Below are 72,089 nucleotides of genomic sequence, written 5' to 3'. Positions count from 1 at the left end.
AGCGAGTTCCTCCGTATAATTCAGCAGAGCAAATTCAAGGTTATCGAACAGCTCAACAAAACTCCGGCCAGGGTCTCGCTGTTGGAGTTACTCATGAGTTCTGAGCCTCACCGGGCTCTGCTAGTAAAAGTTCTGAACGAGGCCTATGTGGCCCAAGATATCTCGGTAGAAGGTTTCGGAGGGCTGGTCAACAATATCACTGCCAACAACTATCTCGCCTTCGCTGAAGAAGAAATCCCCGCCGAGGGGAGAGGGCATAATAAGGCTTTGCACGTATCAGTCAAGTGTATGGACCATGTCGTAGCCAAAGTGCTCATCGATAATGGTTCCAGTTTAAACGTGATGCCTAAGACACTTTGGAGAAATTACCATTCAATGCCTCCCACTTAAAGCCGAGTTCAATGGTGGTTCGTGCCTTCGACGGCACCCGCCGAGAGGTTAGGGGAGAGATCGATCTCCCAGTACAAATAGGCCCTCACACCTGTCAAGTCACCTTCCAAATAATGGATATTAACCCCCCCCCCCTACAGCTGTCTGTTGGGGCGCCCGTGGATCCACTCAGTGGGAGTTGTTCCCTCAACACTCCACCAAAAGTTGAAATTTGTGGTGGAAGGGCATCTGGTCATCGTATCAGGCGAAGAAGACATCTTGGTGAGCTGCCCATCCTCTATGCCTTATGTGGAGGCCGCAGAGGAGTCATTGGAAACTGCTTTCCAGTCTTTTGAGGTGGTAAGCATTTCCTCCGTGGACTCCTTCTCTGGGCAAGCTTGCCTGTCCGATGCAGCAGTAATGATGGCCCGAGTTATGTTGGGGAACGGTTACGAACCCGGAATGGGTTTAGGCAAAGACAACGGCGGCGTAACTAGCCTGATAAATGCCAAAGGAAATCGTGGGAAGTATGGTTTAGGCTATAAGCCCACTCAGGCGGATATGAAGAGAAGCATCGCGGGAAGGAAGAGCGGTGGTCAAAGCTCGCGTTGGAGACAAGAAAGTGAAGGAAGCCCGCCCTGCCACATAAGTAGAAGCTTTATAAGCGCGGGTCTGGGAGACAAAGGTCAAGTGGTCGCAATATGAGAAGATGATGTTTTGAGTACATTGGATTTGGTACGACCATGCCCTTTTGATTTCCAGCTAGGAAATTGGCGAGTGGAGGAACGCCCTGGCATTTACGCAACGAGCATAATGTAAACCTTTACGGTTTTAAAAGCTCTATAGTTGGGCCTAGGCTTTAGAGTTTTTCCTTTTGTTAAGGCTTTGTGTCTTTTGATTTTGAATTTATAATACGAGGACCTTTCTTCATCTGTTCTTACGTCTCTACCCATTCTCATTCATTTGCATGTTTACTTCTTTTGAAACGGCAGATTAGATGACGAGTCCCCCGAAGGTACTAATACCTGGGACCCGTTTATCGACTTCGAGCAAGAAATGAATCAGACGGAAGATGAAGGAAACGAGGATGTGGGACTTCCCCCAGAATTAGAAAGAATGGTCGCCCATGAGGACCAAGAAATGGGGCCTCATCAAGAAGAAACAGAACTAGTAGACTTGGGAATTGGCAGTGGAAAAAGGGAAGTAAAGATAGGCACAGGTATTACCGCACCTATCCGTGAAGAATTAATAATCCTGCTAAGAGACTACCAAGACATCTTTGCTTGGTCATACCAAGATATGCCCGGTTTGAGTTCTGACATTGTACAGCACCGATTACCTCGAAATCCCGAGTATTCCCCGGTAAAGCAGAAACTGAGAAGGATGAAGCCCGAAACATCCTTGAAGATAAAAGAAGAAGTGAAGAAGCAATTTGACGCTGGTTTTTTGGCCGTCGCTCGGTATCCAGAATGGGTTGCCAACATCGTACCGGTCCCTAAGAAAGATGGGAAAGTACGAATGTGTGTGGATTATCGGGACCTGAATCGGGCCAGTCCCAAGGACAATTTTCCTTTACCACACATCGATATCCTCGTAGATAACACAGCCAATTTCGCTTTATTTTCCTTCATGGACGGTTTCTCCGGTTACAATCAGATAAAGATGGCACCAGAGGATATGGAAAAGACTACTTTCGTCACCCTGTGGGGGACGTTCTGTTATAAGGTGATGTCCTTTGGACTCAAGAATGCCGGGGCAACTTATCAACGGGCCATGGTAGCTTTGTTCCATGATATGATGCATCAAGAGATCGAGGTCTACGTGGACGACATAATTGCTAAATCTAAATCCGAGGAAGAACACCTTGTCAACCTGCGGAAGTTGTTCGAAAGGCTTAAGAAATATCAATTAAGGTTGAACCCCGCCAAGTGTACCTTTGGGGTCAAATCAGGGAAATTGCTTGGTTTCATTGTAAGCCAGAAAGGGATAGAGGTAGACCCCGAAAAGGTGAAGGCCATCCTTGAGATGCCAGAACCACGTACTGAGAGGCAAGTCCGAGGCTTCCTGGGACGCTTGAATTATATTGCCAGATTCATATCACAGCTCACCGCCATTTGTGAGCCGTTGTTCAAGCTCTTACGCAAAAACCAAACTGATCGCTGGAATGGGGATTGCCAAGAGGCTTTTGGAAGGATCAAGGAGTGTCTTATGAATCCCCCTGTGCTTATGCCACCAGTACCTGGAAGGCCTCTCATCTTGTACATGAAAATCTTAGACGAGTCAATGGGGTGTATGCTGGGGCAACATGACGAATCCGGAAAGGTAAGAAGTTGACGGCCTGTGAAATGAACTACTCCCTGCTGGAAAGAACGTGTTGTGCTTTAGTATGGGCATCCCATCGCCTAAGGCAGTACATGCTGAGCCATACTACCTGGTTGATATCCAAGATGGACCCGGTTAAGTACATCTTTGAAAAGCCAGCTCTCACGGGACGAATCGCCCGGTGGCAAGTCCTGCTATCCGAGTTTGATATAGTCTACGTCACCCAAAAGGCGATAAAAGGAAGCACCTTAGCAGATTATTTGGCTCAACAGCCTCTTAACGACTATCAGCCCATGCATCCTGAGTTCCCGGATGAGGACATCATGGCCTTGTTTGAGGAAAAACTGGACGAAGATCGGGACAAATGGACCGTATGGTTTGACGGAGCGTCAAACATTCTAGGACATGGTGTTGGGGCAGTATTGGTCTCTCCGGACAATCAATGTGTACCTTTCACAGCTAGGCTAGGATTCGACTGCACCAACAACATGGCCGAATATGAAGCATGTGCCCTAGCCGTCCAGGCAGCGATTGACTCCAATGTCAAACTACTCAAGGTGTACGGCGACTCAGCGTTGGTAATCCATCAGCTGAGAGGGGAATGGGAAACTAGAGATCCCAAGCTGATACCCTACAAAGCCTATATCAAGGAATTGGCTAAGACCTTTGATGAGATCTCCTTCCATCATGTTCCCCACGAGGAAAATCAAATGGCGAATGCACTTGCTACTTTGGCGTCTATGTTCCAGCTAACACCGCACAGGGATCTACCTTACATTGAATTTTGGTGTCGTGGCAAACCCGCGCATTGTTGCCAGGTAGAAGAGGAACGGGACGGAAAGCCTTGGTATTTCGACATCAAGCGATATGTCGTAAGCAAAGAATACCCGCCAGAAATTGTCGACAATGATAAGAGGACATTAAGAAGGTTGGTCGCCGGTTTCTTCATGAGTGGGAGTATACTGTATAAGAGAAATCACGACATGACACTCCTGCGGTGTGTGGATGCCAGGGAGGCAAATCACATGATCGAGGAAGTCCATGAGGGCTCGTTTGGAACGCACGCCAACGGGCATGCTATGGCCCGGAAGATCCTAAGAGCAGGTTATTACTGGCTTACCATGGAAAGTGATTGTTGTGTCCATGTGAGGAAATGCCACAAATGTCAAGCGTTCGCAGATAATGTCAACGCTCCACCACATCCTCTGAATGTCATGTCCGCCCCTTGGCCTTTCTCCATGTGGGGAATAGATGTCATCGGGGCCATTGAGCCCAAGGCCTCGAATGGTCATCGCTTCATCCTCATAGCAATAGATTATTTCACCAAGTGGGTCGAGGCGGCTTCCTATACCAATGTCACGAGGGGTGTGGTGGTCAGGTTCATTAAGAAAGAGATCATCTGCCGATATGGTTTGCCAAGGAAGATTATCACAGACAACGGCACCAACCTGAATAACAAGATGATGGGGGAAATGTGCGAGGAGTTTAAAATCCAGCATCACAATTCCACACCCTACCGGCCAAAGATGAATGGAGCCGTGGAAGTGGCCAATAAGAATATCAAAAAGATTATCCAAAAGATGACCGTGTCATACAAGGATTGGCACGAAGTGCTCCCATTCGCATTACACGGTTACCGAACTTCAGTGCGAACGTCAACTGGGGCAACGCCGTTCTCATTGGTATATGGGATGGAGGCTGTGTTACCGTTTGAGGTAGAAGTCCCGTCATTAAGGATCTTGGCAGAATCCGGATTAAAGGAATCCGAGTGGGCTCAAACGCGCTATGACCAGCTCAACCTCATTGAGGGTAAGCGCTTAACGGCCATGAGTCATGGGCGCTTGTACCAGCAAAGAATGAAGAGTGCATTCGACAAGAAGGTACGCTTGCACAAGTTCCATGAGGGAGACCTTGTCCTAAAGAAAATGTCCCATGCTGTCAAGGACAATCGAGGAAAATGGGCCCCGAACTATGAAGGGCCTTTTGTTGTGAAGAGGGCTTTTTCCGGAGGAGCCCTGGTGCTTACCAACATGGATGGCGAAGAGTTACCTTCACCCATGAATTCTGATGTCGTCAAGCGATATTATGCTTAGAATCTGGGGCAATTAAGGATGTCGCTGCATGTTCTTTATCTTTATGCGTTTTCTGGATTTCCCCCAGGGATTTCCCGTCTGCTGTATCTCTCGTTACAATCTTTCAAAGAAATGAACGTGGATTCGAGGCTTTAGTCCTCATGTTGGTTTCAAACCTTGCATTTGATTTGTGATCACCTGAGCCCTTCCGCTCAGTTCACGGGATGCCCCAAGCGCTTAATTAAAATTGAACCTAAACCAGCTTTCGCTAAAATTTGTTGCGTTTGAAAACATTCATGCATACGCATACGCATGCATATTGTTGTGGTAAAACAGGGGCAGGATCATCTTGAGCTACCTTCTGGGGTGGGGACAAAACATGAACAGCAGAAACCAATCAAGGTAAGACAACGATGCGGTCAAGATTGGCCAAGCTTGGTTGTTTATTACTTGCAGGTACTTAGGAACGGATGCAAGTGGGGATGGAGTCACGACCGACTGATCGTTGCCCCTTCTCTGCGCTAAACAAACAGAGAACGTCGCTGCAAGACAGCCCCGTATCCTTTGTATTCGCAGTTTTCTTTTACTATTTGTTTGTCTTAAAAAGAAAATAATAATAAATAATAAGTCGACGCCTAAATTCTAACTTAAGTAAGTTCAAGTTAGGCAAGACGCTAACCCATGAGAAAGGAGGGGACATGGTTAATGTTCCCCTCAAGAAAAAAAAATGCAGGTTAGCTCGCCTGGGCAAGCTGAGCTCGCCCGGGCGAGCCACCCCTGCACCAAAATATAAGAATGACGAAAGGGGGGACGTTTTTGCATTCAAAAACTTCTTTTCCCCCCTTTCAAAAGCCATACCCACGAGATTTACAAATTTGCAGCCCTAGGGTCATCATTTTTCGCATTTTTTGATTCCGTTTCGCGCTTTTGTTCATCACCAACAAGTAAGTATTCCATCCCTAAGCTTTCTAGCTTTTCATTGGTGTATTTTGATCTCCTTTTGGTGCTCTAAATTGTGGGAATGTGCTCAAATATGTGGGGCAATTTTGGTTTGTTTTCTTACTTGATTAGGTTGAATTGGGGGTTTGTATGAGATGGCCCTAGGCCTATAATGCATTTTGAAGTAATGGGGCATGCCACATTGTCCCCGTTCTCTTGCTATTGATGCCTAAACGCGCGCCCACCAAGTGTTCGATGAAATGCCTCAATGGCATTAGCGCGTGATTTTTGTAAGGAAACAACCCATGGGGCATTTTGGGTTTGCACATATTTTCCATTTTTTTGGGACATGCATTCATTTCCGAAAGGGCTAGAATGATTGCCCCACATATATCCTAGGCCTAGGAACCAAAGTTTTATGCGAAAGAACACAAGAGGAGGTGCATATTGGGTAAAGTTACCCTTTTTTGGCCAGCAATCAGCTATGGGCCACGCTACAATAATTTCCCTACGCCTAGATGGTTAGGAATTTTGCTCATCATAAATGTGTAGGTTTAGAATAGGTAGCAAAATACCTTTGGCAATTTACACTTTGGGTATGGTAGCAAAATACTTGGATGTATGTACATATAATTTTTGGTAGTCAAAATGTCTCACAAAAATATATGAATATGTTGGATGTTATGTAAAGAAAATACCTTACAAAAACACCTTTTAATTTGAATACAATTTTAGTCGGCAAAAGAAAATATACTTGAATTTGCATGCGGCTTTAGGTAGTAAAAACACTTGAAAAAAAAAAGCATGAAATGTAACACCTTATTGTGTAGATAGCCAAGATTCATCACAAAGTTTGTATATGCATAGGTATTAGAAATACCAGAATGTGCACGTGTGCAATTTTTGGTAGCCAGAATGCTTCGAGTATGTATGTATGTAAATTTAGCCAAGGAAATGCATGTGATGTAGGTAGCAAATACACCTTGGAAGTACATACAAATAATCTAGGTAACGAAGGTGCCTTGATTGTGCATGGGTGCATTTTTCTTAGTTAGAAGAATATCTTGTGCGAGTGAATGTTCGTAAGGAAATATGTGCATGAGTTTGCTCTAAATTTACATTGATGTTTGTGTTTATTGAAGGAGGTTGTACGCCATTTTTGTCTTAAGAGTAACATTCCTTCGTAGAACTAACTTTCCAAATGTTTGCCTTCGCAGGAAATGGCCCCGAGGAAGCTTGCCTCAAAGAGGTCCAGGAAGGATAAGGCGGCCGAAGGAACTAGTTCCGCTCCTGAGTATGACAGTCACCGCTTTAGGAGCGCAGTACACCAGCAGCGCTTCGAGGCCATCAAGGGATGGTCGTTTCTCCGGGAGCGACGCGTCCAGCTCAGAGACGACGAGTATACTGATTTCCAGGAGGAGATAGGGCGCCGGCGGTGGACATCACTGGTTACTCCCATGGCCAAGTTCGATCCAGAAATAGTCCTCGAATTTTATGCCAATGCTTAGCCAACAGAGGAGGGCGTACGTGACATGAGATCCTGGGTAAGGGGTCAGTGGATCCCGTTTGATGCCGACGCTATCGGCCAGCTCCTGGGATATCCGTTGTTGTTGGAAGAGGGCCAGGAATGCGAGTATGGCCAGAGGAGGAACCGGTCTGATGGGTTCGATGAGGAGGCCATCGCCCAGTTACTATGTATACCGAGGCAGGATTTTGCCCGGACTGTTGCAGGGAGGCGAGTGCGAATCATGCGCACCAACATGACCACCCTGACCCAGATATGGATGATGTTGCTCCTCAGCAACATCCTTCCCACCGATCATAATTCCGACCTCCCCATGCCGAAGTGTCAGCTGGTGTACGCCATCCTGACGCGGATGAGCATCCATGTGGCTCAGTTAATCGCTGATGTCATCTATATTTTTGCAGGTATGGCGCCTACCAGGCACCCTTTGGACCCAGATAAGTCCAACAGGGCCCTGGGATTTCCCTCGCTGATCGCAGGACTCTGCCAGTCGTTCGGAGTCCCCGTTGCACCTACCAAGGTAATTCGGCCGCCCATCACCCGGGCTTTTATTGAGAAGTACTGTACCCAGAGACAGGCTCAGGGTGATGCTCCACAGGCCGCAGGCGCGCCACCACCACCTCATCAGGCTGGCCAGGCTGGGTCATTTGACATGGAGCAGTATTTACGGCATTTGGTTCGCCAGCAGGCAGCCAACCACCGGGCACATGTGCAGACCCATGATTGTCTGTACCAGATGAGCCTCAGCATGCAGAGCCAGGGCTTCGCTTCTTTTTCATGCCCTACTCCAGACCAGTTCAGGGTAGAGGTCGCATGGCCCGGGGATTGGCCCGAGGCCCAAGCAGGAGAGGCACCCCCAGAAGCTCCCGGCGATGGAGAAGAGGCCCACGAGGACGAGGAGATGGCCGATTTGCTTGACTTCTTGAGAGGGAGTGGAGATACATGACTGGGAGATCCCCAGATTCATGTTTTTCTTTCGTATTTCTTTTATCATTTTATATGTTATGTTATTTTTTTTGACTTGAGAGACTAATGTTTGTTCTTGTTGTTTCGTTTGTCATTTGTACTGCGCATACATTTTTGTTTGGATTGTTGCGTTAGTGTTTATATATATTTACTATCAATGATGTTTGAAATTCTGGAACCGTGTAGAGTTCTTCGTTTAGGAACATCGTCCAAAAAAAATATATGTAAAACAAAAAAAAAATCATGATAAAAATAAAAATAGAAAAGAAAAAAAATGAAATGGAAAAAGAGCAAATAAAGAAAAAGAGAGCAAATAAGGAAAAAGAAAGCAAGTAAGGAAAAAAGATGGAAAAAGAAAAATAAGTTGTCTAGCTGAAAAACCGACATGCTTTTGAAAAGAGATGACTTCCAACTTTTCTTTGAAAAAATTCGCTGATCATAGCTATTTTTGGAAGAAATGTGTGTGTACACCCGAAGGGTAAACGCTGTGAAATTTCCCCGGACGCCCGAAATGGACTCGGATGAATGCACAAATTGATAAAAGAACATATTTTGGAAACATTGGGTTGATTTAAAATAGAGGAAATGAATCGTGAGCCCTAGCATCACATGACCATAAAAATTTGACACTTAAGTGTCCACATAGGTGCATGCATGACCAGTTTTGCATAAAATTTCCAAATCATCATTTTTGCATTTGTGTCATGGAAATAATGTGGGGCATCCCTTTTATCCTTGAACCAAACCAAACCCCGCCATGTATCATGCCTAGTCATTCTACAAGTCTTGAGCCAAAATCCTGACTCACCATAAACCTTGACCCAGGGTGAGAATGTCAATCCTTACCCTCGGAAGCAAAAAAAAAAGAGGAAAGGAAATTTCCAATCAAAGAAAGAAAAAAAGAGGAAAGGAAATTTCCAATCAAAGAGAAAGAAAAGAAAAGAAAGAAAATTCCCAACCGAAGAATGGGAGAAAGTAAAAAAAGGGAGGAAAGAAAGTTCCTGATCAAAGAAACTAGAAGAAATGTGCAGAAAGGTCTTTTTGACCAGACAATATCTAAACAATACAGAATTGTCACCAAATGAACAAGAGGAAGAAAAGGAAACCATGACCTAAAAGTGGTCTTCTCCCTTTGATTACCAACCAAAATCCTGTGCGTCGGTGACATGCTCACCCCGCGTAAAACAAAAACAGAAAAGGAAAAGGGCGAAAACACGCAAAAGCCGAAAAACCCACCAAAAGAACCCATTCCCAAGGGAAGCCCTATTGATCCATGATCACGCATGTAATTTTTGATTTGATAGGAAATAATTTGCAAAGTCAAGTCATGACATATCTATGGTTCGGAATTAGGATAAAACACTTACCTGTGCGAGATTGATACACTTTGAGTGGATTTCTTCTATTTTTGTCGAAATCCCAGTGTTTCCTCTAAATGGTCATTTAGAAACGAAATGCTAACATCCAAAATCTCATTTATGGTTATGGGGGATTCCATCAGCGGACTCTCCTTTCCTGGTAGACGCATTGTTTGTCACTCAAAAAAGCATATGCTGCTCTAATCGGTTGGAATATTTGTCTCTTTGCTAAAAGCATGTTTGCATTTTAGTGGAGAAAACACCGAGACTTTTTCAAGTCTCACAAGTTATCCAGAACTACGTAGGTCTGAGTTCCTCATTGGAGGATACGTAGGAGCAAGAGCCTCGCTTTTGTCGAGCACACCACCTTTTGTTGTCATGACCCAAGAGCTGGTAGCCCGTGGAGACACCTTACGGTTATCCGCACCTCGTCATTCAGTGACCCCAAGTGTGATTGATGAGCAAAGGCTAGTGTGGTCATTTGCACCCTTTCCGGAGATGTCAGCATCTTCCGGTGGAGACTTTTTCAAGTCTCACAAGTTATCTAGAACTACGTAGGTCTGAGTTCCTCATTGGAGGATACGTAGGAGCAAGAGCCTTGCTTTTGTCGGCCGCCCCACAAGATCTGTCATACTGACCCTGAGGTCATGTGACATGCGGAGACAAAATTTGGTCATTCCGCACCCCTTTGCCATTCAGACACAGTCGTGTCCGATGACACGCAGAGACAAAAATTGGTCATTCTGCACCCTTTGTCATCAGAGGCGGCGGGCCCGATGACATGCGGAGACAAAATTTGGTCATTCCGCACCCCTTTGCCATTCAAACACAGTCGTGTCCGATGGCACGCAGAGACAAAAATTGGTCATTCTGCACCCTTTGTCATCTAGAGGCGGCGGGCCCGATGACATGCGGAGACAAAATTTGGTCATTCCGCACCCCTTTGCCATTCAGACACAGTCGTGTCCGATGGCGCGCAGAGACAAAATTTGGTCATTCTGCACCCTTTGTCATCCAGAGGCGGCGGGCCCGATGACATGCGGAGACAAAATTTGGTCATTCCGCACCCCTTTGCCATTCAGACACAGTCGTGTCCGATGGCGCGCAGAGACAAAATTTGGTCATTCTGCACCCTTTGTAATCCAGAGGCGGCGGGCCCGATGACATGCGGAGACAAAATTTGGTCATTCCGCACCCCTTTGCCATTCAGACACAGTCGTGTCCGATGGCACGCAGAGACAAAAATTGGTCATTCTGCACCCTTTGTCATCCAGAGGTGGCGGGCCCGATGACATGCGGAGACAAAATTTGGTCATTCCGCACCCTTTTGCCATTCAGACACAGTCGTGTCCGATGGCACGCAGAGACAAAAATTGGTCATTCTGCACCCTTTGTCATCCAGAGGCGGCGGGCCCGATGACATGCGGAGACAAAATTTGGTCATTCCGCACCCCTTTGCCATTCAGACACAGTCGTGTCCGATGGCGCGCAGAGACAAAATTTGGTCATTCTGCACCCTTTGTCATCCAGAGGCGGCGGGCCCGATGACATGCGGAGACAAAATTTGGTCATTTCGCACCCCTTTGCCATTCAGACACAGTCGTGTCCGATGGCACACAGAGACAAAATTTGGTCATTCTGCACCCTTTGTCAATCGCGACCGACAAGCCCGTTGACACGCGGAGATTTACATCATCCTCCGCACCCACAAGATCTGTCATACTGACTTTTGAGTCACGCTGACGGGCGGAAATACCCGAGTGGTTATCCGTATAAACATTCTTTTGCTATCTGTAAGACAGAACGCTTGATAGCATGCAGAGACTGACATCGTCTTCTGCACCTTTTGTTCCCCCGGGAACAACAAGTCATTTGCATGCGGAAATTTTATGGTCACCCGCGACTCTCGTCAATCGAGAGGAACGAAATTAGTGTCTTATCTTTACTTTCCTTTTATCTCCAATAAAAGACAAGTAAAGAGGGGCAACTGTCATACCCTAATTTCGTCCGGGGACCTTTGCTTGATGACATGCGACCTTTGTTTGGTCCTTGTAAGGTGCTTAGCACCCATCATTAGGCAATTTGTGAAATTCCGGGACATGCCGAAAAACAAAAGAAAATATTGATGCACAATCCGTAAAGGTTCCGTGACACACCGAAAATCAAATGGAAGTATCGTTGCATAAATAGTGGGGTTCCGTAACATTCCGTAAGTCAAAAAGGGGATGATTATGTAATCCCAAGGTTCCGTAACATTACGGAAAGAAAACAAGTATCGTTACGAAATTCATAAGTTTCTGTAACTTTACAAAAAAAGAATCACCAAAAAAGCAGAGGGGGTGTACTTAGTAAAAATGGGGGTGCAAATAGCAACCAGGCCCACTTGGGCCCTCCAGAAGATTCCTCCAGAAGGCTGTTGCTTCTGGAGGAAGCAACCTGGCTCGCCTGGGCGAGCTGGGCGGCAACCATCTCCCCTATTTTGCTATAAATAGGGGAGGAAGTGAAGAAGAAAAGGGTTCAGCCCCTTAGGCACTTCTCTCTCTTTCGAATTTGCTTGGAAAAATTGTTTCCGTGAAGAAATTCTAAGCCGAGGCGCTTCCGAAACATTTCCGTAACGTTTTCCGTGAGGAACTTCGCAAAGGTTTTGACCGTTCTTCGACGTTCTTCATTCGTTCTTCATCGTTCTTCGATCTTCAACGGGTAAGTACCTCGAACCAAGCTTTTCGATTCATTCTATGTACCCGTGGTGGTCCACATTGTGTTTTGTGTATTTCTATTCTCGTTTCATTTACTTTTTATACCCCCTCTTGACGTGCTTAAGCCATTTTACTTAAGTCATTTCTCGCTTAACTTAAAAATAAAATAAATTTCCACCGAACGTTTGAATTGTATTATCCGTTAACTTCGGTTAAAATGAATTCCGACCGTTCGGTCGTGCCGTAACCACGTTGGAAATCAAAAAGAGATAAAATAATAATATAATAACAAAAAATATACCTTTTAGTAAAATAAAGCGGAAAATCAATCGGACATTTTCTCTTTGGGATTTCTCATTCTTAATTGAATTGACTAATAACTAAAGGTGAAACTAAGGCTAAAATCAACTCGCCTAGTCAAGCTCGTCCACAAAAATAGGTTTTTGAAGTTTGTCATTTCAATTTCTCACTAAGTAAAATGGATCATTTTCAAGGTCCAACGCCTTAAAATGATCACCTCTTAAAGTAAAAAAAGAATCACTTGATAAGAAAGAACTACGTAGGTCTGATTTCCTCATCGCAAATTGATGAATACGTAGGAGCAAAGGGAAACACCGTTGTCGACCACAAAAATGGAAAGATATAAAAAGGATATAAGGACATAAAAGGGAACATAAAAATCAAAGTCATGTTTGCACATTCGATTAAAGGCTGTCGTCCCTTGGGACGGACGTGTGGGGTGCTAATACCTTCCCCGTGCGTAAATACAACTCCCGAACCTTTCACTTAAAAGTTCTTAGATCGCGTCTTTTCCGGTTTTTCCGACGTTTTCCTCAAATAAACGTTGGTGGCGACTCCGTGCGTATTCCTTTCGTGGAACACGCATCCCGCGAGTCACACGTCGCCCTCCCGCCGAAGGGTAGGTTGCGACACCTATCATGATGTTATAGATGCTGAATTTGTCTCTTAAACTAGATTTGGGCATGTTGTGCAACAATCTTCACAACTGAGTCATGCTTGCATAGTGAAGATACTCCTTTAGCTTCTTCATCTACTCCTTGGGATCATCGTCTCAAATATTTCCCTTCCATAAAGAATCAGGTCCATTATTTCTTGAGTGATAGTCTTCTCCTAGTCTTTGTCAAAGATCATACCTACTTCAGTGTACCTAGTGGCTCATGCTATAGTGGCTGGTGAGATAACACTTCCTTCTGATTGACAATGCCCCAGATTTTTTTCCCTTCTTCAACAACAATATCCATGAACAAGGCATATGGGGTTATGGTACCAAACACTAAATTTACCAAGAAAATTGGTCCACTCAAGTCTAGCAAATAGGTTGTTGATGTCAAACCCTTATTTCATAAACTCTTCCAAATTAATCCACTTTCTTAGAATGAAATTATCAACAAGTAATATCTTCTTTGCATATTATAACACCCTGAAAATTATAACTCATATTAGAAAAAATTATGTGTTAGTGTGATTGGTGAAAATGTAATTAATGTTGAAATTAATTATAATAAAAAATTATTTCAATGTAATTAATTAAAATGTTGATTATATACATGTTATTTTATGTGACAAATTTAGTAGAATTTAAATGTCATTAGAATATAATTTCTACAATGTGTAAAATTACACTATGTAGTACCAGACAGTGTAAATTCACATTGTGTAAATTAACTTTGAGCATGATTAATTTGATTTATGCATTGATATAGATAATTAACACTATTACCTATGTAAATTAGCACAAAATTAACTAGTTTTGGTAAAAGCAAAATTTCCACTTAAAGTTAATCCAACTTCAACTATTTAAAGTAGCAAAATTATAAAGCAAAACATCCCATATCTAGAAAATGCTACACGAGTAGCCAATTGCACTCCTTCCCCATTTCTTTATTTGATATTAACTAGCTTTGGATCATAAAACTCCTATTTTCCATCAAATAACCAAGTCCCTCTTAACCATTTGGCCAAGTAAAGTTTATTCCACACTCTAAACCCATTAAAGAGGCAAAACAAAAACAACAACTCCCATTCCTTGCTCTCGCCATGAGTTCTTTGAGAGAGGGGGTGATAAGTGAGTATGTCTGCATTTACTTATTTAAATATTCATAGAGAAAATTGTAAACCCCTCTCGTCTCCCCACCATTGTGTATTGTTACTTATCGGGTATAGAATAAATATGTTTCGTTTTATTTCTACAAATATGATTGTTCCATTTTACGAGAAAATCTAATGAAAGGCTAGAATCCATAATATAAATTTTTCAAGTGCAATAAAGTTACATAGTGTCTATTTTTTGTTGATATAAGGGGTATTTTCATGGGTTTACCTTGGTATCGTGTTCATACTGTTGTATTAAATGATCCAGGCCATTTGCTTTCTGTTCATATAATGCACTCAGCTCTGGTTGTTGGTTGGGCCGGTTCGATGGCTCTATATGAATTAGCAATTTTTGCTAGTTGGGTTTACCTTGTGTTTGTCTTCTTCTTCCCTACACTCTTTAATTTCCGCTGTGCACTTTAATTATTGCTTTTACTTTTGGTTAAGTTTCTATTTTTGTTCTTTACTTTCTTAACATTATAGTAAAAGCCTAATTGAATCTAGTAATTAAGAAGGATAAGTTTTTTAATTAGTAAAGGTTCGTCAATAATTAATTCAACCCCCCCCCCCCTTCTTAATTATTCCGAGGCCACTTGATCCAACAGAAAATACTAAAAGAATTAAGAAAAGAAAAACATGCCTCCTAGTGTAGTCATGAATCTTGCAAGAGCCTAAGTGAAGAACTTTGTGACTATTATGAAGGAAGGCATAGGTCACATCTTAGACCTCACTCCCATAGGATAGAAAAGGAAAGAAAGCCTCAAGAGGCTAACATTAACCTCCCATACTCCACATATTTTGTTGACTTTCTTTCTAGTATTTGATACACTCACTTACATTTATGACTTATTTATATATCTATTTGGCAGCAATGGCGGCTTGCCTATTTGCGCATATTTATTTCGCAACATGTATTGTTTATTTTCATTCGTACCTCTACAATATTTACGAATGTGTATGATGTTGTTTCATAAAAGTTTCTCGTGAAGTTTGAGTTTACAAAAAAGTTTTCAATCATCCATGTTTTTTAGTAATCGTGGTTTTATATAGAGGAGTATTTTCCTATACTTAAAGATTTTCACAATAAAATTATATAAATGTTATGACTTTCAAGTTAAAGTGTGTATATCATTTTAAGGTGTGACACATATGCTTCGTTGTTGATCGTGGTGCCATTTTAACAACTCTGAGATGTGACTCTATAGGATCTGATTGGAATCTAGCGCATAAACATACATTATACATAATATCAAGTCTATTGGATGTAAGTGTCATACCCTAATTTCGTCCAGGGACTATTGTTTGATGGCATGCAACCTTTGGTTGACCGCTTTGAGGTACTTGGCACCCTTTGTTGCACAATACGTGAAGTTCCGAGACATGCCGAAAATCAAAAGGAAGCATTGTTACGCAATCTGTGAAATTTCGTAACATGCCGGAAATCAAAAGGAAGTTTTGTTACGCAATCCGTGAGTTTTCATAACATTCCGAAAGCTAAAAAAGGAGTAATTACATGACCCGTAAGGTTCCGTAACCTTACGGAAAGAAAACAAGTATCGTTACGAAATTCGTAAAGTTTCGTAACGTTACGGAAAAAGAATCACAAAAAAAAACAAAGGGGAGTGTATTTAGTAAAAAGGGGGTGCAAATAGCAACCAGGCCCACTTGGGCCTTGTTCCTCCAGAAGGCGATTGCTTCTGGAGGAAGCAACCTGGCTCGCCTGGGCGAGCTGGGTGGCAAGCTCCTCCCCTATTTTCCTATAAATCGAGGGAGGAGTGAAGAAGAAAAGGGTTCAGCCCTCTTGGCATTTCGTAATCACTTAAAATTAGTGAGGAAAATAGTTTCCGTGCAGAAAATCCAAGCCGAGGTGCTTCCGTAATGTTTCCGTAACATTTCCGTGGGTGATTTCGCGAAGATTTTCAACCGTTCTTCATCGTTCGTCGTTCGTTCTTCGTCGTTCTTCGGTCTTCAACCGATAAGTTCCTGAAATCGAACTTTTCAATTCATTCTATGTACCCTTGGTGGTCCCCACTTGTTTCACGTGCTTTTATTTTCATTTCATTTACTTTCTGCACCCCCTTTTGACGTGCTTCAGTCATTTACTTTAGTCATTTTCTCGCCTAATCAAAAAATAAAATAAATTTCCACCGATCATTTGATTTGTAATATCCGTTAATTTCTGTTAAAATGAAATTCGACCGTTCGGTCATGTCGTAACCACGGTGGAAACCAAAAAGAGGTAAAATAATAATATAATAATAAAAAAATATCTTTTAGTAAAATAAACCAAAAAAAGCAATTGGACGTTTCTCTTTGGAATTTCTCTTTCTTGATTGAATTGACTAATAACTAAAGTGAAACTAAGGCTAAAATGAACTCGCAAAGTCAAGCTTGTCCGCAAAAAAATCACTAAAAAGGATTTTAAGGTTCAATACCTCAGTTTTTCTCACCAAGTAAAAATGGATCATTTTAAGGTCCAACACCTTAAAAGGACCACCTTCCAAGTAAAAAGAATCGCTTGATTCACCCTTAAGAAAGAACTACGTAGGTCTGATTTCCTCTTCAATGGAGGATACGTAGGAGCAAGAGTCCCGCTTTTGTCGACCTCAAAAATAAAAAAGAAATAAAATGTTTCAATACATAATTTCACACAATCCTAATATAAGGCTGTTGTCCTTTAGGACAAACGTGAGAGGTGCTAATACCTTCCTCAAACGTAAATACAACTCCCGAATCTAGAATATTCTTCATGACCGGTTTCCTTCGGTTTTTCCGACGTTTTCCACAAATAAACGTTGGTGGCGACTCCGCGCATTTTCCTCCTTTGGAAGACGCACCCGTAAGCCTCACCTCGCTCGCCCGCGAAAGGATAGGTTGCGACAGTTGGCGACTCCACTGGGGACTGTAAGAGTGAGTTAGGCATTTTAGGAAAGTGTGATTGTGAAACTTTGTGTGTGCATTTCTTTGAACTGTGTAAATATAATAAATGTTGTCTTTTCCACATTTTTACACTGCATTCTAAGCACCCACGGGTTTGAGTAAAAAAGGGTCCCTATACCCGGGTCCATGGGAATCTAAGGAGTGGAGGTGAATCTATGGTCATGCTAGGTCTCCGACTTGCTTGATAATAGTGAAACCTCGCCTAGAGCTTTCTCTCTTTATAATGTGTTGTCGCTGGTATTCCATACCGCCGCAATATTATTATCTTGAGTGATGATACCTCTAGAAAACAACCATGTGAGATATGGATCGTTGGGAGTAGTTATTAGAGACCCCTAGATATTATCCTATAGGTCCCCAAATAGGGGCATGGAGCAAACACACTCTGTGCCATTTGTTCTCATGCATTCTTCTGCGGGTAGCACATAAATTATAGTCTTGCTGTATAGCTAGTGATATCTTGTCTCTTTAGAGTAATGCGTCACTTTTTAATGCATACGTTGGGGCACCGCAATGCCTAGAACGTAGTATTAAAAAGATGGTTCTTTTTCGGTCTCATATATGTAAATTACCACTTGTTTTTCTTTTCGTTTCATGCATGCGCATTGCATCATTCATATCGGAGCCTTGATTCACCCCTTTTTAGGTAAATGATGGGGACTAGATGTCACCAGCCTTAAGGAGTTGGGACGGTTGATGAGACCCCTCCAAAGGCAAGCCTTCCACAAAGTGTACGGAAAGATTTTAGATTTGACCACAGCGGAGGTATTTACAGAAGCCGTTGTATCCCTCGCCCAATACTATGACCAGCCGTTGAGATGCTTCACGTTTGGGGACTTCCAAATAGTACCGATTGTCGAAGAATTTGAGGAGATTTTAGGATGCCCTCTTGGGGGAAGAAAACCGTATCTTTTCTCTGGGTTTCTTCCCTCCTTGAGCAAGATTGCAGCTGTGGTCGGAGTTTCGGCAAGAGAGTTGGATCGTATGAAGCAAACTCGAAATGGCGTAGTGGGCCTACCGCAAAAATACTTGGAAGGCAAGGCAAGGGATATGGCGAATCAAAAGGAATGGGTCCCGTTTGCGGATATACTAGCTTTGCTAATCTTTGGGGTTGTCCTCTTTCCAAACGTGGACGGTTTGGTGGACCTAGCCGCAATTGATGCTTTCCTTGCATATCACCATAGCAAGGAGAGCCCGGTGGTAGCTATCTTGGCGGACATATTTGATACATTTGACCGAAGATGCGAGAAGAACAGCGCACGGATTGTCTGTTGTTTACCCACTCTTTGTGTGTGGTTGGTTTCGCACCTATTCCAACAAGACATAAGGCACCCGTGTCAGCTTCAAAGTTATCGCTCGTGCGTCGAAAAGAGAATAGTAGATTGGGACCAATACTTGGCTGGGATAGGAGGCAGCACAATCAACTGGTTTCCTCGATGGAAGGAAGGAAAAGAGGGAGTTCTCTTCTCATGTGGGGACTACCCAAACGTTCCGTTGATAGGGACGAGGGGTTGTATTAATTATAATCCCACACTTGCCATAAGACAGTTAGGGTACCCCATGAGGGGAGCACCAACGGAAGAGAGCCACTCGCCTTTCCTTGTGAGAGATTTCGGCGTGCAAAGTCTCAAGATTATACAAAGAGTCCACAAGGCATGGGAAAGCCCGTTAAGGAAAGATAAAGAACTTAGGGGCATCCGTAATGGCATCATCGACGGTTATCATGAATGGCTAAGAGTTCATACACGAGGGTTAGATTGGCTCTCCAAGTTGAAAATTATCAACGAGGAGAACTTCGAAGCTCCGAAAGAGGATGAAGAAGTCCAAGCTCTAAATCAGAGCTAGGAAAGGAAAGACTCGCCAAAGAAAAATTCAAGTCAGTCGCTACAGACATCCGGAAAGAGTGTGCCGAATTATGAGAGGAAAATGTGGCTACCACAAGAGTCCTCGAACGAGAAACCAAGAAGGCTCACAAGGAAGAGCATGGCCGAAATAAATTCCGATGAGCTTTGTGGGGCAGCAATAATGAGCTCAAGCTCCGGAGAGAGGAAAAAGATCATTCACGAGTGCATGGCATGGTCTTAAAGGAGGAGTTAGTTGCGTGCTTGAGATCCAAGAGGAGTTTGGCCCGACACTTAGAAGCCACAGAGCAAAGCATGCTAGCTATAATAGGGCAGTACAAAGAAGAGTTAAACCAGTCTTTGACTCATGAACAAAAACTAGTAGAGGACTTCGCACAAGCGTACGCCGAGAAGGAAGCAAGAGGGAGGGTGATTGATGCATTGCATCAAGAAGCGACCATGTGGATGGATAGGTTTGCCTTGACCTTAAATGGAAGTCAAGACCTCCCGCGACTACTAGCCAAAGCAAAGGCCATCGCTGAAGTGTGTTCAACCCCAAAGGAAATTCACGGGCTAATCAATTACTGTCAACACATGATAGATTTGATGGCCCATATAATTAGAAACTTAACGGTTCTATTGTAACACTTTTGTATGATCTTGGCTAGATAAAAGCTTTATTCCCTTTTATAAAAAGAGAAGTTCTGAAACTCATCACATTGTCTAAAATAGGCCTTGAGGTGGATCCAAGTGCTCTGATCATTCATTAGCATATTCATGTTTTGGTGGCATACTCACCACTGTTTGTTTCTTTAGGGAACTCACCATAACTAAAAAAGCGCAAAGGCACCCCTATAACACTCGATCCAGAAGTAGGATGGATAACGAAGAGGGAGTGCAAGAACAGATGAAGGCCGACCTATCAGCCTTAAAAGATCAAATGGCTTCTATCAAGGAGGCCATGCTAAAGCTTCAAAAAACTATAGAAGATAATGCTACGGCGGTCGCTTCCAATACAGCTAGGGAAGCGGAACCGGTGCTACAGCCCGCAATAAACTTGGGCCAAGATAGAAACACGACGGGTTTCAATCGGAGGTATAGTCCTCAAGCCTACCCTTATGGTTTGCCTCCGGACTTCACTCCCCGTACTGCTCCAGGCGATTTGAGCCAAGCCCCTACCTTCGAGGGGCAGCTCCCTCCTCATGCCGACTATCCTCTGCAAGAAGATGATGAAGGAGATGCCCATTTAGGCCCTCTACCTCCCCTCAAGGAACCAGCCCCCCATGAGTTGCCCCGACAAAACATAGTCCGCCACGTCCCATCTCCATCCGCACCCGTTAAGGAACTTGTTCCCTTTGCAAAAGACAAGGGAAAGATTGATCTACTTGAAGAGAGGCTGAGAGCGGTGGAAGGCCTCGGCAACTATCCGTTCTCGGATTTAGTGGATCTATGTCTGGTACCTGACATCATCATTCCCCCAAGTTTAAAGTACCAGATTTTGATAAATATAAAGGGATGACGTGTCCAAAAAGTCATCTTCGGATGTATTGCCGAAGGATGGGGGCATATTCTACGGACGAAAAGCTGTTAATGCACTTCTTTCAAGACAGCTTAGCCGGAGCAACTGTGGCGTGGTACACCAATCTGGAAGCTTCTCAGATCCGGTCATGGAAAGACTTGGCAACTGCCTTCATTAGGCAGTACCAATATAACATGGATATGGCTCCTGATCGGAACCAACTTCAAAGCATGACCAAGCGGGAACATGAGTCCATTAAAGAATATGCTCAAAGGTGGAGAGACCTAGCAGCCCAAGTCGTCCCGCCTATGACTGAAAGGGAAATGATCACGATTATGGTAGATACATTGCCCACATTCTACTATGAGAAGCTGATAGGATATATGTCGGCTAACTTTGCAGACCTCGTCTTCGCCGGAGAAAGAATTAAGTCCGGACTGAGAAAAGGCAAGTTTGAATATGCCTCCAACGCTACCCCCAACAACAATAGAAGAGCCCCAGTGGTGGGCACACGGAAAAAGGAAGGAGATACCCACGCGGTCACCACCGCCCCAACATGGATGAAAACGCCCCAAAATGCCCACACAACCACCCGAACTTTTCGATCTGAGCCAGAAGTTCCCTCCCAACTCAAATGGAAGGGCCTCCCACAACAGAAAAAACGCATGCCCAACACACAGCTCTAGCCACTCCCCGACCAGCCAATAATACAACTCCTGGCTCAAGCTATAACAATGCACGACGCCTGCCGAAAGACGAGTTCTCTCCTATTCCCATGGCATATTCCGAGTTGTGGCCCTCATTATTGGAAAATCATTTGGTGGTGGCCATACCCAAGGTCTTCCAGCCACCATACCCCAAGTGGTACAACTCGAATGCCACATGCGCATACCATAGTGGAGCCCCCGGACACAACATTGACTCTTGCCTGCCATTCAAGTATAAGGTGCAACACCTAATAAATGTCGGTTGACTATCATTTCAAGAAGAGGGCCCCAACGTTAAAACCAATCCACTAGCCATTCATGGAGGAGCTAGCGTGAACGCCATCGAAAAGGATAGGCCGTCAAGGTCAAAGAGGTTAGAAGATGTGGCTACGTCTAGACAATTCATCTACCAGTCGTTGCAGGCAGCATGCATGGTCTCTCGTGGCGGAGGCGAAAGTGACGAATGTCTGTTTCATCTCGGGGAATCACACGACATGGAAGCCTACCCCGCGGTGGAAGAATTACTTCAACGGCTCATGGATTGGGGGTAGCTCGAAGTGTCCGAGGGAGATAAGGAAGAATCGCAAATTTGCATGCAGTCGGAAGAAAGGAAAGTTCCCCCAACCCCCAAAGCCCTAGTAATATGTTTCACTAGGAATGTGACCGGCTCCAGGCCCATGTACCCCCCGACAGCGCCCAAGCCAACGCCGTTTTCCTATCAAAGCAATAAGGTTGTTCCATGGAAGTATACCCCTCCCGCTTTTGGAGAAAGAGCTGCAACTGAGGTTGACTCCTTGTCAGCCAAGGTGACCAACATCACCGGCCTTAGTGGCGTAACCCGCAGTGGCCGGGTGTTCGCTCCCACTCACTCGGCGGAATTTCCCTCCAAGGGGAAAGCACCCATGATCCAAGAACCCACAGACACGGCCACACCCTCAAAAGAAGTGGATCCCCCGGTGGTAAAAGGAGCTGAAAAGAAAGAAGGTCTTCAAGGAAAGGCGGTGACCTTGGAAGAGGCTCATGAGTTCCTTCGTCTCATCCAACAAAGCGAGTTTAAAGTAGTTGAGCAACTGAATAAAACTCTGGCAAGGATCTCTTTGCTCGAACTGCTCATAAACTCCAAGCCTCATCGTGCACTATTGGTAAAGGTCCTCAACGAAGCCCACGTAGCACACGACATCTCAGTCGAGGGTTTTGAAGGCACTGTTAATCATATAACTACCAATAACTATATCGCGTTCGCGGAAGAAGAGATTCCCGTCGAAGGGAGAGGGCACAACAAAGCTCTACATGTGTCTGTCAGATGCATGGACCATGTCGTCGCTAAGGTGTTCATCGACAATGGTTCGAGTTTAAATGTGATGCCAAAGACCACCTTGGAGAAACTTCATTTTAATGCGTCACGTCTAAAGCCAAGTTCAATGGTAGTACGAGCCTTTGATGGTAGTCGACGGGAGGTAATGGGGGAAATCGACATCCCCATTCAGATAGGCCCCCACACTTGCAATGTGGTTTTTCAAGTGATGGACATAAATCCCGCCTACACCTGCCTTTTGGGGAGACCCTGGATTCACGCGCTAGGAGTGGTCCCTTCAACGCTTCATCAGAAATTGAAATTCGCGGTTGGTGGACTCTTGGTGATAGTGTCAGGCGAGGAAGATATGTTGGTGAGCTGTCCCTCCTCCGCACCATATGTAGAAGCAGCGGAAGAATCATTAGAAACGACTTTCCAATCCTTCAAGGTGGTGAGTTGTGCCTCTGTGGAAATGAGTCCGTTGCTGCCTTGTCTCTCTAATGCGACCCTAATGGTGGCACGGGTGATGCTCAGGCACAGTTATGAGCCCGGAATGAGTCTGGGCAAGGACAACCACGGGAATGCCGATGTGGTCGACATTAGGGGAAACCCTTACAAATATGGGTTGGGGTATGAACCCGGGAAACCGAGAAGAAGGAATGCACCGTCAAGACTCCGGGCAGATAGGGCATGGCCCGGCCATGTTAGCCAGTGTTTCACAAGTGTCGGGATAATGTTCGAGGAAGAGGTGGCGGCAATAGGAGAGGAGTCTCCACAAGATCCGCCAAGTTTCGTGCGACCATGTCATCCCAATTCCCAAGTGGGGAATTGGCACGTGATAAGCCAGTCGGAAGTCTATACCGCTGATTCAATGTAATTAAAGGCTATAGATTCCTTTCTCTTTTGTTTTGTGAAATCTACCTTATTAAATAACAAAGAGATCTTGTTTCATCTGTTCTTGCGATTCCACCTTTTCTCATATCATTTTGCATGTTTTTGTTTTTGTCTTGAATGGTATAGATGTGAGGGTCGATTCTTTGAGGATCCTAACAACGAGGGTTTGATAATCGATTTTGACTGAGAAGTAAGTCAAACAATAAACGAGGAAGAGGACGTCCTTTCACCAGAGTTGGAGAGGTTGATCGCTTAGGAAGAACGCGAAATGAAGCCTCACCAAGAGGAAATCGAACTGATAAACTTAGAAACCGGAGAGGGAAAGAAAGAAGTGAAAGTAGGAACCGGTATGACCGCACCTATCCGCCAAGGTTTGATAACCCTCTTGAAGAATATCAAGACATCTTTGCGTGGTCGTACCAAGACATGCCAGGTCTCGACCTCGACATTGTGCAACATAAGTTGCCATTGAATCCTGGGTCTTCCCCGGTTAAGCAAAAACTACGAAGGATGAGACCCGAAATGTCTTTGAAAATTAAAGAGGAAGTGAGAAAGCAGTTCGATGCGGGTTTCTTGGCTGTAGCTCGATACCCGGAGTGGGTAGCCAACATTGTCCCGGTCCCAAAAAAGGACGGCAAAGTGCGAATGTGCGTAGACTATCGGGACTTAAACCGAGCCAGTCCTAAAGACAATTTTCCCTTGCCACACATTGATATACTGGTAGATAACACAGCCAAGTTCGCCCTTTTCTCCTTTATGGATGGTTTCTCAGGGTATAATCAGATAAAGATGGCACCCAAAGACGTGGAGAAGACTACTTTCGTCACCCTATGGGGAACATTCTGCTATAAAGTGATGGCCTTCGGGTTGAAAAATGCGGGGGCAACCTATCAGCGTGCCATGGTGGCGTTGTTCCACGACATGATGCATAAAGAGATAGAAGTCTATGTAGATGACATGATTGCCAAATCTCGGACCGAGGACGAACACCTCGTCAATCTGCGTAAGCTGTTTGGAAGGCTGCGGAAATACCAACTGAAACTAAACCCCGCCAAGTGCACCTTCGGGGTGAAATCGGGGAAGTTATTGGGATTTATCGTGAGCCAGAAAGGGATAGAGATAGATCCTGAGAAAGTGAAGGCCATTCTCGAAATGCCAGAGCCATGCACGGAGAAGTAGGTTCGAGGTTTCCTGGGCAGGTTGAATTACATCGCGAGATTTATCTCGCAACTCACCCCTACCTGCGAGCCCATCTTCAAACTATTGCGTAAGAACCAGGCGGTCCTGTGGAACAGTGACTGCCAAGAGGCCTTCGAAAAAATCAAATAGAGCCTCGCGAATCCTCCAGTGCTCATGCCACCTGTAACAGGAAAACCTCTTTTCTTGTACATGACTGTGTTAAACGAGTCTGTGGGATGCGTGTTGGGTCAGCACGATGACTCTGGGAAAAAGGAACAAGCCATTTACTATTTAAGCAAGAAGTTTACCGCCTGTGAGATGAATTACTCAATGTTGGAAAGGACGTGTTGTGCCTTGGTATAGGCGTCACATCGTCTTAGGAAGTAGATGCTCAGCCATACCACGTGGCTTATTTCCAAAATGGATCCCGTGAAATACATCTTTGAGAAGTCGGCCCTCACAGGACAAATCGCTAGGTGGCAGGTGCTACTATCTGAATTCGATATTGTGTACGTCACCCAAAAGGCGATAAAGGGAAGCGCTTTGGCAGATTATTTGGCCCAACAACCCCTCCAAGATTATCGGCCGATGCACCCTGAGTTCCCGGATGAAGACATCATGGCCCTATTCGAAGAGAAGCGGACGCACGAAGATATAGACAAATGGATTGTTTGTTTCAATGGAGCATCTAATACTTTGGGCCATGGAGTAGGGGCAGTCCTTGTATCTCCAGATGATCAATGTATTTCTTTCACGGCCAGGCTAGGTTTCGATTGTACCAACAATATGGCTGAATATGAAGCGTGTTCCCTTGGGGTTCAAGCGGCCATTGATTTTGACGTAAAGCTACTCAAAGTGTATGGAGACTCGGCTTTGGTAATACGCCAGTTGAGAGGAGAATGGGAAACTAGGGATCCAAAGTTGATACTCTATCAAACTCATATCTTGAAGTTAGCCGAATTCTTTGACGACATTTCTTTCCACCACATACCTCGGAAAGAGAACCAAATGGTCGATGCATTGGCCACCTTGGCATCCATGTTTCAACTTGCCCCACACGGGGATTTGCCGTACATTGAATTCAAATCTCGGGGCAAGCCGGCACATTGTTGTGCGATAAAGGAAGAGCGAGATGGGAAATCGTGGTATTTCGACATCAAACAATATGTTGAGAACAAAGAATATCCACCAGGGATTTCCGACAATGACAAAAGAATGTTAAGGAGATTGGCTACTGGTTTCTTTGTGAGTGATACCATCCTGTACAAACGAAACCACGACATGACCCTCCTGCGATGCGTAGATGCCAAAGAGGCGAACTACATGATTGAGGAAATCCACGGGGGTTCATTTGGGACACATGCCAATGGGCATGCTATGTCCAGGAAGATCCTTAGAGCAGGTTATTACTGGCTCACTATGGAAAGCGATTGTTGCGCCCATGTAAGGAAATGCCATAAATGTCAAGCGTAAGCGGACAATGTCAATGTTCCGCCACATCCTCTGAATGTTATGTCCGCCCCTTGGCCTTTTTCCATGTGGGGGATAGATGTCATTGGGGCCATCGAACCCAAAGCTTCGAACGGTCATCGCTTCATTCTCGTGGCGATAGATTATTTCACCAAATGGGTCAAAGGGCTTCTTATACCAATGTCACGAGGAGTGTGGTGGTCAGATTCATAAAGAAGGAACTGATTTGTCGACACGGACTCCCTAGGAAGATCATTACTGACAATGGCACCAATCTGAACAACAAAATGATGCAGGAAATGTGCGGGGATTTCAAGATCCAGCATCATAACTCCACCCCCTATCGGCTAAAGATAAATGGGGCTGTGGAGGCTGCAAATAAAAATATTAAGAAGATTATTCAGAAGATGATGGTGTCATACAAAGATAGGCATGAGATGTTGCCTTTTGCCCTGCATGGATATCGAACCTCGGTACGAACTTCTACTGGGGCAATGCCATATTCCTTGGTTTATGGGATGGAAGCGGTACTCCCATTTGAGGTAGAGGTCCCTTCCAGAAGATATTAGCAGAATCGGGCCTAGAAGAATTAGAATGGGCTCAAACACGCTACGACCAGCTCAACCTTTGGGCATTTTTCATTTTTCACAGTATAAAATTAAAATAAAATAGTAAAACAATTTGAAATTTTATGGGAAATTACATACATGCTCTACAATGCTCTAACACCATGAAATATAATTTATCTCACCGAAATATGTAGTTTAAACCAACTTTTTAATGAAATAAGAGTACAAGACAAATTGACTCAAATAGACATAAAAATCAAAATAAAATAGCAAACAACTTAGAAATTCATGAGCTTTTATGGACACACTCCTCATTATGATTAACATATAGGAATGGTCTCGTTTCACCAAAATACACCATTATTTTTTGTGGAAAAAGTAGCTTCGAGCAAATTTAGAAATTTTCAATATAAATTCCATTAAAAATATCAAAATACCTTAAAAATTCATGAGACTTTTTGGACATGTTCCATGAAGCTATTAGCATATTGCTACTGTTTGAAATCACCAAAACAACTCACAAAAAATGCCTCACAATTTCTAAACTCTTCGTTGCAAGAGGTGTAAACATAACCATTTTCAAGCACAAATAGATTTTTCACCAAATACACAACACTTAGAATTCCATTCTAGATGGGTATGAAGAAGAACTTCATAAAAATAAGAAAAAGGCTTGAGAAGAAGGGAAAACCCCTCCCATACCTTAGTAACCACAACTCCAAATTTGAAGAAAAATAGGTTTTCTTGTAGCTCTTGATGTCCTCTTTACTATACTTGGGATTAAGGGCAAGGCCTTTGAGGAGCTTATAAGCTCCTTTGACTAGCTTATAAACTACTTTAACCAATGGTACATGAGCTTATTTTCCATAAACTAGCTTAAGAAAAATAAACTAGCTTATAAGCTACTAACTTTTGTTCTTTTCAATTTTATTCTTACTATTTTATTTAAATTTTTTTTTTTACCCTTTTATTGAATTTTAAAAACCTCTTATATTTTATTTGTTGTCTAGAAAAACTCTTGTATCGAATTTGATGTTCATACATGCACATGACAATTAACTTGTCAATTGTTATCACTACATCATTCTTTAAGGTTAGAAACCTCAACAAAAAGAGATTAAATTTTACCAATCATAGTTAGGCGATCTAATTTGTATCATGTTTTTATAGTCATGCAAGTGAGAGACGTATGCATCTTAAGTTCTTCTTGTACAAATAGAAAAATAAATGTTTAAGAAAATTATAAAAAAATATTATCCTACTTTTTAAGATGATAAGTTATTAGAAATAAAATTCAAATGTTAAAAATATTAAATATGTCTTTTTACGTCATTTGTCATTTATCAGTTACCATATCAAGTAGTCTTATCAAATAATTTCAATTAAATCGACTAACTTATAAGTTTTTAGTTAATTTTTAACTTTTCAACTCTTAGCTTATTGATTTTAGATAGTTTATAAGCTAGTTTTATCAAACATAAATACTAGAGAGACAAAGGAGAAGATAACACACAAAGGAAAGAGAGAATAAAAAAATGAATCCCTCCCTCTCTTTTAATCAAGGTCCACGCTCTCTTCCTTAGGGTAGGGTCCTTCTCTTTTTTGTTTTGGACCCCCTAAACCCTAATTGGTGGGGCCCATTTGTCTTAGGGTTAGGGTATTTTAGTGCTTATGGTACTAAGGTTCTTAATCTTAGCTTATGGTTAATTAATTAACATTAATCATGTGCACTCTTATTATTTAATTTTTAACTAGTGACTCTAGGGTTTAATTAATTAAAAATTATTTTGATTAAATTTAATTTCCTTAATTAAAACTTTACACCATTAATTACTTCAAAACAATTAATTTTACTTGTTACAATTAGTTTTATATTCATTCAAAAGTTCGCCATAATTACTACCATGTCATTAATGAATGTCTTCCTCTTACTTTGACTAAGTTTAACTAGATAACTAGTCTTTGACTTGGATTGATTAAACTTAATTTAAGTCAAAACTTAGTATAAATTAATTTTTCTTTATGTGTAAGTCACTTCTAATTACTAATCACCTTAATTCACAAAATATATTTTTCCTTATCTATAGCACTATTACACAATAATTTTCCGCAACCATACAATAACTTAACTTTGAGTAAATTACTATAAAAATTCTAGTATTCTTCCCTTCACCTTATTTCTTGGGATGAAAGATTTTAAACTTATTTCAAAACTTTGTTTTTTGCAAAAAGCTTCTAAATATACAAACACACTATTCAACTTTCTTCTAGTTTATTTGTTTTGTTTTAACTTTCACAATTAGACATTCCCAATATTATCTTTCTTCTTTTTCTTATACTTATATTTAATACATTGTTTCTTAGAAGTTACAGTTAGCATATATATATATATATATTATAATTCATTTTCTTTACTACTTACCTTTAAATTTAATTTTAATTTTAAAAACATAAATAGTTAATATCACAATTTAAATTATTTATTATAAATTCAAAACAATTTACATATTTAAAAGTATTTACTTATTCATTATCAATTTATCTATAATACATGATATAATTATGTAAAAATATTTGAATATTATCTTTATTATAAAGTTTTTATATAAAAATAAACATCTATCAAATAGAAAACTTAGGTCCCATTTGGGATAGTTGCTGATTTTTAGTTTTAAAATTTTTAAAAATCAAAACTAGTTTTAGTTTTGTGTTTTAATTAATTTTTTATTTTTTAAAAAAATTAGGTCATGGTAACAACAATTATGGAATGATGGTGATAATTAGAATATATTTTTTAAAATTAAAAATTAAATTTATAAAATCTTTTTTCTTAATTTTGATATGAATGTAAAACTGTTTTTAAATTGAATTAAAAATTAATTCAACTTCACCTTTGTCAAACACAATTACTTTGGAAATTACATTTAAATACTTAAAATGAGAAATTCACAACCACCAACTGAAAATAGAAATAAAATTATTGTAATGATGGATGATGAGGACGATGGACGGCAACGCATGGTTCATGTGCAAAACAGAGAGAGATGGAAGAAGAATAAGGTTGGACTCGAGTGTGCCCAAAAGAAAGAGGAAACAGAAAACGGAAGAAAGGAAACAAGGAGAGAGAAAAAAGAGAGAAGCAAACAAATTCAATCAGATCGAATGCTATCTTGACGTCCGCAGCAACAGACCACTCTCTCTCTCCCCTTCTCTCTCTATTTTCTCTCTCTAAAAAGACCTCAACAGAACAGAGCCCCGAAGAAGAAGTAGAAGAAGAAACCCTAAAAACAAAGGACCAGCTCAACTCAACTCAACTCAACTCAGCAACTCTTCATATTCTTCCACACAATTCAAATTCTTTTTTCATTTTTTCTCTCTCTAACCACTGTTTTTCTCTTCGGTTTCAACTCGGTAGGTCTCGCTGAGTCCAACTCACTCTCTTTCTTCCGAGTCATGGATCGTTGATTCTCTTCACCTAGGGCTCGATCGACCTTTTCTTATTTCGCTTCTTTTTGTATCTTTTTTATTTTAATTTTTTTTAACTCAACGGCGCATTTTAGTTTGATTAAATTCAATTTCTTTTATTTCTTGTTTATTTATTTATTTATTTTTTAATTGAACTTGAGGCTTGGTTGGGGAAGAAGCTAATTTGGTAATTTTTTTTAAAGGTTTTATTAATTAGTGTGATTTATTATATTACTATATTTGTTTTTAAATGTTATGGTATTCTGTGGACCGTTGTTAATGACTTGGATCTGAAAATTGGTGTGTTGTGCAGAGACTCATGTGGAAGGTGTTTGAAGAGTGCACATTTCAGTGTTTGGGTTTGTTTTGGAGGCACAGCGAGGGTGTGGAGGAGTTTTTTGGGTTGAAATGAAACGTTGTGTCGATTAAGATTTAGAGGGTTTGTTTGTGGACATGTTTTGTGTACTAGGCTGTGGTTATTATTATTGTTGGGCTTAGGTTTGTGAAAGGGGCAGTGATAGTGAAAGAATGGTGCCTCCTGGGCCACCCACGCCGATTGGTGGTGCCCAGCCTGTGCCGCCGTCTCTTTTGAGGTCGAATTCGGGAATGTTGGGGGGCCAAGGGGGCCCTGTGCCTTCACAAACTTCGTTCCCTTCGCTGGTGGCGCAGCGAAACCAGTTTAACAACATGAATATGCTAGGGAATATGTCTAATGTGACTTCCTTGCTGAATCAGTCTTTCCCGAATGGAATTCCAAATTCAGGGCATGGTGGCCCTGGGAACAGCCAGCGCAGCGGAGGCATTGATGCTAGGGCGGAAGCGGATCCACTATCTGGTGTTGGCAGTGGAATGAATTTTGGCAATCAGTTGCAATCAAATTTGATGAACCCTGGTTCATCTGGTCAAGGTCAGGGTCAACAGTTTTCAAATGCTTCTGGTAGTCAGATGTTGCCAGATCAACAGCATTCGCAGCAACTTGAACCTCAGAATTTCCAACAACATAGTCAGCCATCAATGCAACAGTTCTCTGCTCCTTTGAATGCTCAGCAGCAGCAGCAGCAGCATTTTCAGTCCATTCGAGGAGGGATGGGTGGTGTTGGGCAGGTGAAGTTGGAGTCGCAGGTAAACAATGATCAGTTTGGGCACCAGCAGCAGTTGCCGTCAAGGAATCTTGCTCAGGTGAAGTTGGAACCGCAACAACTTCAAACATTGAGAAATATGGCACCGGTGAAACTGGAGCCCCAGCATAATGATCAGCAGTTTTTGCATCAGCAACAACAGCAGCAGCAGCAGCATCAACAACAACAACAGCAACAACTGCTCCACATGTCAAGGCAATCCTCTCAGGCTGCTGCTGCTCAGATGAATCATCTTTTGCAGCAGCAGAGACTTTTGCAATATCAACAACATCAGCAGCAACAGCAGCAACTCCTGAAGACAATGCCTCAACAACGGTCCCCGCTATCACAGCAGTTTCAACAGCAAAATATGCCTATGAGGTCTCCTGTGAAACCAGCATATGAACCCGGGATGTGTGCTAGGCGGCTGACACATTACATGTATCAGCAGCAACATAGACCTGAAGTAATAATTATTCTTGATGTTGTGTTTTTCTAAAATCTAAATATGTATATCTTCTGTCTTATGATGATGCATTTGCACTTGATTTTATGCAGGATAACAATATTGAATTCTGGAGGAAATTTGTTGCTGAGTATTTTGCTCCAAATGCCAAAAAGAAGTGGTGTGTTTCCATGTATGGAAGTGGCAGACAAACTACTGGAGTTTTCCCTCAGGTCTGCTGCAAGAGAAAACCTTATAAACTATTTCTGATGCCTGGATAACTTCATCTAAGTTAGTCTCTTGATTATTCAATAATGTCTGTAGTATTCTCCATTGTACCATTTTCCTTTGTTAGCATCTTAATTTTGATGTTGTTATTGCCATATTATTATGTATCAAGCAACGTTTGTCTTGGAAATTCTATGGGAATCAAGGTGCAACCATGTTGAGTTCCTGAAGCTAAGCATTAGTTTAAGGCGCTAACATATTGACTTTTGAAATATTTTCAGGATGTATGGCACTGTGAAATATGTAATTGCAAACCTGGGCGTGGGTTTGGTAAGTTCTTTTTGTAATTTATCAGTTTTACTCTGTCCAGTTTAGTTTTGGTCTGTTATTATCTTACTGTTAGTGTTATGAATTTTTTAAAATGTCAGATGTTTAAAAATATGATTATGCTGCACTATCTTCCTCCTGAAGTTTTTTTGTGTTTTCAGAAGCAACTGCTGAGGTTCTTCCCAGGCTTTTCAAAATAAAATATGAAAGTGGTACTTTGGAAGAGCTACTTTATGTTGACATGCCTCGGGAATATCATAATTCCTCTGGCCAGATTGTTCTAGATTATGCAAAAGCAATACAAGAAAGCGTTTTTGAGCAACTTCGTGTTGTTCGTGATGGTCAACTTCGAATAGTTTTCTCTCCAGACCTGAAGGTTGTGAATAGGAGTAATTACCTTTAGCTTTTACTAAAAGTCAGTGTACATTATTGTTGATATTGTCTTTATATCCAAATAAATAGTTGGTTGATATTTTGTTTGTTATTTCCTTTTCAGATATGCTCTTGGGAATTTTGTGCTCGACGCCATGAAGAGCTCATCCCCAGAAGATTGTTAATACCTCAGGTTGGTGATTAAATAATTTATTTATGAGAGGCTTTATATCCTGATCATATATCAATATATGCATACAAGATGTTCTATTATGATGGCTAACAGATATTTTTGGCTGAGAATTAAACAGACTTTATATGTGTGATACAAACTGAGTTCCACAGTATTAGAAATGAAAAAATATAGCAAGAATGGAAAAACAAGATGCTGAATGTATTATTCAGATTAAGGAAAATTCTGTAAAATAGGGTCTCTACTGCCTAGAGCTCTTCTCCTTTAGAGAGCTACTGCCCCCTACCCATAACTAACAAAATGTTATGCTAGGATACTCCAGCCTCACTCCCCTTCTCTCCAATATTCCACTATTCAGTAACTAATTCCCTCCTTTTTCTCACTCATTGCCAGCTTGTCATTCTTCTTGGTCTTCTCCATCTATTCCTTCTGGTGTAAACTTCCCAAACTTTGGGCCCATGAGGCAATTGTTGAGCCCACATTTCCTTCTGACCCTGTAACCCATTTGAGGTTCTGTGCCATGTGACTTGCAAGTTTTGAAGTTGTTATTTGGTAATATCGTTTGCCAATCATCACTAAATGTATTCTTGGTTTTGCTGCTAGTTTTGTTTTTTGCCAGGAATGATTTCTAGAGATTTTAATAGAGTAATTCTTGCTTATATATTTTGATTATTGATTCCAATGACAATGACAGGGTGTTGTGCATTATGATTATTTATTCTTATATGTACTCTATTGTTGTATGCAGGTTAGTCAACTTGGAGTAGTTGCTCAAAAATACCAGGCATTTACTCAAAATGCAACACCCAATTTATCCGTTCCAGAGTTACAAAATAATTGCAATCTGTGAGTCCATTTTCCCTTTATTCTTTATGAGCTACAGTATTTTATTAATGATCTTATTGCGAAATTGTTATGATGTACCTGCAAAATTGTTGCTGCTCTTGAAACTTGTACTTTATTTGTTTGTTATTAGTAACTTTCTGCTTCATATGTTACTGGATTTTATTACATTCTGAATGTGTTCATAGTGGTTTCTAACAAAATCCTATTTTTAATTTGTTTATGTTGCAATGAAAGAACAAATGACTTGACTTATTTAAAGTCTACCTATCCTTGACTCATACATCTAATTAATGGGAGATGGTTTTTATCTGTGCTCCCCTGCCATTGCATGTGTCCTTGAAAGAATTTAGGAATTGCAGCCATTTTGATTTCATCCAAATTATATATATATATATATATATATATATATATATATATATATATATATATATATATAGTTTTTAATTTTCAAAGATATTTTTCCTGGGTTTTATGTGACTTCTAAACTCAGGCGCTGCGTTAGGAAATTAGCGTGTCTTTCCACATCTTGTCATAGTTGGGCTTCAGTGATGTGTCTGATATGTCCCCTTCCTATTTCCACTTATACAACTTCTTCCTGATGTACTTGTGGTCTAACTTAATTATGTTCACTTGATTTAACAAGTCTCTGTTTTCCTCTTCCTAATTTTACATGTTGCATTACTACTTTTCCAGGTTTGTTGCATCAGCCCGTCAGTTGGCAAAAGCTTTAGAAGTTCCATTGGTCAATGATTTAGGATATACAAAGAGATACGTGCGGTGCCTTCAGGTAATGTTCTACTCGTTGAGGCATGTCCTATATTAATATATAAAGTTGAATCCCATTGTGATTTCAACTGCTGGAGTGCTGCATATGAACAGACTGACAAATGTAGTTTTCTTTTTCATGTGCCCTTTAATATTTTCATGGTGTTTTTTTTTTAAATATTTTTTTGGTAATTTTTGGGAGGGTGGTTCTCAAAGGTTTTCCTTTAATAACTTTTGGACGTGCTACCTAAAGAGAGTGATTTTTTCTTCTTACTTTTTAGATTTTCCATGGATAAGTAAATAAAAAGGTATTGGAAAAATTATGGAATTATGAACCAATCGAATATGTTTTCTGATAAACTTTATTGAGTACTGAGTAGGGTCTGCTTAGTTAACTTCACAAACCTTTCTTTTTCTTATGTTGCAGATATCAGAAGTGGTAAATAGTATGAAAGACTTGATAGATTATAGCAGAGAAACCAGAACTGGTCCCATGGGTAAGTTAATGACCTTTGTACTGTTTTATAACACATTTGTTTGCATGTACATGAATATGAATATGAAATTGTATCATTTTATCAAAAGGCCCCAGCTATCTTATCCACATATACTGTTGCAATGTCACCGTTTCTAATTGAACAACGAGCTTTATATCAGTGTTTTCAAATAGCGGCTATCACGGCACTATCATGCTATAGCGTAGCGAGTTTTAGGGAAAACGAAATTGCAATGGCATCACGTTGTGGACTCTGCAAAAATCACAATCACGGGTGTCTTACGCGTCACGGAACCTCATTGCATCGCGGCTGTTGCGTCGTCGGTTTCCGACAAGGTTGAACCTCATTGCGGCACAATTGGGGTTCATCATTTTGAAAGAAAGGAAACCGGGTCAGGTGCGGGCTGCAGATTCAGGTCAGGTACTTCAGAGTTGTTTTGGGCTTGCAGACAAGGCTTTTAGCTTTGTTAAAACTCATGTGCAGTAGTTGCGTGGGTTTTTAAAAGTTTACATGATTGGTTTTTAAAACATCATAATCAAATTTTATGTTTTTACACTATTCTTTTTACTTTTTACTCATGGATTTGGGCTTTCTTCTTATAAGCCCAACAGTAGCATTTTGACTTCTACTTCACACAAGTTTTCAATTTTCCAGACCATTCTAGAGCCTCATAGCATTTCCTCTGATTCTTAGTCACCACGCAAACCTATCCCTACGAAAATTTTCCAGCCTTCTTCTTTGTCCAGTGCCTCTGTTTTTTTACAGGTAACTTTTTTTTCTTTCTTTTGTTTGATACTCCCCCTTCTTCTTTGTCTATGTCATCTCTCTTATACCCGACCTTCTTATTATTCTGATTTTTTAAAAATCACTGTATGGCAAATGAGGGATCATCAAATCCTCCTAGCACTGATCCTGGATGGAAATATTGTACTTGAGGACAAGGAAATAGTTGCATGTGCAATTTCTGTGGCAAGGTTACAAAAGTTGGAATTACTAGAGTAAAAGAACACTTGATGGCAAAGCCAGGGAATGTTGCAGCTTGTGCCAAATGTCCCAAAGAAGTTAGAGAAGAATTATGGGGATATTTGAAGGATTTAACTTTTGAGGAGAATATTATGTTAATGTTTGTCCAGCTTATTTTTATTTGCATATAGCATGCTTTTTTTTTATACATATTTAATTGTTATATATATATTCTATTTCAACCGCTATGCGGCTTCCGCTATTTGGCTGTGACGCTATCCACTATATTCTATAGCGGATTTTCAGCTTTTCACGATTTTCCGTGATCCGGTATTGACAACACTGCTTTATATGGATGTGGGAAGCCTCAATGCCTTTACATTTATCAGTTTATGTTGGGTTAAATTATTTGTTTAGTCCCTTTAGTTTCTTAGTAAATTAATTCAGCATTGTCCCAACTATTATAACTAAATATACAGGTTTCTATAATTTCCAAACTAAATGGCCCTCATTGTCAGATGTCATTATGTCCCTATGATAACTATGTTGACTTCCAAATTAAAAATGCCTAGTATCAAATGGTGATACTAGTGGCAGACCGTTAGGATCCAATTGCAAGGTATGGGACTTGAGTTTCACATTGGATTATGGGATTCTAGTGTAGGTAAGGCTTTAGGCTCTCCAACTACAAGTCTACAACAGCTAGCTTTTGTGGTGAGACTCTCCCAAGGTTCTTATCAATTGGTATCAAACACGTGTGTCTCAGCTGCAAACGAGAGGAGGTGGTGGTGACACCAGCATTGCAGTGTTCGCCTAAGACTAGTCAAAAGGCTAGTGCACAGCCAACCTGCATGAGCACCAGGGCTGAAAAGCGGGGTGGGATGTTAGGATCCAATTGCAAGGTGTGAGACTTGAATTCCGCATTGGAAGTATGAGATTCTAGTGTGGGGTTTATAAGGCTTTGGGCTCTCCAACTACTACAACTAGCTTTTGTGATGTGGCTGTTAGTAGTAGTTATCACTTAGCGTTTGTTAGTACTTGTTAATGAGGGAGTTAGTTAGTTATGCTAGTTAATTAGCTGTTTTAGTTGGTTGAAGAAATACGGGGAGGGAAGAGACAGTACATCTTGTCATTTGTGAGAGAATTGAAGCCTTTGGCATTGGGGAGGTGCAAAAACCTTTGAAGTTCTACAAATTAGGAAGAAATCCCTTGGAGCTGTGGGGGAACTGTTGGTGGATGATCAATGCAGAGCAGTATTTTACTCATAGGCCAAGCCCAACAAAGTTAGGCTAAGGAGTGGATCTTAGTGATGATGGATTATACAAAACAGAAGTGGCCGAGTTCTTTTTCTAAATTCATGGATCAATCCCAACTGATTAATGAGTAGAATAATGAACTCTGAAAAGGGAAATGATTTTCTAAGATTAGTAGAATGGGCCCAACAGAATGGAATAGAACATTGGGATCACATCACAATTGCAGCAACATTGAGGCTGTGTTTTATGGGCAAAAATACTGCAAGAAACAATATAGAGAGTAATTGAAGCATGCATATAATGTCTTGCATGTCAGTCCATGTGCGTCACTTATGATCATTATTTGGATTTTTTTTTTAATTTATGCAAGTGTGAACTGATACATTGCATGTGTTAAAACTATAGGGATTTAGGTATAGAGAGAGGAATAGGAAATAAGAGACCAAATACACTGAGATTATTGATATTGACTTTATTTGATATGATGTGTTATAGTATGACTAAAAAGATCAATGGAATGATTGGTGCTGCAAAAGAACCTTGTGACAAACATCAAATAGTTTTGGAGTGGAGATGAGGCGAGTATCTAAAGTCACACATTTGGAAGGCCCGACTGGGTTTGAGATAAAAGTCAGTGAGAAATGCATCTGGAACATAAACTGGCAGATGGCCAACCCAAAATCGTGTGTTTGAAACTGGGTTTGAGACAAAGACCAGGCTGCACCTGGGACTGAGATTGGGGCTAGATCATAGTTATCAATTCCGGATAGTGGTGCAGAATGGCCAACCCAAAATCGCTATAGCGGGATGACTGCTATTTTGAAATTTTAGATGCAAGTTAAATAATTCATAATTTCATACACATTCATGCATGAGCTCAAAAGTAAAACAAAATTACCCGAACTTAGAGACATTCATATGCTGCCGATAGAGAACAGAGATGAAATCATGAAGGACCTGTGAGAGAGTAAAGAGCATTTACTGCAACAAAATGGAAGAGCAAAACAATATGTGAGAGCTGGGGACAGTGAGAGGGAACTGAATAGAAACAACAGAGCAAGGCCAGAAATGACAGGAAGGTGCTGGAAAACGTCAGAAATTACCAGAGATGGTGCCAGAGAAAAGTAGGTCATGTTTCAGAAACACAAGGGATCAATATTGGTGCTACAGAACAGAGCAAGGCTAGTCAGATTTGTATGAGCAAGGCAGAACCACAGAACAGAGACTACGGTGCAAAGAAGTGATGAGAAAAGGAGAGAAATGAACAAAAACAGGTCAGTTTACTAGGATGGGCAAGTTGAATTTGCCCCCCCCCCCTACAAACCCATGAAGCAACAATGCTTTCAGGGGCAAAGAGGAGGGTCTTTGATGTTGAGGAAAAGAAATGTCTTGGACATGTGAAAGTAATAGCACTGATAATGGATGCAATTTTGGCCATGAAAAGCACCGCTTCAGCTGCAACGGGCTGGTGCAACACGACAACAGGATAGTGCTGATGTCACTTGTTATTAAAAACTATGGGCTAGATCACATATGGAACAAACATCGGTGGGTCCAACCACATCTGACTGAGATCATCAGGGTCAGACCGATCTAGAATTCTAGATTTATTTTAAAAAAAGGCTCTTGATTTTAGGAAACTTGGCAGCAGAATATTGAAGGTCTCCAAAGATGGTACTGCTCTAATACCATACCATACTGAAATTATAGGATTTTAGGTATAGAGGGAGAAAAAGGAGATAAAAGAGATTGAATATTCTGGGATTGATATTATTATTGATTAATATGATGAAAAACATAAAGCACTAACCCTGTTTATTTACTAGACCATAATCCTAAATAAAGTAACAAATTGTTTAATCATTTTATATTAGGAAATATGAAAACTAATCTAAGATACTCTAAATTATTCTGACGATATAATCAAGATACTATTGTGTATTTTCGATATATCCTAACATCACGTATGTTGCCATGATTCCTTTTTCTGATTTTGGGAAAATATGCTTGTGTTTTTAATTGCCGAACTGTGCCTTGTGTTGATACAATTTCTCAAGTCTTTAGTGCTTCACATATTGGTTGGCAGATGGTAAGAGCTCTTAGTGAAACCATTCTTTACTGAGATAATTGTTTGTTTGGTTCCAAGGGAAGAAGAGATTTTTTTATTTATAATTTGTTTTGGATGTGTGTGTGTGGGGGGGGGGGGGGGGAGATAAATATTTACTAGTATACTTTTATAATAAACAAATAAAACCATTAAGCTCAAGTATTCAAACTAAGGATACTTTAGTCATAACTGTTTGTTAACTTGAAGCATTTTGCCTCCCCTTTAGATTCCTCAAACAAGGAGAGGAGACAAAAATGGGACGGGAGGGATTTTGGCCTCCTTATTTTTTTCTCCCCTCCTTTCCATTTCCCTCTAACCAACACCGTAAAAAGTTAGTAAGTAAAAGTATGCATCTCTTTTGTTGCTTGGAACTTGGGAAAATGTGCACAAACTCTTTCCATAGAATGCGGATGTTTTTTTGATGGCTTAAATAACTTTTAGGTGCTTTATATATACTCGATTTTTGTTTTGGGTCCTTGATAAGTTTTTTGTTGTTCTGAGTCTCTAATATATTAAAAGTTTTGTTTTGGGCCCCTACCGCCAATTAAGTGATGACATGACATCATTCCAATGACTGATATATATTGGAAGAGCTGTTGAGATGGTGCCACACCATCACTAAATGATGACAAGGATCCCAAACAAAACTTTTAATATATCAGGGACTTGGAACAATGAAAAATTTTGTCAGGGACTCAAAATTAAAATCGGGTATTTGTTTTTTAATGAATAATTTGATTGTAATAATATACTGATAACAGAATGTTTCTTTTTGTTGCATTTTCTCAGATAGCTTAGCTAAATTCCCTCGTAGAACAAGTGGTTCATCTGGACTTCATAGTCAGGCACAACAGTCTGAAGATCAATTACAGCAGCAGTCACAGCCACCCCAGCATATGGTGCCCCATACTTCTAATGGTGATCAAAACTCTGTGCAAACTGCTGCTATGCAAATTGCTTCTAGCAATGGTGTGACAAGTGTAAATAATTCCGTCAATGCAGCATCTGCATCTGCATCAAACACCACAAGCACCATTGTTGGACTTCTCCACCAGAATTCTATGAATTCTAGACAAAATTCAATGAACAATGCAAGCAGCCCTTATGGAGGTAGTTCTGTTCAAATTCCATCCCCAGGTTCCTCTGGTAATGTACCACAAGCGCAGCCAAATCAATCCCCTTTTCAATCACCGACACCATCCTCATCTAACAACCCACAAACATCTCACCCTGCCATAACTTCTGCAAACCACATGGGTACAGCAAACTCACCAGCTAATATTACCTTGCAACAACAGCAGACATCTCTTCCTGCTGAAGCTGACCCTAGCGATGCCCAGAGCTCAGTCCAGAAAATCATTCATGAGATGATGATTTCTTCCCAGATGAATGGCCCAGGTGGAATGGCTGGCACTGGTTTGCTTGGAAATGACATGAAGAATGTAAACGGGATTCTACCAGGGAGTAACAGTACAGGGCTCAACAGTGGCAGTGGCCTGGCGGGTAATGGGGCTGTGAACAGTAGTAATTCAGGTGTTGGGGTTGGTGGATATGGCACAATGGGTCTTGGTCCATCTGGTATGACCAATGGAATGAGACCTGTAATGGGACATAATTCAATCATGAATGGAAGGGGAGGAATGGCATCTCTTGCGCGAGATCAAGTTATGAATCATCAACAGGATCTGTCAAGCCAACTACTTAGTGGGCTAGGAGGAGTAAATGGCTTTAGTAATCTTCAATTTGATTGGAAACCGTCTCCATGAGAGCCTTTGTAATCTTATTTCTTGAGCCGCTGCTTGTGCAGCATGAGAAATGCTAGAATTGCCTTTGGCCCCCTGGAGATGGCAGAATGCAATCGGTTAGTGATAGGTCTTTGTACTAATATGTTATTTTATATATAAAAAAATTGAAAATTTGTTGGCTGGCTGCTGGGGCTGATTTTTCTTTTGAATTCAAATGTAACTTTTAATTTTTGTATTTTTTAAATATCTCGATGGCATTCACAAACTTTTCCCTTACACATGCAAGAAAGTTGATGCTTTGGGCTGGAAACTGCAAGTGATTAGGAACATGTAGCTATGTGCGTTGGCAGTGGACAAGTCTGGCACCATGTTTGGCATTTCTTTTCCCTGTAGAGTTTATACTTGAGCTAGAAAGGCCCATGAAGACATTGGAATTTCAATTTACTCACAAACCTGGAGTTATGGTTTCAAATTAACATTGCAAGATAAATTATTGGTTCAGTAATCGAAAATGGGAAGTGAATTGCAATGGATGGCAGAAGGAACAACAGAGAAGAGAAGAAGGACTGAAGATTTCCCTCCATCGGGAATTTATACAATGTAATCTTTACAAAATGTTATAAAAGATGTGGATACAACAAAGTACTTTTTTGAAGTGTTGAAAACCATAAAATGAAAGATGGTCTATAATTTATGATCAAGCGTTTCCTTATTATAACATTTTTTTTCCTTTCCAGTTTTAGACATCAACATATTTATCCACTGCTGCGGACAAGGTGGACTTGGGAACTGCACCAATTACGCTTTCTTTTCTCCATTTTTGAAGAGCAGAACAGTTGCTATGCTTCTGATTCCATACTCTGTGGCTATGTTGGGACAGTCATCAGTGTTAAGCTTGAAGCATGCAATTTTTCCAGCATACTCTTTCGCCAACTCATCAATGGCAGGGGCTATCATCCTGTATGGACCACACCATGGTGCAATGGGGTCTCACTTGCAATGACAATGTTATTCCAGCTTGAATCTGTCACAGCTCGCACTGCAAAATAGGGCCAGCCACTTACTACTACCTAGATTGCTTTATGGCAAAATAAAAATCATAAATTCAACACAAGGTAAAGGATATTCAACTATTCATCACTCAAGGATATAATATTTGGGTGCAAAATGTTAAATGACCGATATGAGTTTTGTACAATGATTCCCCCCGCCCCCCTATAAAGAGTTTTTATATTATCATCCAATAATAATCTAACATTTATGATAAGTTTGTTAACTTTTACATTAAGTCCTTAGAAGTTAAACTAATTTCTAATTGATAGACAGTTCTTTAAATGACCGTTTATTAGATATTCTGTTATGGGGAGTTAAACTGGGAAAAAAAAACCTTTTTGAGTGAAAAATATAAACGAAACAATCATCAGAGTGCTGGGTTACCTTCATCTACTGCTTCACGAGCATTGCAGATAAAACGAGATTTCTTTGACCAGCAGCAGAATAAAGAGGAGATGAGTTTGTTAAAACTGTTTTTGTCAAAGATTTCTTAAATCCTCTGAAAGTGGGGAAAACAAGCTTTTCCCTTTTGCTGAATGGATGAAGACATTGAGGTCTAGCACTTGTTCCTACTGTGGTGACTGCCACACAGTTCTCCAAGGCCATGATCTGCTTCACAGTTACACAACCTAGCTGAAATATGGAGAAGGCAATGTAGCTTTCCTTGAGTTGTGGATAAGACACTGTTTCTTAAAGTGGATATTAATCTGTGAAGATTCTAAGGTTCTGAGAAGGCTCAAATTCAAATGGTTGTCGTTGATGTTTTGAAACTTATTTTGTCCCCACCAAAAACAATCAATCATTAAAGGAATCAGTAAGCAGAGGAGGAGGGGTGGGGTGTAACTGCACAGATAGAGTAGTGAGGAGGAAGTCCCCACGTATTATTGACTCGTAAATTTAGGGAAGTAGAAAATTTTCATCTGTTTAGATTCAAATAACGTTCCAATCCACCAGGTATTATTGAATATGTTTTTTAAAATATTTCAGTTAGGTCTTAACTTTTTTTTCACGAATTTTTGTAATAACTTTTAATGTTTTTATACGCTGTTTGACGTAGTACTTTGTACTAACTTCTTACTTCTACTTTTTTATATTTATTTATTTATTTTGAACATTTATTAGATTTTTTTAACCCTTTCTATTTTCTATTTAAGGTAAAATTATATTTTTTTTTCATTTTTTTAAATATGGTATGATTTTCTCATTTTTACCTTTTAATTATATATAATATTAACTGTGATATATAATAAGTTTATCTAGTTTTTTTTGGATAAATTGTAAATAAAAGCTACAAGTGTTTAAAATTAATTTAATTCTAAAATTGTAAATACTACAAAATATATTTTTATAAAAAAATCAAATTAAAATTTGTATAAATATATTACATAAATATTTCTATTTATATAATTTATATTTTATCTTATTTAACATATAATTTTATCAAACAGTTAATTTTATCGAGCATTATTCCTTTCTTTTGGTACGGTGAGTAATATAAATAGAAATATACTATCTATATAAAGTCTTATAAATGGGAATGCCTATGAAATTCCTATTATGCCCATGCTTAATATCTTGACATGTGGCACTTTTGTTGGCTTTTTGGACATTTCCGCGTGAGGCTTGCATCCTCTGTTGGTTGCTCCACGTGCCTTCTTCTCCAGCCTTCTCCCGTCGTTTCCTCACCAAATAAACTTGCTTCCTGCGTTTGCGACATTTCCTCACCAACTTCTACCTGCTTCCTTCGTTTCCTTTCTTTCTTCTTCATTTTTGTGCTCTGTCTGTTCCAGCATCACTTGTTGTTTTTGCTGTTTCCTGTTGTATTTTTCAGTTGCTGAGGTTTTCCATTTTGTCTTTGCCACACGAGGTTTTGCTTTTGTTTCTTGCTGCTTAAGTTTCCCATTTTGTGTTTCGTTACTGTTGTCATGCATTTTACTCAGAGTTTTCCACTTTTTGTTTCTTCCTTTTGATTTCTTCAGGCACACACGAGCAAATAAAATGGTATTTCAAAACCATTGATGGATCAAAAGAAACTCTTAAACTTGCTATGAGGATCATTGATCTTTGGTTTGTTGGTGTGGCAGACAAGTCTAAACAAGCTGAGATGATTATGGTTGACTCCAATGTATGCTTTCATTTTGTGGGTTTTTTTTTTCATTTGTCTACCTTTCTACCTGTTAGTTATATATTTTGCCCATGCCCAGGGTGATGAAATCCATGTTGTTTGTAAGCAAGACCAGTTAAAGGCTTGGAAAATGGACTTGAAGGAAATTGTACTTATGTCATGCACAATTTTAGGGTCATCAAGAATGATGGCCAATACAAAGTTTGTGATCACGCATATAAATTGGCGTTTACTGGAGTTACCGTTGTTAGGCAGTGTGAATTGGATGGTCTGCCTTTCAAAAAATACATATTTGCAGAATTTAGCAATGTCATTTCTGGCCAGTTCCAACCTGGTCTATTGGTTGGTGAGTCCAGCTAGATTTCCACGACTGATTTTGGAGCCAACATCAGGCCAACATTAGGAAAACATAAGCAAGTTGGATAGATTTGGTTGCTTACAAGTAGTTCAGACTTCTTTTTATTTTGGTTGTTATTTGGAAGTTGCAATTGAAGTTTCCTCTTTGGCTTATTTTGTTGTGTATCCATGTCAAACATTAGGTTAATATTGTCATATGTTATGGCTCTTTGACATTTTGTTAAATTTTTTTGAACAATGTTACCATATGTTATGCCTGTATGACATCAGTGTAAACTTTTCCAGAGAATTACAATTATTTTGATATGCAAATATTGTAAAACTATTTTTTTATTATTAATTATTAAATAAAAAAGGGTCTCAACTCAATTGTTGGAGTATATTTTTAAATTGTTGTTTGTTCCATATTAACCAAAACATATTGATCTAATTTGATGCTTAATTTGCCCATTTTTTTTGTTACCAAAGTTGACCAAAACCATTTGATATTTTGACTCCATTGAACATGATATTGTGTAAAGTTTAAGTGAGTCAAAAATCAACAGGAAGAAACAGAAACTGGTTGAATGTATCAGCTATCTCATTTTATACGCTTTTTCCAAATTCCACTTAATATGGCTTTAAAAATGGGAGACTAAATGTTTATAAAATTCATGAAGACAATTTATGGGATATGATATATAATTAATTAATTTAAAAAAAATGCAATGTCTATGCTGATTGACAGCCTACTAATGCCATACACAACATATTTCATATCAGCTATCTTATCAATATCACCAACCCATGCCTATACATGCATGTGTCATCATTTGAATCAAAGTATCGGCCATTGCACCAGTTGTCAATGTTGAAATGTGATTTTAGATCGTTCTGTCTCCATTTCATTCATGCTCAATGTTTCTTCTTTCCTTTTTTAAATTCAATTTACGATAACATAGTCCATTTCAAAAAGCTTTTGTTTCCTCCATTTTGCTTAAAGTTTTCTTGCTGCTTAAGTTTCCCATTTTTTTTCGTTACTGTTCTCATGCATTTTACTCAGAGTTTTCCTTTTGTTTGTTCCTGTTAATTTCTTTAGGCACTCACGAGTTTTCCTTTCATGTGTCACAACCTACCCTTCGGCGGGAGGGCGACGCGAGACTCGCGGGATGCGTGTTCCACGAAAGGAATACGCGCGGAGTCGCCACCAACGTTTATTTGAGGAAAACGTCGGAAAAACCGGAAAAAGACGCGATCTACGAACTTTTTAAGTGAAAGGTTCGGGAGTTGTATTTACGCGCGGGGAAGGTATTAGCACCCCACACGTCCGTCCCAAGGGACGGCAGCCTTTAATCGAATGTGCAAACATGACTTTGATTTTTTATGTTCCCTTTTATGTCCTTATATCCTTTATACCCTTTTTATATTTTTCCTTTTTTGTGGTCGACAAGGGTGTTTCCCTTTGCTCCTACGTATTCCTCAATTTGCGATGAGGAAATCAGACCTACGTAGTTCTTTCGGAACAAAGTGTTTGGTTAAGTTGTTTTTGTCTTTTTTGCAAAGTATGTTTTTATTGAACAAAAGGTCATTTAAGGTGTTGGACCATTAAACGGTCTTTTGATTTTGAAAGATGAGAAACGTTAAGGCGTTGGACCATTAACGATCTCTTGTTTTTAAAAGGAGAGAAACGTTAAGACATTGGACCATTAACGATCTCTTGTTTTTTTTGAAAGGAGAGAAACGTTAAGGCATTGGACCATTAACGATCTCTTGGGGTGGTCGACAAAAGCGGGGCTTTTGCTCCTACGTATCCTCAATTGCGATGAGGAAATCAGACCTACGTAGTTCTTGTAAAAGCGGTAAAGTTACATGTTGATTTTATGCTTTAGAACGGTCCATGTTAACCGATAAAAGCAAAGAGGACCTTTTAAGGCATTGGACCTTAAAACGGTTTTTAGTGATTTTCGGACAAAACTTGATTTGTGAGTCTATTTTAGTCTTAGTTTCACTTTGGTTATTAATCAATTCATTCAAGGAAACTTCCAAAGAAAAACGTCCAATTGATTTTTTTGATTTATTTTATTCAAAGATATTTTGATTATTTTATTATTATTTTTCAAGATATTTTGATTATTTTATTATTATTTTACTTTTTTTGGTTTAACCGAGGTTATAGCGTGAACGATCGGTTAGATTTCATTATAAAAGTGATTAAATGAGATTACAACACAAATGATCGGTTGAAATTCATTTTATCATTTATTAGGTGAGAAAACGGCTTAAATAAACGGTAAAAGCGCGTTAAAGACGGAAGAAAAGAAATCGAAAATGAACGAAATAAAGAGGAAAGCTTAAAAAAACAAGAAATGAATTAAAAGTCTCGGATTCGAAAACTTACCCGTTGAAGAACGAAGAACGGATGAAGAACGATGAAGAACGGACGAAAACCTTCACGGATTTGCTTACGGAAACATCTCGGAAGCGTTACGGAAGCACCTCGGCTTGGATTTTCTTCACGGAAACAATTTTTTTCACCCAAAACAGCTGAAATACATAGCCAGGGGGCTGAGGGATCCTTAGAACAGCCCCCTTCAGCCTATTTATAGAAAAAAGGGGGAGGAGGTTGCCGCCCAGCTCACCCAGGCGAGCTGGGTTGCTTCCTGTAGCAACCCAGCTCCAAAAAACATTCTGGAAGGCCCAATTCAAAATTTTGAAATTACTATTTGCACCCCCCCAATTTTGATAAGTTCACCCCCCTTCTTTCATAATTTACGGAAAAGTTACGGAAGCCTTACGGAAGCATATAGGACTTGATTTTCTTCTTTTTTTCTCTTCCGTCTCACCGGTATTAAGTTAATTATGCTTATTTAGAGTTATGGGAATTTTACGGAAGCATTACGGGTGTCCCGGAAGCCCCGAAATCCCATTTTTCAACAAAACGGGGGGTGTGGTGGCCATCTAGCTCGCCCAGGTGAGCTAGGTTACTTCAACCTTAAGAAAGAAATTGCCCAGAAACCTCTAGAAGGGCCCAGATTCGAAAATTACTGTTTGCACCCCCCATTTTACTAAGTACACCCCCCTCTTCTTTTTTTTGGTGATTCTTTTTTCGTAAAGTTACGGAAACTTACGAATTTCGTAACGATACTTGTTTTCTTTCCGTAATGTTACGGAACCTTGCTGATTACATAATCATCCCCTTTTTGACTTACGGAATGTTACAGAACCTCACTTAATTATGCAACGATGCTTCCATTTGATTTCCGGTGTGTCACGGAAACTTACGGATTGTGCATCAATATTTTTTTGGTTTTCCGGCATGTCCTGGAATTTCACAAATTGCCTAATGATGGGTGCCAAGCACCTCACAAGGACCAAAGAAAGGTCGCATGTCATCAAGCAAAGGTCCCCGGACGAAATTAGGGTATGACAGTTGCCCCTCTTTACTTGTCTTTTATTGGAGATAAAAGGAAAGTAAAGATAAGACACTAATTTCGTTCCTCTCGATTTGACGAGAGTCGCGGGTGACCATAAAATCTCCACATGCAAATGACTTGTTGTTCCCGGAATTTCACAAATTGCCTAATGATGGGTGCCAAGCACCTCACAAGGACCAAAGAAAGGTCGCATGTCATCAAGCAAAGGTCCCCGGACGAAAATTAGGGTATGACACTAATTTCGCTCCTCTCGGTTGACGAGAGTCGCGGGTGACCATGACTTGTCGTTCCCGGAATTTCACAAATCGCCTAATGATGGGTGCCAAGCACCTCACAAGGACCAAAGAAAGGTCGCATGTCATCAGGCAAAGGTCCCCGGACGAAAATTAGTGTATGACACTAATTTCGCTCCTCTCGGTTGACGAGAGTTGCGGGTGACCATGACTTGTCGTTCCCGGAATTTCACAAATTGCCTAATGATGGGTGCCAAGCACCTCACAAGGACCAAAGAAAGGTCGCATGTCATCAGGCAAAGGTCCCCGGACGAAAATTAGTGTATGACACTAATTTCGCTCCTCTCGGTTGACGAGAGTCGCGGGTGACCATGACTTGTCGTTCCCGGAATTTCACAAATCGCCTAATGATGGGTGCCAAGCACCTCACAAGGACCAAAGAAAGGTCGCATGTCATCAAGCAAAGGTCCCCGGACGAAAAATTAGTGTATGACACTAATTTCGCTCCTCTCGGTTGACGAGAGTCACGGGTGACCATGAAATTTCCGCATGCAAATGACTTGTTGTTCCCGGAGGAACAAAAGGTGCAGAAGACTATGTCAGCCTCTGCATGCTATCAAGCGTTCTGTCTTACAGATAGCAAAAGAATGTTTATACGGATAACCACTCGGGTATTTCTGCGTATCATCGGGCCCGCCGCCTCTGGATGACACAAGGGTGCAGAATGACCAAATTTTGTCTCTGCTTGTCATCGGGCCCGCCGCCTCTGGATGACACAAGGGTGCAGAATGACCAAATTTTGTCTCTGCTTGTCATCGGACCCGCCGCCTCTGGATGACAAAAGGGTGCGGATAACCGTAAGGTATCTCCGCGTATCATCGGGCCCGCCGCCTCTAGATGATACAAGGGTGCAGAATGACCAAATTTTGTCTCTGCTTGTCATCGGGCCCGCCGCCTCTGGATAACAAAAGGGTGCGGATAACCGTAAGGTATCTCCGCGTATCATCGGGCCCGCTGCCTCTAGATGACACAAGGGTGCAGAATGACCAAATTTTGTCTCTGCTTGTCATCGGGCCCGCCGCCTCTGGATGACAAAAGGGTGCGGATAACCGTAAGGTATCTCCGCGTATCATCGGGCCTGCCGCCTCTGGATGACAAAAGGGTGCGGATAACCGTAAGGTATCTCCACGTATCATCGGGCCCGTCGCCTCTGGATGATACAAGGGTGCAGAATGACCAAATTTTGTCTCTGCTTGTCATCGGGTCCGCCGCCTCTGGATGACAAAAGGGTGCGGATAACCGTAAGGTATCTCCGCGTATCATCGGGCCCGCCGCCTCTGGATGACAAAAGGGTGCGGATAACCGTAAGGTATCTCCGCGTATCATCGGGCCCGCCGCCTCTGGATGATACAAGGGTGCAGAATGACCAAATTTTGTCTCTGCTTGTCATCGGGCCCGCCGCCTCTGGATGACAAAAGGGTGCGGATAACCGTAAGGTATCTCCGCGTATCATCGGGCCCGCCGCCTCTGGATGACACAAGGGTGCATGTCACATGACCTCAGGGTCAGTATGACAAAGATTATGGGGCGGCCGACAAAAACAAGGCTCTTGCTCCTACGTATCCTCCAATGAGGAACTCAGACCTACGTAGTTTTAGATAATTTGTGAGACTTGAAAAGTCTCCATCGGAAAATGCTGACATCTCCGGAAAGGGCGCAGATGACCATATTGGCCTCTGCTCGTCAATCACACTTGGGGTGACTGAATGACGAGGTGCAGATAACCGTAAGGTGTCTCCGCGGGCTACCAGCTCTTGGGTCATGGCAACAAAAGGCGGTGTGGTCGACAAAAGCGAGGCTCTTGCTCCTACGTATCCTCCAATGAGGAACTCAGACCTAAGTAGTTCTGGATAACTTGTGAGACTTGAAAAAGTCTCGGTGTTTTCTCCACTAAAATGCAAACATGCTTTAGCAAAGAGACAAATATTCCAACTGATTTAGAGCAGCATATGCTTTTTTGAGTGAAAAACAATGCGTCTACCGGGGAAGGAGAGTCTGCTGATGAAATCTCCCATAACCATAAATGAGATTTTGGATGTTAGCATTTCGTTTCTAAATGACCATTTAGAGGAAACACTGAGTTCGACAAAAATAGAAGAAATCCACTCAAAGTGTATCAATCTCGCACAGGTAAGTGTTTCATCCTAATTCTGAACCATAGATATGTCATGACTTGACTTTGCAAATTATTTCCTATCAAATAAAAAATTACATGCGTGATCATGGATCAAATAGGAGCACCGTGTAGGACTGATAGAGGCCCGTAACCAGAGCTGGAAACCCCAGGGCCCTGTTGGACTTTTCTGGGTCCACTGGGTGTCTCTTGGGTGCGATCCCTGCAAACAATAGATGGTATCAGAAATCAGTTGAACTATATGCATACTTACCCATGTCGGGACGACACAGACCAACTGATACTTTTGCAGGGGGAGATTGGCATTGCGGTCGCTGGGCAGAATGTTGCTAAGTAGCAATGTCATCTATATCTGTGTAAGAGTGGTCATGTTGGTGCGCATGATCCGCACTCGTCTCTTTGCAGCGGCACGGGTGAAATCTTGCCCCGGTATGCATAGTAGCTGTGTGATAGCCTCCCTCTCTGGTTGTGCTCGCGCAGTTAGCCCTCCTCCAATATCAGGGGGTGGCCCAGGAACCGTTAAAAGGAAACTACTGGCCCCTTAACCAGAAGTGCAAGTCTCGGTTAAGCATTTAAGGGCAGAGGACCTTAAATTCTTTTAAGGTGTGGATGTCGAGCACACTGAAAATGAGGACACGTAGCCCTCTAAAGGTGAGGGCGTGCAGCCCTCTCAAGGCGAGGAGGTGTAGTCCTCTGGAGGTGAGGGCGTGCAGCCCTCTGCTGGCGAGGACGTGTAGTCCTTTCAAGGTGAGGGCGTGTAGCCCTCTGACGGTGAGGGTAACTAGTACCCAAGGTGAGGACGTGTAGCCCTCTCAAGGCGAGGACATGTAGTCCTCTAGAGGTGAGGGCGTGCAGCCCTCTGATGGTGAGGACGTGTAGTCCTCTCAAGGCGAGGACGTGTAGTACTCTCAACGGTGAGGGTAACTAGTACCCAAGGTGAGGGCGTGTAGCCCTCTCAAGGCGAGGACATGTAGTCCTCTAGAGGTGAGGGCGTGCAGCCCTCTGATGGTGAGGACGTGTAGTCCTCTCAACGGTGAGGGTAACTAGTACCCAAGATGAGGGCGTGTAGCCCTCTCAAGGCGAGGACGTGTAGTCCTCTGATGGTGAGGGCGTGCAGCCCTCTGATGGTGAGGACGCGTAGTCCTCTCAAGGCGAGGACGTGTAGTCCTCTCAACGGTGAGGGTAACTAGTACCCAAGGTCCACCCTTATGAGAAAGCAAGAGATCGACTCATCGAGAGGGCCGGTCATCCCAAATCCACAAGATTTGGACATTAGATGTAGGAAATCTATGCAATTAACATGATTTTTAGGGATGCAGATGCATGCAACCTTTGTCGTGAAATTTGGTAAATGCGGACTTCATTTGAAACAATGCAATGTAATGGAAAGTTGTACAATGTTCATGACATTCTTTCCCTATTTTGTGATTTTGATTTTGATTTAATTTTTTTTGGAAAACACAGATTGACTGTCCTTTTGAAAGAGGTGATAATTCATGCAACCTCATCCTATCTTTTTTGCAAATCTCTCCGGGAACTCCCTCAGAGTGTGTGTTCTGTTTGATTTAGTCACTTGACCATTTTGGAGTGACGGCAATGGAGTCGTTTGATGTTTGATCAATCCATTGAAATCCTAGGGTTTGTCCCCCCTTTTTTTTTGTTAAAAATATCGATGGGTGAGAACTTTTGATCGGCCCCTATGTTCACTTGAGGCTTATGCACGGTGCCCCTCATTGCCCCAGTGTAAGGCTTTGAGGTATCAATCGTTGCCTTTCGTCATGACCTTGTAGGAGGGAACCTATTGGGTGAGAACTTCTAATCTGCCCCTAGGTTCGCTTGAAGTTTTTGCATGGTGCCTTTCGTTGCCCCAGTGTAGGGCTTAGAGGTACCAATTGTTGTCTTGTTTTCACGACCTCGTAGTGAGGAAGAATGAAAGAAGCAGTTGATTCTTGCAAAAAAGAATTTTCCAAGGACGAGAAATAATTGAAGGATCTTTCAGTTGATGGATTAAGTCAAATGACTCCTATGTAGAAGCAAGATGTTTTGATGTCTTGATGATGCTAAAGGATCAAGTGCTTCTAAGTTTTATCCAAGAAAATCAAGATATATGATCAGAAAATAATTTCCAAGAGACATATCTATTCAAATGTTTTATGAACGGCCATTCAAATGTTTTAAAGAGAGTTTTCATTGCCCACAAAGTTTATCCTCTCAAAAGATTAAGAGTTTTTCTGAACTGAACTGTCTTATCCTCTCAGAAAGATTCCTTGGTCAACCACTTGCATATTCAATAAGGAATTTTGATTGGTCTTCATTGTACAATCTATCCCTTTTAAGAGAGATTTCTTCTTCTCTTCTTCTTACTTCTGAAAAGGGATTAAGAGACTGAGAGTCTCTTATTGTAGAGGATTCTTGAACACAAGGGAAGGGTTGTCCCTGTGTGGTTCAGACTTTGTAAAAGGAGTTTTACAAAGAGAGTGGAAAATCTCAAGTGGGTTTCTTGAGGACTGGACGTAGGCGCGGGAAGTGGCCGAACCAGTATAAATCAAGTTTGCATTCCTCTCTTCCTTTAAATTTCTTTTATTGCTATTTATCTTTTGCTTTAAAGAAGTTTATTTTGATTTGTCTTTTGAGTAATTCATGTTAAGGGTGCATTGTTAATCCAAAAAGAAAGAGTGATAGTTCAATTGGGGAATAGTCTTTGCATCTTAATTCAACCCCCCCTTTCTTAAGATAACTGAGGCCATTTGTCCAACATCCTATTCTTGACAACTCGCTTCTCTAAGAAGACAAACTTTCCGGCATGATAAAATGAGGTCACATGAACGTCTATATTTTTACTTGAAAACACAGTCAATCAAATGCCCTCTCTTGTTTTTTTGTTTTTTTTTGTTTTACTTTTACTTTACTCGTCGTTTTACGACACCCCCACCAACGTGCAAGATGAGTAATCTCTGATTAAACGGTCTTGGAAGTCAACACTCAGGAGCGCAGGTTGCTTGAGCAAACAGACCAATGGCTTACACTCACATTCCGGTGGAAGTTGAATAAGCAAAGATGTGTTCGTGAGAGGATGTCCATTTTATCCATATCATTTAGCATTGTAACTGTGGTTTATGGCATAAACTTGAAAATCCTGATGAGTCATAACAACAGCTTCCAGAATTGCCCCATGTATGGTGTTGCTTGTCAATGTTAGGATTCAACAAGCGATTCTCCTCAAATTTCAGCCAGCCCGTATCAATTAGACTTCACACTTTATGCTTCGGGGTCATACAATGCTCAATGGAATGCCCCGGGGCTCCTCCATGATAAGCACACGTTGCGTTCGAGTCGTATCCTCAGAAAAATGGAGGTTGAGGAACCTTGGTTGGGGTTATGGCTACCATTGAATTATTGAGTGGATATGGGATCAAGTTTAGCATATGACAACGGAATTTGGGGTGAACCCTATAGGCTTTTTTCTGTAAAATTCCTTTTTGTTGGTGTTTTTTGGTTTGTGCTAAAGGTGGTCTTCGTCATTGGAAGTGCAGTAGACAGGCTTTGTGGTTGATTTAGGGATGGCCTTTGTGGATAACTGGGCGGTGGGTAAGGAGGAGGTTTGTTATTGGCTGAGTAATGACATTGTTGGGTTGGTGGGAAACTTGGCCGTATAGGAATGGCAGTCACAGCATGGGTTTCTCCCTCTTTCTCACCCTCTTCATTTGCCCCAGTTTTCTCATTCGTCCAAGCAGGATGACTAAATTTGCCTTTTTTCAGACCCACATCGATTCTTTCACTGGCAAAGACCAAATCCTCAAAGCTTTGTAGCCCACCATTTTCCATAGTAGAATACTGGTAATGTGTCTACTATCATTGTCATCATTTTTTTTTGTCATTGAGGTGCCACTTTGAGCTGCCAGGTTCTCCACCTTTGGGCGTATTCTTTGAAAGATTTGTGCCCCCTTTTTGCACATGTTCTGTAGTTGCATCCTATCCGAAGGCATTATACTGACACTGCCTAACGAAGGCAACCACTAGGTCCTTCCAAGAATGGACTCGGGAAGGTTCCAAGTTAGTGTACCAGGTAACAGCTACCCAGTAAGACTTTCTTGGAAGGAATGTATCAGTAATTCCTTATCTTTTGCGCATGCCCCCATCTTCCGATAGTACATCTTTAGATGGTTCTTGGGGCAAGTAGTCTCCTTGTACTTGTCAAAGTCCAACACCTTGAACTTGGGAGGGGTGATGATATTGGGTTCTAGGAACAACTCTTTTAGGTTAGCAAAGGCATAATCTTCACCTCCTTCAATGGCCCTGAGCCTTTCCTCTAAATGATCTAACTTTTCCATTTCTGCCATAGCACGAGGGTTTTTACTTGTTGTGGAATGCAAGAGGTGTAGCTGGGGGTGATACTGAGGGCCTTCCGAAGTGTTTTCAAGGGGTATACCACCAACTGCTTGCCCTTCAGTGGCATATCCGAGCCAAGGCTCGAAGTCGGCTAGATTGTGGTGGGGAATTTCATGTGTCTCTTCCACGGTTTAAGAGACATGTGCATGATCAGTTTGGGGTTGTTGGCTCTCAATGGGTATAGGAGTGGAGTTATTGACATTCTTATTGGGAGTGTACGCCACATTGGGTGGTGTATAGTTGAGAGGCAAGCCATATGGCGGGAAGGCATGCTCGTTTTGAATTTGCACATCATGGGGGCCGCCCGTACTTCCCAAATCTTTGCCTACCATATCTGAGGTTGGATGATTCATTTGGTTGATGCCGGATGGGGACGTCGGGTTCACCTTAGCAACAACGCTGGTAGCGGCAATTGCAACCGCATTGGCTTCCATTATCTTCTTCACGCTCATCACGGCCTCCATCATTGTGGCCATTTTCTCTTTAATGGCCTCCATGTCGGCCTTCATCTTCTCTTGTATCTCCTCTACTTCACCCATTACTCTAGCTCTAGCACGAGTTCGGTAAGGGCGCCGTAAAGCGTGTCCTTTTCTTTTTGATAACAATGATTAAGTTCATTTTATTTTATTTTATTTTATTTTTCAAGGAAAGAATGCAATGAGCAATGTAACCAATGAAAAGCAGGGATGTATGCGAATGATGTACAGTTGAAGTATTGCGAATTTTTACGCAGGATATGGGATTGAATCAATTTAGATTTTCAACATGGTCCATGACATCTTTGTCAAGGTGAAACTGGAAGTAACAAGGACATCAACAATCCTAAATATGTTTGGCAGTAGACGAAGCAGTGATGTGACTCGATTCATCTTTTGCCCCAATTTTTGCAAGATAGTTACTTCCATACTTCAACTTGACTTGATGAACTTTTTTCGAAAAAGCATGAGCTTGGTTCAACCCTATAATCCAAGGAATGGCAATTCTGGTCGCCAATATTTTAACAACATCTCATAGGGATGAATGACTCGGGCATACTTTAAGCTATGCATGGAAAATGTAATTATGAAATTGAGATGCCCGAAGAAACACCATTTCCTAGTTAACCATGAATTAGGTACCATGTTCAATTATTTTGTTTTGTTGTTGTGTGTTTTTTTTTAGAAATGGGTTTATGATCCCAACATGGTTGGCTCATGGTGCCTAACACATGCAACTAAGAATGTAGTGTGAAGTTTCACACTTCCCCTTTTTTTGTTTTTGTAGAGGAAAACACAAGGATGAGCAAACATGAAAACAAATGGTATGCAATTTTGCAGATCAAAAAGTTTGTTGAACGCATATGCATGATGATGCCATGACTCATGCAAAATGTGAGGCTGGAATATGATAACGGACAAATGCAGGAACGATATGTTCATTATGATGTTATGAAGAGATGCTTATGCGATGCATGATATGAATGCATTTTACGGACACGAGAGCTCGGAAAATTATCTCTTCTTACTTGCGCATTTGGGGGCGCAGTGCCCCATGTGTACAATTAAGAAAGTGATATGGACCTTCCGGCTTCCCGTGACAAAGGACGAGACCAACATACAATGCATGCTAGAGATAAAATGTGGGAGTGACTTGATTCGCACTGATTTTTGGAGTAAAAACGTGGGATAAACTCATTTTTTTCAAAAAGTTATAACTAGTCAAGATCTGAGCGACAATACAAACTTCCTAGCGGTTTCTAATCATATGGTCCATTAAGTCTATCATATGCTGACAATAGCTGAGAAGTCCGTGGATCTCCTTGGGGGCGGAGTAGGTGTCCGCCATTGCTTTGGCCTTGGCTAGCAATCGGGGAAGTTCTTGACTCCTGTTCAAAGTAAGAGCAAATCGGCCCATCCTCATTGTTGCCTCTTGGTGCAATGAATCAATTACCCTTTCCCTTTTTCGACACACGAGCGGTGACCTTGTAGCGGATAGACGGGCCTACTTTCTTGGAGAAAAAGGTGCGAAACCAGCCACACATAGAGAGCCGGTGTACAACAAACAATTCTTGCGCCGCTCTTTTCACATCTCTAGTCGAACGTGTCATGCATGGCCAAAATGGCGATGACCGGGCTTTCCTTGCCATGATGAAAGGCGAGGAAAGCGTCAATCGCTGTTAGGTCCACTAACCCTTCCATATTTGGAAAGAGGACACCTCCAAAGATCAAAAGCGCCAAGATGTCAATAAAAGAAGCCCATTCGCCTTGATTTTGCCAAGGCCTTTGCCCTTTCCTCCAAACACTTCCTTGGTACTCCGACTACTCCATTTTTGTTTTGCTTTACACGGTCCAACTCTTGTGTTGAGATTTTCACTACCTTGGCAACTCTTGTCGTGGAGGGATAGAACCCAGAGAAAAGATATGGCTTCCTTCCTCCCAGTGGGCATCCCAGGATTTCTTCAAACTCTTTGACAGTCGGCACTAGCTGGAAGTCCTCGAATGTGAAGCACCTTAGGGGCTGGTCATAATACTGGGAAAGGGATGCAATTGGTTCCATGGAGACTTCTACCCTAGCTAGGTCCCAAATGCTTACCATAGGCTTTGCGGAAGGCTTGCTGTTGAAGTTGACCCATTAATTGCCCCAACTCTCGTAAACTAGTGACCTCTAAGCTCTTGATTTTGACTTGATAAAACCTCTTTTTAAGCGAAAGCTTTTGACTTGATCCCATGTTTTACTAAAGTGAGACAAAAAGCTAGTGCAAATCAAAACTCCGATATCTCATGGGTGGGATGGATGAATGCATGATGGAATGCATATGACACAGATGCAATCTAGAAAAGCGGGGGTCCGGGGAATTTGTCCCCTTCTTAGATACGACGTCTAGGGGTAGCAGAATGCCCCAACGCACGTTTTTAAGAAGGCGACACGGACCCTCCGTTGGTTTGTTTACAGAAGGGATCAAGACAGAACCCATATGCGATGCCTATGCAAAAGACACAATGCGGGAATGTACACAGTATGACAATTTTCACTGAACATAAGCAAAAGGGTATATGATACTTATGCATGGCAGTGTGAAAAATGGCACGCAGCGTGTTTGCTCGTGCCCCTATTTAAGGGACCTATAAGGGAGAGAACTAACTAGGCATTTAGTGATAACCCCCAAGGTAGTCATATCTCTCTTGATGGTTTCTAGAGGTATCATCCCCTTCGAAGAACATATTGCAGCAGTAGGGACTACTAGCAACGATAAATTTTCAAAGAGAAAAGCTCTAGATGAGGGTTCACTGTAATCAAGCAAGTCGGAGACCTAGCATGATCACAGATTCACCTCCATTCCTTATGTTCCCATGAACCCGGGTATAGGGCCCTTTTTCACTCACAGTGTGTGCAAATAGTGTTGGTGTTTTGTGTGCATCAAATGAATAAATATTTACCTCATGCATACATTTTAAAACGCACTAAAAGCAACAAAGAGTTTATATACACAAGTACATAATGAAGGAAAACAACAAAGGAGTAAGTCATGGTAAAGCATTTGCACAAGATTAAATGGCCTAACTCTCTAAAAATTGTCCCCAGTGGAGTCGCCAACTGTCACAACCTACCCTTCGGCGGGAGGGCGACGCGAGACTCGCGGGATGCGTGTTCCACGAAAGGAATACGCGCGGAGTCGCCACCAACGTTTATTTGAGGAAAACGTCGGAAAAACCGGAAAAAGACGCGATCTACGAACTTTTTAAGTGAAAGGTTCGGGAGTTGTATTTACGCGCGGGGAAGGTATTAGCACCCCACACGTCCGTCCCAAGGGACGGCAGCCTTTAATCGAATGTGCAAACATAACTTTGATTTTTTATGTTCCCTTTTATGTCCTTATATCCTTTATACCCTTTTTATATTTTTCCTTTTTTGTGGTCGACAAGGGTGTTTCCCTTTGCTCCTACGTATTCCTCAATTTGCGATGAGGAAATCAGACCTACGTAGTTCTTTCGGAACAAAGTGTTTGGTTAAGTTGTTTTTGTCTTTTTTGCAAAGTATGTTTTTATTGAACAAAAGGTCATTTAAGGTGTTGGACCATTAAACGGTCTTTTGATTTTGAAAGATGAGAAACGTTAAGGCGTTGGACCATTAACGATCTCTTGTTTTTAAAAGGAGAGAAACGTTAAGGCATTGGACCATTAACGATCTCTTGTTTTTTTTGAAAGGAGAGAAACGTTAAGGCATTGGACCATTAACGATCTCTTGGGGTGGTCAACAAAAGCGGGGCTTTTGCTCCTACGTATCCTCAATTGCGATGAGGAAATCAGACCTACGTAGTTCTTGCAAAAGCGGTAAAGTTACATGTTGATTTTATGCTTTTGAACGGTCCATGTTAACCGATAAAAGCAAAGAGGATCTTTTAAGGCATTGGACCTTAAAACGGTTTTTAGTGATTTTCGGACAAAACTTGATTTGTGAGTCTATTTTAGTCTTAGTTTCACTTTGGTTATTAATCAATTCATTCAAGGAAACTTCCAAAGAAAAACGTCCAATTGATTTTTTTGATTTATTTTATTCAAAGATATTTTGATTATTTTATTATTATTTTTCAAGATATTTTGATTATTTTATTATTATTTTACTTTTTTTGGTTTAACCGAGGTTATAGCGTGAACGATCGGTTAGATTTCATTATAAAAGTGATTAAATGAGATTACAACACAAATGATCGGTTGAAATTCATTTTATCATTTATTAGGTGAGAAAACGGCTTAAATAAACGGTAAAAGCGCGTTAAAGACGGAAGAAAAGAAATCGAAAATGAACGAAATAAAGAGGAAAGCTTAAAAAAACAAGAAATGAATTAAAAGTCTCGGATTCGAAAACTTACCCGTTGAAGAACGAAGAACGGATGAAGAACGATGAAGAACGGACGAAAACCTTCACGGATTTGCTTACGGAAACATCTCGGAAGCGTTACGGAAGCACCTCGGCTTGGATTTTCTTCACGGAAAATATTTCTTTCACCCAAAACAGCTGAAATACATAGCCAGGGGGCTGAGGGATCCTTAGAACAGCCCCCTTCAGCCTATTTATAGGAAAAAGGGGGAGGAGGTTGCCGCCCAGCTCGCCCAGGCGAACTTAGCTCGCCCAGGCGAGCTGGGTTGCTTCCTCCAGAAGCAACCCAGCTTCAAAAAACATTCTGGAAGGCCCAATTCAAAATTTTGAAATTGCTATTTGCACCCCCCCAATTTTGATAAGTTCACCCCCCTTCTTTCATAATTTACGAAAAAGTTACGGAAGCCTTACGGAAGCATATAGGACTTGATTTTCTTCTTTTTTTTCTCTTCCTTCTCACCCGTATTAAGTTAATTATGCTTATTTAGAGTTATGGGAATTTCACGGAAGCATTACGGGTGTCCTGGAAGCCCCGGAATCCCATTTTTCAACAAAACGGGGGGTGTGGTGGCCATCTAGCTCGCCCAGGCGAGCTCAGCTCGCCCAGTTACTTCAACCTTAAGCAAGAAATTGCCCAGACACCTCTAGAAGGGCCCAGATTCGAAAATTACTGTTTGCACCCCCCATTTTACTAAGTACACCCCCTCTGCTTTTTTTTTGGTGATTCTTTTTTCGTAAAGTTACGGAAACTTACGAATTTTGTAACGATACTTGTTTTCTTTCCGTAATGTTACGGAACCTTGCTGATTACATAATCATCCCCTTTTTGACTTACGGAATGTTACGGAACCTCACTTAATTATGCAACGATGCTTCCATTTGATTTCCGGTGTGTCACGGAAACTTACGGATTGTGCATCAATATTTTTTTGGTTTTCCGGCATGTCCTGGAATTTCACAAATTGCCTAATGATGGGTGCCAAGCACCTCACAAGGACCAAAGAAAGGTCGCATGTCATCAAGCAAAGGTCCCCGGACGAAATTAGGGTATGACATCATGCATGCTTACTCTTTCTCACAACCTATTGCATCTATATATCAAAGCATGATCGACTCATTCTTCCTATCATCACTGCTCGTTTTCTAAATCTCATTCTTCAGTTGCAACTTTTTGCATTGCTGATTTTCGGTACATTGTCCACTTTTTAGAGTTTATTTGTTCAATGTTTGTTCTTTCCTTTTTAAATTTGAGTTTACAATATGATTGTCTATTCCAAGAAGAGTCCACTAACAAATTTTAACTACAGCACCATCAGCAATAGGCATCAAGAACATGGAAAGCCATAGATATATAAGCAAGTCTGATTCAGCAAAAGCCAGAATGAACAAAAAGTGTATTAGACAGCAAAAACTACATGCTCAGGCTCAACATACTTTCCATGGAACTCTGTATTGACCTTCATAGCATACTGAGGATCATTGTAAGCAATTAAAGATGGCATTTCCAAATTTAAATCATCAGCTCATATTAGTTCATTAGCGTAGTGGGATATCCATTTGTTGTTTGTCATCAAAAGCTAAGCAATCTGTAAGTATGATGCACCATTATAGTCATGCATGACACTTTATTATTGTCTTTGAATTATCATCATGATTTTTAGTTTTTCTCAATTTTCCTTTATTTTGAAGTGGATGTTTCTGATTCATCAGAGAATGCAAATTCTAAATCAACACAAGGTACTATTAAGAATCTCCTTTATTGATTTTTTTTACATTAATTGTAATCACTATATCTTACTGCAATTTTTTTAGAAGCTGAATCAATTTCTTTAGTTGGATATGAAAATTGTCAATTCTCATCTAATGACTCTGCAACTAACACAGAAGATAAATGTCTGATCCAAGTACTTCAGTTTAAAATTCAAATTAAAATAGTCAATCCAAAATATACTTTTATCTATCATGCTATAATTTACATATTCCTGTCAAAATATAATCAATGGTTACCATCATTTACTCATATCTAATTTAACCATTTCAGAGTATTTTGATCTTGGTGACCAGCTCATGCAATGTAGTCACTGTAATGCAAAATGTGGTATAATGAAAGAATAGAAAAATGTAAAAATAGTTCAAGCCCAAGGTTCAGCTTATGTTGTGGAGATGGTAAAGTTGAACGTTCATTGTTACAGAATCCACTTAAACTTCTGCATCAACTTCTGTTTGACCAAAATACAGCTGATGGTAAAAATTACCAACAAAACATAAGGACATATAACATGATGTTTGCCTTTACTTCTGCTGGTATTAAGCTTGACAAATCAATGACTCATTCAAGAGGGCCTCCTACAATTAGAATACAAGGCCAACCATGTCATAGGATAGGAAGTCTATTACCAATGCCTGGAAAATAACCTAAATTTGCACAATTATATATCTTTGAAACATAAAATGAAGTTCAAAATAAAATTAATACTATGAGGTAGGTAACAACACAACATCAATAGAACATGTCTCATTTACACTGATCTTTATTATAACTTCTACATTGATGTCCTCTAAATTAATTATTCATTTGAATATCTATTTTTCCAGCCACCATAATGAAATTGAAGCACACATTGTTTCACGTTTGGGTCAAATGCTGGATGAAAACAATGTCCATGCAAAGAGTTTCAGGATGACAAGAGAAAGATTGACAGATAGTCAAGTGCATAATGTCAGGCTGAAATTGATCGCTGGTCGAGAAAAAGATGGACGTACATATAATGTACCAACTGTTTCAGAAGTTGTTGCACTTATTGCAGGTGATATTGATGCAAATTCAAAAAGAGATATTATTGTTGAAACTCAGAATGGGCAATTACAAAGGATACACAAATTTCATTGTAGCTATCAAGGTCTACAGTATCCTCTATTGTTTCCTTATGGAGAAGATGGATATAGGCCTGACATACTACATCGTGATACATTAAGTGGCAAAAAGAGGAAAAGAAATTGTCTTACAATGAGAGAGTCCATTACAAACGAGTCCATTATAGTAAGTTGATCCTAATTTCTACCTATCCTACTTACAAACGAGTCCATTATAGTAAGCTTTTGCATGATCATCTTAGAAAAGGTTTCAATATTTAAATACAGCCAAATCTAATCCCCTTAATGCCTGTCTATTAATGGTATTTTTTGATAATTCCAGATATGTATACAATAGAATTCCAAAAAAGAGGACTTCCTCATGTCCATTTATTTCTATTTTTACACCCCGGTAACAAATATCCATCTCCAAATGAAATTGATCAGATTATATCAGCAGAGATACCTTCACAGGAAAATGATCTAGAACTGTATACATTAGTACAAAATCATATGGTTCATGGCCCATGTGGAATTTTGAGACCTGAATCTCCATGCATGAAAGAAGGTAAGTGTAGTCGTTTTTATCCAAAAAAAGTTTCAGGCCAATACTCTTTTAGATGCAGATGGTTATCCTGTCTATTGTAGAAGAAACACTGGTCACACAATAACCAAAAATGGAATTATAATTGATAACAAAAGTATTGTACCCTACAATCCAAAATTGCTCAGAAAATATCAAGCCGATATAAATATTGAATGGTGTAACCAAAGCACTTCTATCAAATATTTATTCAAGTACATCAATAAAGGATATGATAGAGTCATTGCTGTCATGGTTCATGATGACAATGAAACAGTTCCCCATGCAACCACTCAAAATGATGAGATCAAAGAATATCTAGATTGCAGGTATTAGTAATGTTGAATTTCTAAGTCGTGTAACCGTTTTTTTAACACATATATTTTAATGACAGGTACATTTCTCCCTGTGAATCTACTTGGAGGATCTTTGGTTTTCCAATACATGGGAGAAAGCCTGTTGTTGAAAGGTTGCATTTCCATCTTCCAGGTCAACATAGTGTTGTCTACCAAGACCAGGATGATATTGACGATGTCTTGTCTAACCCAAGCATTTACGAATCAAAATTTATTGCATGGATGAACACGAACCAAAGTTTTGTTGAAGGCCAAAGTCTCACTTATACAGAATTTGTTTCTAAGAGAATTTGTTTCTAAGTTTGTTTATAATAAAAAACAAAGATGTTGGCAGCTTAGGAAAAAGGGCTACACTATTAGCAAGCTTCAATGGGTTCCCCCAACTACGGGAGAATTGTTTTACTTGAGAATGATGTTGACTGTCTGCAGAGGACCAACTTCATTTGAGGATATCAAGGCAGTTGCTGGTGTTCAATATCCTACATATAGAGAAGTATGTTTGGCCATAGGTTTTTTTACAAGATGATAGAGAATTCATTGATGCAATCAAAGAAGCAAAAGACTGGGGCTCAGCACAATATCTAAGGTAGCTTTTTGTATTATTACTTTTGAAAGGCACAATGAACAAACCTAAAGAAGTTTGGGCCCAAACTTGGCATTGGTTAGTTGATGACATTGTGTATAATAATCGAAAATCAACAAGCACTCCAGGTTAGTTTACATTTATCTTGCCACAAAAAACTTTGATCATAACCATAATGTAACTTTTTTTTAAATGTCTTAGAATTACATTTTGATGATGACAACCTCAAAAATCTGGTATTGCTTGAAATTGAACAACTGTTACAAGCCAATCAAAGATAACTTAGAGATTATCCTTCAATGCCCTATCCTGAGAATGGAAATTTGGCAACTTATCTTAACAATAGCCTCATATTGGCTAAGCTAAATTACAACAATGAAGACCTCAGATCAGAATTCCTGCAACTTTTTTCTCAAATGAAAGGTTTATTAACTACATCACAAACATTTAAACCCCCAAATTTTGCTTTGCTCGTTTTTCTGTTCCGAATTTAGCTCTGCATTTTGAAACTATTATTGATGAAAAACAATTTCCATAACTACAGGCTAGAAAGCAACAATTTATAACCAAATTATTCAGGCTGTCAATCAAAATGAAGGTGACATGTTTTTCCTGTATGGATACGGAGGTACAGGAAAAACATTCATTTGGAAAGCACTTGCAAGTTCATTAAGAGTTGACAATAAAATTGTAATTATGGTTGCTTCTAGCGGCATAGCTTCTTTGTTATTTCCTGGAGGAAGAACAACACATTCAAAATTCAAGATTTCTGTTCCAATTTTTGAAGACTCAACATGCAATATCCACCAAGGAACATAATTAGCTAAATTATTGAATGAAGCAAGCCTAATCATCTGGGATGAAGCCCCCATGGCTCACAAATTTTGTTTTGAAGCACTTGATCAAAGTCTAAGAGATATTATTAAGGACAAATCCAGTTCTGATAAAATCTTTGGAGGTAAGGTGATGGTGTTTGGTGGAGATTTCCGACAGATTCTGCCAGTCATTCCTAGGGGCAATTGCTCTGACATTGTTAATGCAAAAATAAATTCATCTTATCTATGGAATTATTGTCAAGTTTTAACACTATAAAAAAACATGCGTTTAGAAAGCAACATACATGCAACAGATAGAGGAGAAACTACAGCTTTTGCACAATGGATCCTTGATTTTGGTGACTGGATTGTTGGGCCGCAAAATGATGGATATGCTACAGTTGAAATCCCACAAGATCTGTTGATCACAGAATATGATGATCCAATCCATAGTATAGTTAATTCTACATTCCCAGATTTACGTCAGCATTACACCAGCCCTGAATACTTCCAATAAAGAGCGATATTATCTTCAACAAATGAAATCGTGCAACAAGTTAATGATTATATCCTGTCATTGATCCCAAGTAATCATACCATGGCTCATCAAATCAGTATTATTTATGTACAATCCTTATTCTTTATTTTATATGCTAATAATTACAAAATAATCATAGGTGAATAGATGGAATATCTAGGTGTTGATTCAGTAGACAAATCAGAAACACTTGGAAGTTGTCATTTCCGATCACTGACTACTGAATTTCTTAATTCATTAACAACGTATGGTCTACCCAATCATAGTATCAAACTCAAAATTGGATCACCTCTTAAGGAACTTAGATCAAACTCAAGGACTATGTAATGACACTAGATTAATTGTTACAAGGCTAGCCAAACATGTCATTGCAGCTGAGATAATTTCTAGCAAAAATGTCGGTCATAATGTTTATATCCCAAGAATGTCTATGTCCCCTTCACAATCACCATGGCCTTTTAAGCTTTTGAGGAGACAGTTCCCACTACTACTTTCTTATGCAATGACAATTAACAAGTCTCAAGGGCAATCACTATCTTCAGTTGGACTTTACTTACCCAAACAGGTCTTTTCAGATGGTCAATTATATGTCGCATTGTCAAGGGTAAAATAAAAAAAAGGGCTTAAAGTTTTAGTACATGATAAAGGAAAAAAAAAACAAATTCTACGACCAATGTGGTTTTCAAAGAGGTCTTCACAAATCCTAAAAGGTAAATTCAGTTTCTAAATATTGTCAATTGTTATTTTGCATACCATAATATTCGACAATTGCTCATCCACCCTCTAATATGCAGTTAGATACAAAATGATAACAATCAACATCCCATACATAAGCTTCAAACAACAACTCTTCCATTATTAGGTACTTAATCTTATTTGCTGTATTTTTATGTTCTATGTTTCTGCATAGACCACCACCATTCAACAACATTCAACTAAAAGAGCAACATGCCATACGGATTTTAAAATTTTGGCTTTCAATTGGTATTGTGTCTTCCAAGGAAACAACATTAATTGGAATCCATCCTATAACTTAATTAATTTGTCCCAACTTATGGTTTTGCTTTTAACATTTTATGGTTCTGTACTCTGCAAATTCTTTTTGGGTTAAATTTACACTTCTAAAATACACTTTTTCCAAACTTATTATTGGAAATTTTTATTCTTCCTTTTACGTATATGCTTCTAGACATATGGCTATGAAATCATATCAATTTTTTAATTTCTTAGATTTCTTATGAACATATATGGTCTATTTAATCGCATTATTTGTTGTTTATTGTGAGCCAAGTCAATTAAATTAATATCATTAAGTACAAAAAATCAAACAAAACTCAGTTGTGTGAATCGAAAACTAAACTTTGCTATTGTAAAAGTTGCAAATGCTTAAATGAAATTCAAATCATTTCTTTTATTAAAAAAAAACACGGAACATATATAATAGGCAGCAGAATCATGTATACGTGCAACCTTGATTAATGACTATGCTAAAAAAATTCTTATTTTAATTAACACTAATTTGTTTATTTTAAGCCACACTAATTAGTGTAGTATCTTGCCACTAAAATGCAATCTTAATTAGTGGCTATAATAAAAAAAATTAGTTTAGGATCAAGGCCAGATAACAGTGGTTTTTGTACATCTTGATATATATATATATATAGTTAAACAATCGTGTAATTTTGTTTAAAAAATTTTATTAATTAAATATTTTTTGTTTTTAGGAATTAAATATTTAGAATATGTTTAATTCTTTTGATAGGACCACTAATATTAAAATACTATGAATATCAAGTATTTTTAAATTCAACCATTTTGATAAGTATTTAGCTTAATTAGTTTTCCAATTAAATATATTATTATTAGACTTTCACGTGGAGGAATGTCACAAATGTTAACACTGCTACAACCAAATGCACTTTCATGCCATCAATTGTTACTATAATTAGTCTGATTCCTTTTATTGCATCTGCTGTGCCAAATGTCATATGAATCTAATTATTATCAATTACAGCATTTAACACGTTTCTTTTAAATCATCACCATAATGTTTTATGATACATTCTTTTCCCTGCATATTTTAAATATAAACTTTGGTTGTGACATTCAGCAACCAAAAAAAACACTTCACTTGCCTCCACCACCAGAGACACATTCACAATGATTCAGCTGCCTCTTCACGTCCAATCCACAGAGCCAACATTCAATGCTCCACGATTCCCGAATTGCTTCGTATGCCGCCAGTTACACGTTTTCACCAACCACTACCCCACTCCACCACTTCTTCTGCAAACAGCGTTTGTTCTTCAAACATCCACTCCTCTTGCATTTCGGAAAAGCCAATACTCAAACGGGTGCTGCCATGAGTTCAAACTCATCTGTCGCTTCAAGCAAGGTAAGTATAAAACGAATAACTCACTTACCTTCTCCAATTTTTTTGAATATATATTCAAACTCCATTAACTATATTCTTTGTTGCTTTGTTCAAATTTAAATTGTCAATATGGTTCTGTGATGAAACTTATTATCTGGGTTGCCAAAGTTCTGCATTGCTTTTTTTAATATATGCTAAGGTTTTGTTTCTCTCCTGCTATTTTGTTCTATGCATCGAACCAAAACTTCTTCCTTAGTTCATCTTTTCGATGCATGCACGGATATATTTTAACTCATTCATATTATCAACTTTTAGTTAAAAATGAAACAAGAAACAAAATATAAAAAAGTGTTGGAAATTTATTTTCATATTATTTTTTCTTTTTATTCTATTTATTGATATTAATTTGCAATATAGTACTATTTATTGATGTTAATGTGCAATATAGTACTGATAGATAGTAAGTTAATAGAAGAAATTTCTAAACAGGCATTAGGTTAGAACCCTAATACAAGTAAAAATTGTATTAGTTTCTTTTATGTTTGTGATTAGTGTTCCCATTCAAATGAAGACTATTGGTATAGTCTTTGTGATTGTAAAACAGAAGAATAATTTGGCAACTATTTTTTTAGACTTACTCTTTAATTCAATTATTTTTAGTTAGTAAACCATGCTAGTTAACTTCCACATTTGAGCCTATATTGATTTGTCATGTTTATAAATAGTTGCACATTGTACTTCTAGAGCAAAGCTTTTTGCCATGTTCAAAATTTGGACAGGTCATATGTGATAGGAGTATGACAAAGTCAACTCATAGGTGTAAGCAAGAACTGATGATATATTGATAGGTTAAATTACTAAGTAATACCTATAACATGCAGAATAGGAATAAAAGGAATTTTAGGAGAGTTAAAAATACCAGTGTGCAAAACTTGATACAATAGTTCAGCACTCTATGGATAACAGGGTAGCAGAATGATTGCCTAAACTGATGTTCCTACTTCATACTACCAGCATAAAAAACTATTCTAAAATTAAACACTAACTTTATCTAATCACTAACTGATCTAGGAAGCATCAGTTCCCTGGAATGGCTTCTGTTAGAAAACAAAATGATTGTTTCTACTATATTTTATGATATAAAAACCAAAAAACCGACATAGCACAACAAATACTGCTAAACTTTGCTATTTGTTAACTTTAGACATATTTCCTTTTAGTCATGCCATGATAAAATAAATGATATTATTGTGTTGCTCTCATTGTCCACATATTTTTTTCCCTCTTTCAGTACCATGCTTGGTTTTAATTTTTCCATGCTATCTCATAGTAGATTACATATCTGGTTAACAAAAAACCATTAATCATGCAGTTCAAAGCACCATTCCACAATGATAGAGTAATCTTATATACTCACTCATTTTGTTATTTTTGTTCTTTCATTCATGTAGTTTCATTTTCTTTTTCTTACTATGTTTTTTTACAGGACACCATAGAAGTGCCTTCTTTTTACCACAAGCAATGGGTGCCCGAATATCTAAACTTTGTCCAGTTCAGATATGATAGAGCAACATACCAAATCAGACTAAGACAACATCGGCAAAAAGTCTTCTTTGTTGAAGGACTAAAACACCTCAGAAAAGATTTAGAAATTTTTGAATCTGTCACCATTAACTTCTTTGCATGTGATGACAAATCCACATTTGACCTTCATTTCACTCCCTCACTAGATAACCAGACCTGCGGAAGACCACGACTGAGCTCAAGAGAACATGTTTGGATGCTTGAAATCACCCAGTCAATGCTTGGTGCACCCAAACCATTGGTAACCATCACATCTTGTTCATTGTTCCTTATACAAATTGCTGCTTATATATAATACTATTTTTTATTCCCTGCAGAAACTTCTGCCTGTTGCTATAACGCATCTTAATGCCTACGGTCAACACATGACCATCCTTAGAAGATTTGGACCTCCATTACAATGGCATGTTGTCGTGCTTGATATTGGATTTGGGGAGTGTTAGTCGGTGAATGCGACTAACTTTTGTGTATAAAACTTGTGTAAATTGTATCAAACTCTTCCAATTTATGGTTATTTTGTAGTGTTATAAGTATTTTCTGTTATGTATGGGTAATAAATACTTAGTACTTCCATTTTGTGTGTTTAATAATCATTTTCTCTCAATTTCAGGTTAATTAGGCAAGCTTTGAAAAGTGATGTTGTTCACCTTCTCGCTAAGCCAATCTGTTGGCTTAGCGAGCATCCGCTAAGCGCAACACTCATGGGCTAAATGCGAGGAAGACTCTGGAAGAAGATGGGCTGTACAGGTTCGTTAAGTGCACCGCTTCATCTCACTAAGCGCACCGCTTCAGTCCATCCGCTAAGCGAGAAAGGCACGCGCTAAGCCAAAATTCACTAATGTGCGCTAAGCGGTCCATAATTGCACTAAGTGCACGAGCACGAACAAGGCCACCTATTTAAGCCAGAAATCAGATTTTGTGAAGGGAGTTTGGGCTGGGATTTAAAGCTTTGCATGTCTAGAGATTTTAGAGAGAGAAAGGTCCAAGTTCTAGAGAGTTTTGAGAGATTTTGTTGTGTGAAGATCTGCAGAGACTAGAGCTTGAAGCAGAAGCCGGTTTGAGAGCTTGAGATGAGTTTGTGAGTGATTGTGAGATCCTAGAGGTGAAGGAGACATCCTCACCACTTGTATTTTTGCAATCTTTCATCTTGTTCTTCTCTTTGTTGTAAAAGAGGCTTCCTGGTTATTGAAAGCTAAATCCCTTGTTGGATCTTCCCTGTAGGTACCTGATATAAATATATTTCTATCTATTTAATGATGTTTTGTGTGTTCTCTGTGCTATCTACTTTTCACTCCAGTATGCTTTTACCTTGATCACGTAGATGCATGCTTTCTTAGGGTCATTCAACAGTGGAAACTGGTCTGATTCTAAAGTCCTTGATAGTATAGGGCTAAGTTGTCGTACTATCACGAGGAATCGGGGTGCGATAATCTAGTTGTGTATGTGTGTCTTAATGCGGTCCTGGTTAAGTTTAGTCCAACAAGAGGAATCTGCGGATGATGCTTGATCAGGATTAGGCTAAACTATCATGAGGAATCAATGTTTAGTATCTCAGGAGACACCATAGGAACACATGAGCATTGTTAGATAGAGAATATCTTTTAAGCATCAGGCACCTATTAGGAAGGCCAACATGTTCTCTACTTATTTTTACACATCATTTCTCTCGCGTGATTTTCCTTTTTGCACAGATAGTTTACACACCTGTTCATATTCACACTTATCTTTACACACCAGACACCTATTTGCTAAAATAGCTTACCAAATAACACAAGTTCCTCGAGAGTTCGATACTCGGTTCTTACCGTTTTATACTACTTGTGCGATCTGGTGCACTTGCCGGAAGCGAGCAAGTTTTTGGCGCCGTTGCCGGGGAACTTCTTTTTCTTTGGAAAGTTAATTCAGTCTTAGGTATCTATTCTTTATCCTTTTATTACTTGAGAATATTTGTTTTTTTTTGTTTGTTTTCCTCTTGATTTGGTGACTGCTGCTCTTGTTAGTGCTTATATGCATAGTAAATATTTTGTAGATGATTTATTTCCATGAGATTTGGAACTTTTTAAGGGGTGAAATGAATATCTTGACAGCACACGATCAAGGGTGGGAGCAGGAGTTATGTCTGTACAATCAATATGAAAAAGAAAGAACTCCTAATCTTGAAAGTGCGTTTGAGGAATTCATGGCATATCATGCTAGCTCAAAAGCCAATCAAAATTCAATGAAAAATCATGAACTTCATTTTGGCAAGAGCTACTCAATAAAAAACTTTCAAGGGGGACCAGAGTTACAACTTTACTATCAAAATGAAGCAGAAAGAGGTTCCAATCTGGATAAATTGTTGATGCACTTCAAGGAAACAACTAAATCAACTCAACGAGCACTCCAAAGTGTAGAAATCCAGGTTGGTGTGCTGGCAGAAAAAGTGACTCAATTTATGACCAGACGAGAAAAATACTTTGTAAAGGTTGAAGCTCAAGAGGAAAACCCTGTAAAAGAGCATGAGTCAAGAGAAAAAGATGAGGAACAAGCACAACAACAATGGGAGAAGTACTCAACAGTAGAAAGCAATCAAGAAAGTATTCTCCAAATCAATAACCTTCCTCATCAACAGATTGACAAGAAAAGAAGGCAAGGAGAGCATGAGGAAACCTTAAGTGCCATTCTTTCTTTAATCACTACCACC

The 72,089-nt window shown here is 40.1% G+C and overlaps 1 protein-coding gene, 1 non-coding gene and 1 pseudogene across 5 annotated transcripts; 2 read left to right on the top strand and 1 right to left on the bottom strand.

Annotated features, from left to right (window-relative positions):
* The first annotated feature begins 29,748 nt into the window (after positions 1–29,748).
* LOC100798031 (transcriptional corepressor SEUSS) lies at positions 29,749–41,796 on the top strand. 4 transcript variants are annotated; one of them, XR_005888387.1, is made up of 11 exons: positions 29,749–30,183; positions 30,551–31,821; positions 31,914–32,033; positions 32,310–32,358; positions 32,517–32,731; positions 32,852–32,920; positions 33,669–33,766; positions 34,460–34,553; positions 34,959–35,028; positions 40,144–41,215; positions 41,386–41,796. XR_005888387.1 is itself a non-coding variant. In XM_006596205.4 (10 exons), the coding sequence occupies exons 2-10, from the start codon at positions 30,766–30,768 to the stop codon at positions 41,118–41,120; spliced, it is 2,748 nt and encodes a 915-aa protein (XP_006596268.1). In that variant the 5' UTR covers positions 29,749–30,183; positions 30,551–30,765; the 3' UTR covers positions 41,121–41,279. The 4 variants fall into 4 exon arrangements, 2 of the variants coding, with proteins under 2 accessions (XP_006596268.1, XP_040865064.1); XR_005888388.1 differs by having other exon boundaries at positions 41,364–41,741; XM_006596205.4 differs by lacking the exon at positions 41,386–41,796 and having other exon boundaries at positions 40,144–41,279.
* On the top strand, positions 39,844–40,030 carry MIR5780C (microRNA MIR5780c). Its single transcript, NR_126769.1, has one exon. It is a non-coding gene; the product is annotated as a microRNA MIR5780c (primary transcript).
* A 20-nt stretch (positions 41,797–41,816) lies between the features above and the next one.
* LOC100778171 (thioredoxin M-type, chloroplastic-like) lies at positions 41,817–43,082 on the bottom strand (annotated as a pseudogene).
* Between the last annotated feature and the right edge of the window lie 29,007 nt (positions 43,083–72,089).

The sequence above is a fragment of the Glycine max genome, chromosome 14 (assembly GCF_000004515.6).
Source record: "Glycine max cultivar Williams 82 chromosome 14, Glycine_max_v4.0, whole genome shotgun sequence".
Lineage (NCBI taxonomy): Eukaryota > Viridiplantae > Streptophyta > Magnoliopsida > Fabales > Fabaceae > Glycine > Glycine max.
This window is presented reverse-complemented; position numbering and strand designations above follow the sequence as displayed.

Coding starts and splice junctions, on each gene's coding strand:
- LOC100798031 (XM_006596205.4), top strand. CDS start 30,766: ATGGTGCCTCCTGGGCCACCCACGCCGATTGGTGGTGCCCAGCCTGTG. Junction 32,921..33,668: donor GAAGATTGTTAATACCTCAG/GTTGGTGATTAA, acceptor TGTTGTATGCAG/GTTAGTCAACTTGGAGTAGT. Junction 33,767..34,459: donor TTACAAAATAATTGCAATCT/GTGAGTCCATTT, acceptor CTACTTTTCCAG/GTTTGTTGCATCAGCCCGTC.